Raw genomic sequence first — 72089 nt, 5'->3', positions numbered from 1 at the left:
TGAAGGCTCAGGAGTGATATGTGGTGACAGTGCAGCGCCAGGCTGTTGACACAGCCGTCATCTCCTGGGTACTGAGGGGTGGGAGAGCCCCAGGCCTGATTATTTACAGGCCTGTGCTGCCTGCCTTCGTGTCCTAGCTCCCTCTAAGTGCGCGTCCCAAATGCCGCCCTATTCCCTACATAGTGCACTACTTTTGAACAGAGTCCTATAGGGTCCCGGTCAAAGGTAGTGCGCTACATAAGGAATAGGGTGGCATTTGGAATGCGGAGCACACCAAACGTTCCGTGCACACCAAACGTTCCGTGAGGACACCAGGAGATCTTTCCTTTCGCAAGCCCCTTAATTGGATCAGAGCTATAATTTATTAATGGTCAAGTCTATGCCGTCTAGTTTGCTGCATGATTATTAATGGCAGATGGTCTCAAAAAAGAGCAACATGACCTGTAGGATACCACATTCTGTCGGGGATGGGAAATATATTCTATGTTTCTATGAAAACTGGTGAAGTGGCATTCACTGAGACAGAGATGGCAAATTGGCTTTGAGTTGACATGGTCAATTATAGACATTTGCTTGTAGTGCGTTTATTGTCCTTCAGACAGAGATCAAACAGAGATCTGTTAAATATCCATCAACATCATAACCTTAGTTATACTTATAGTGTGTGCAGTGGCGAAGCACAGTTTCGGGCTAACGTTTTGCATTTCTACTCATTTTCCCAATGGGGCAGAGCGAAAATGTTCCTGTTTTAAAGCTAATTTCCTGCAATTGTACACATGTTGCCATGAGGCAGAGAGAAAAAATTTGCAGTTTTAAAGCTAATTTCCTGTCATTCTAAACATTTTACCATGGCTTATATGCTATCTGGGGGAGGGAATGCAGGGGTGCGTCCTATGCCTGGGTGGGGGTGTTGGGGGGTGTTGGGGGGGGGGGGGGGGGGGGGGGGTGCAGGAGTGCGTGCCTCAGACGTTGTAGTAACGCCTGTAGGTCAGTGGTAGCCTTCTCTAAGGGCTCGATTCAATCCATGTCACAGAAGTTCAGCATTACAGCGTGATTGAAATGTGAAGTTCATTTCCAATTGAGCTGACGTGCTGCATTTACCGTGAATGCAGTCTCCGCTAACGCGGAAACACTGCCTTTACATTTCTAGCACGATGTACCGCGGATCTTCAGCGTTACGGATTGAATTGAGCCCTGAATCAAATCACTCAAATAAAGCTGGGATTTGAAGTCCCGAGCACCAGCTAAGATATACATGACTACACTACATATGTGGAGGATTGTACTGAAAATGCTCCCTTGTCCTCAAATGCTTTCAAACACTCCAAAACCTAAAAGAGCATACTTAAATAATTTAACATGCATACTTAAGATGAGCTCAAAGATTCTGAAGAAAAGGTTCATTCTGTGACCTGAAGAAACTGAAGAAAACAAATGAAGACCTCTGCTAACAGAGGGAATAACACATCCCTTCATACACTGAGAAATAAATAGTATCTAGAGAGAAGCCCTGGATAGGAAAGAGGATATTTTAAAGTTGAATGTTGCAGCATCACCAGTCACTGCTGGATCGATCTCTGCAACCAAATGAGACATGACATTTTCTTGACAGCCCTGCGTACTTGTTTAGATTCATTATTTATAACCTGCTCTGACTTAGTATGTCAGACTGGAATTTAATTGTCAAAAGTCTCATTAGGGCCAAAGGGCCTTTTCCTGTCACTCATTTTCGCTAAATTGTGTATGCACCCTTCTCAGGATGATAGTCAACACTTGTGTTGTATTTATTTCACCTCTGTGACAATGGCTGTCTTGGGGCTGAGCAGTGTTTCATTGTGTGTTTCAATAACTCTGAATAGCATTTGAAGGTTATTGCTTTTAGCATGGAACTATTTGAGTTTCATTTGAAAAAAAAAATGCTTTAGGTAAAAGGGTTTTATTGCAATGTGATAAGGACTGAAAATATGCAACTCTAGATTGTGAAAAGGTATTTTATATTTCTAGTAAAACACTCATCATTGTGACTTTATTTCCTATTGCACAATTTATGAATTAAATAGTCACTTATCTACAGATGCAAGTGACTAAGAGATTTCATCATTTTTGGCATGATTTTATTCATTCAACATGCTCAAAATGAAAATCCCAGTCTTTATTTTCAGTTGTGATTCACTGTATCAAATGTCAAGCAGAGACAGATTCAAGCCATGTGCTGTCGCTGTTGATTAGGAATAAAGAGGGCATCTCAAACACTGCCACAAGCCCTCTTCAGAATGCCAATGACGATGACATAACCATACGTCAATCACATAGATACAAATACACTACATATACAAAAGTCTGTGGACACCCCTTCAAATTAGTGGATACGGCTATTTCAGCCAAACCCGTTGCTGACAGGTGTATAAAATCGAGCACACAGCCATGCAATCTCCATGGACAAACGTTGGCGGTAGAATGGCCCGTACTGAAGAGCTCAGTGACTTTCAACGGGGCGCCGTCATAGGATGCCAGCTTTCCAACAATTCAGTTCGTCCAATTTCTGCCCTGCTAGAGCTGCCCCGGTCAACTGTGAGTGCTGTTATTGTGAAGTGGAAACGTCTAGGAGCAACAACGGCTCAGTCGCGAAGTGGTAGGCCACACAAGCTCACAGAAAGACACCGCCGAGTCGCATAGCGCGTAAAAATTGTCTGTCTTCGGTTGAAACACTCACTACAGAGTTCCAAACTGCCTCTGGAAGCAACGTCAGCACAAGAACTGTTCGTCGGGAGCTTCATGAAATGGGTTTCCATGGCCAAGCAGCCGCACACAAGCCTAAGATCACCATGCGCAATGCAAAGCATCAGCTGGAGTGGTGTAATGCTCACCGCCATTGGACTCTGGAGCAGTGGAAACACGTTCTCTGGAGTGATGCATCACGCTTCACCATCTGGCAGTCCGACGGACAAATCTGGGTTTGGCAGATGCCAGGAGAACGCTACCTGCCCCAATGCATAGTGCCAACTGTAAAGTTTGGTGGAGGAGGAATAATGGTCTGGGCCTTTTGTTCATGGTTCATCAGCGCCCGACCTCACAAATGGCTGAATGGAAGCAAGTCCCCGCAGCAATGTGCTAGTGGAAAGCCTTTCGAGAAGAGTGAAGGCTGTTATAGCAGCAAAGGGGGGACCAACTCCATATTAATGCCCATGATTTTGGAATGAGATGTTCGACGAACAGGTGTCCACATACCTTTGGTCATGTAGTGTATATTATGGTGACAGTCACAATGTAAAATAAATAAACAATTAAACACAGGATTATTTAATAAAACCATGAAAGATGAATTATTTGGCCATAATGGGTATTCAAATGGAGAACGGGTACTGAATGAATAAAACAGAGGCGGCACCACAGGTTCAAAAATGGTGTAGCAAAATGTGTTTGTGTCTTTTCTGGGGCCACCAGAACGTTTTTCCTGATTTCTTGACTTAGTCTCTTTCTTTTTCTCACTGTCCCAATAATCTATTAATAGGCTATATTTGGTTATTATGACATGTATTAAAAAGCTGTTTAATATCATTTAGCAATGTAAGTCATAACTCTGTTCTTTAGAATTGCACTGTATTAATTGCATTTATTTTTGTTTGTAATGTATGTCATTTTGAGGAGAAGTTGTTACTTCTAGCCAAGACGAATGCTGAAGTGTATTTTTGTAGCTTTCTTTGTGCAGACTATCAACAGTAGCCAGCATAGTGTATGTTCACTACTGAAGGTTTGCTTTTGTAAAAACGTTCCCTAAAATAAATAAGCTCAGCGAGTAGATTGATGGGTGCTTCTTTTTTTGCGCAGGACAACTTGTGTGTTATGTGTGAAAGTATCAACTTCTGGACTGCTTGAGTGCTCAAGAAGTTGTGATTCGCGGGAGTGTGGAGACTATTTTTCAGTGAGAATCGCTATTGGCTCCTTGATTTGTCGCTAGAAGTCGCTAGATGACGTTTTGCCGTTGTGACGACGTCACAGCACCAACTTGCCTTGCATCGGCACAGCTGCGGTCCCCCCCTTTCCCACCGCACACCCCATCACCTTGTGCTTCTCAGCCTGGTTGTGGGAGAAGATAATTTTGCTGAGAAGTTACTGGCCCGGTCAGTGCTGCTGCTTTCACAGTGGTGTGGCGGCTCCATGGGGCAAATGCTGTCACGCCACACGCCGTGAGTAAAATTGTTGCCTTACAAAGACCATACTGTAACAAAGGCAATGAATCTGCTATGCCATAATCTGCCATGCCGTAGTTACGTTAAGGTAATCCCACCATTGCTGCCAGAATACAATGGCTGGGAAATGTCCATATGTTCCCAGTTATAACGTCCTTGTTTCAACTAGTTTAGCCCGCTGGGTTCACCCGTTGGTGTGGTACATTATCAGATTTAATCTGGAAGTCTGACAGAGTTTGATGTGTTAGAAGGAAAAGGTTGTACTTGACTGATCTAGGACTCTCCGTGATTGCTATGATAGAGTTAGGAATTACAGCCAGTGTGATGAAAGAGGTTTGCGTTGACATCTGACTGATATCCAGATTGGGCCTGACAGATTTTGTGGTTTTGGCTGATAGTTGGCAGCAATTTGGCTCAGGCAAACTGACGTTGAGTAGAAACATACTGCGGAATGACGAACGCAGTGTGATCGTGTCTAATCGTGTCCACAGCGATTATGTTGTTTATCAAAGTGTGATGATTTCCTATTGCCTTATTTTTCACTGTTACGATTGGGCAGATCAAAGACTGTCAGGCTATTCTATATGTGTGTGTACTCTTCATCTGAAAATAAGGATAGTTGATCAGGAAAAGTGTAGACTACTGTTACCAAAACAAGTTTCTCTGCCAACGGAAAAGCGCAAAGACAAGTCAAAATATCTAACGTTAATGCAGACTGAGGTTCATCAAAGTAGCACACCCCAAAATGTGCCAATGGGTTTAAATATGGAGTTTAACACGTCTGTCAATCAAGCCGTTGGCATTGTTACCATCTGACAGTCAGGTCATCACTTCCTTAAAGGGACAGGAGCACTTTAAACACGTTACACTGCTGTTTCTCACAGATGCTGCCGCCACAATCCCCCTGGGGCTCAAATGTGTAACTCGCATTCAGAAATTGCCATACTGAGAATGAGTAATCGAGAGTCATTCATTGTTTTACTAATGTGTATTCTAGACAATAAATGGCATGTTAGCACACTCGTTTAGAGATGAGATGGGTTGAGATGAGATGTGGTCTGAAATTAGCCCACCCGACTACCTCATCCCCATATTGTTATTTATTTTGCTAATTTGCACCCCAGTATCTCTATTTGCACATCATATTTTGCACATCTATCATTCCAGTGTTAATACGAAATTGTAACTATTTTGCACTATGGCCTATTTATTGCCTTACCTCCATAACTTACTACATTTGCACACACTGTATATATATTTTCTGTTGTATTTTTTGACTTTATGTTTTGTTTTACCCCATATGTAACTCTGTGTTGTTGTTTTTATCGCACTGCTTTGCTTTATCTTGGCCAGGTCGCAGTTGTAAACTGGCTTACCTGGTTAAATAAAGGTGAAATCAGTGGTATTTGTACATTGTTAGACAGGGGTTGAATTGTGCTTGGTGCCAATTAATTATAACAATTTAATATAGAAAAATCACGTACATACTCTTGCAATAAAGAGTTTATAAAACCCTTTACAAACTCAGTCACAAACTTCAACTTAACACATCTCTGTCCAAACACAACCGTACAGTGCCTTCAAAAAGTATTCATACCCTTGATTTATTTCACATTTTGTTGTGTTACATCCTGAATTCTAAATTTATTAAATTGATTTGAATGTTGTTGTTTTTTATTTAGCAAATTTATTGAAAATGAAATACAGAAATATCTAATTTCCATAAGTATTCACACTCCTTAGTCAATACATGTTAGAATCACCTTCGGCAGCGATTACAGCTGTGAGTCTTTCTGGGCAAAGTCTCTAAGGCTGTGTTTACACTTGACACTTACATGCGACTTCTACTATCAGAATACGAAGATCACATTGAAAAGACTGGTCTAGACAAACAAAAGTTCCATTGTGGGCTGACTGTGTTCAGATCTGGCCGCATTGTGTGCAGATTTCTCCTCAGTCTGGGACGCAATAAGGCTACCGGAAGTGCATACAGTGGGCGATGTCATCAGCACGTGTGTTTTGGGAACCATTTTTCATTAAACGTTGGAGGAAATAAGTTCTTGCCATAGATTTTAAAGCCGATTTAAGCCAATGTCGTCTTGGTAAGCAACTCCAGTGTTTATTTGGCTTTGTGTTTTAGGCTATTGTCCTGCTGAAAGGTGAATTTGTCTCCCAGTGTCTGGTGGAAAGGAGAATGAACCAGGTTTTCCTCTAGGATTTTGCCTGTGCTTAGCTCTATTCTGTTTATCCTAAAAGCATACTAATAACATGATGCAGTCACCACCATGCTTGAAAATATGAAGAGTCAGTGATTTTTTAAATTTATTTTTTTATTTTTAAGGGGGTAGATCAGCTTGTATATTGCAGATAGATTGTAACTTCCATCAATGTAATTGTCTGCATCACTTCCAATCCCCAATATATTTTTTTGCCGCAAATATATATGTACCTATACATACATACATAAATACATAAACACATACATATAAATACATATACATACATACAGTGGGGAGAACAAGTATTTGATACACTGCCAATTTTGCAGGTTTTCCTACTTACAAAGCATGTAGAGGTCTGTCATTTTTTATCATAGGTACACTTCAACTGTGAGAGACGGAATCTAAAACAAAAATCCTGAAAATCACATTGTATGATTTTTAAGTAATTAATTTGCATTTTATTGCATGACATAAGTATTTGATACATCAGAAAAGCAGAACTTAATATTTGGTACAGAAACCTTTGTTTGTAATTACAGAGATCATACGTTTCCTGTAGGTCTTGACCAGGTTTGCACACACTGCAGCAGGGATTTTGGCCCACTCCTCCATACAGACCTTCTCCAGATCCTTCAGGTTTCGGGACTGTCGCTGGGCAATACGGACCTTCAGCTCCCTCCAAAGATTTTCTATTGGGTTCAGGTCTGGAGACTGGCTAGGCCACTCCAGCACCTTGAGATGCTTCTTACGGAGCCACTTCTTAGTTGCCCTGGCTGTGTGTTTCGGGTCGTTGTCATGCTGGAAGACCCAGCCACGACCAATCTACAATGCTCTTACTGAGTGAAGGAGGTTGTTGGCCAAGATCTCGCGATACATGGCCCCATCCATCCTCCCCTCAATACGGTGCAGTCGTCCTGTCCCCTTTTCAGAAAAGCATCCCCAAAGAATTATGTTTCCACCTCCATGCTTCAAGGTTGGGATGGTGTTCTTGGGGTTGTACTCATCCTTCTTCTTCCTCCAAACACGGCGAGTGGAGTTTAGACCAAAAAGCTCTTATTTTGTCTCATCAGACCACATGACCTTCTCCCATTCCTCCTCTGGATCATCCAGATGGTCATTGGCAAACTTCAGACGGGTCTGGACATGCGCTGGCTTGAGCAGGGGGACCTTGCGTGCGCTGCAGGATTTTAATCCATGACGGCGTAGTGTGTTACTAATGGTTTTCTTTGAGACTGTGGTCCAGCTCTCTTCAGGTCATTGACCAGGTCCTGCCGTGTAGTTCTGGGCTGATCCCTCACCTTCCTCATGATCATTGATGGCCCACGAGGTGAGATCTTGCATGGAGCCCCAGACCGAGGGTGATTGACCGTCATCTTGAACTTCTTCCATTTTCTAATAATTGCGCCAACAGTTGTTGCCTTCTAACCAAGCTGCTTGCCTATTGTCCTGTATCCCATCCCAGCCTTGTGCAGGTCTACAATTTTATCCCTGATGTCCTTACACAGCTCTCTGGTCTTGGCCATTGTGGAGAGGTTGGAGTCTGTTTGATTCAGTGTGTGGACAGGTGTCTTTTATACAGGTAACGAGTTCAAACAGGTGTAGTTAATACAGGTAATGAGTGGAGAACAGGAGAGCTTCTTAAAGAAAAACTAACAGGTCTGTGAGAGCCGGATTTCTTACTGGTTGGTAGGCGATCAAATACTTATGTCATGCAATAAAATGCAAATTAATTACTTAAAAATTATACAATGTGATTTTCTGGATTTTTGTTTTAGATTCCGTCTCTCACAGTTGAAGTGTACCTATGATAAAAATTACAGACCTCTACATGCTTTGTAAGTAGGAAAACCTGCAAAATCGACAGTGTATCATATACTTGTTCTCCCCACTGTATATATATACACATCCTTTAAAAAAATATATTTCCCTTTATTACTTTCCAACCCCACCACCCCTTCCCTAATTGGAGTGAACTAGTGAACAACAACGCTTAGGCTTCTACTTCCAGCTTATACATACTATATACATTTTATGGACACAGTCAATTTTACAATAATTATATTTTGTTTGTTTTCACTCCTGAACTTCCTCTACCCTCAACCATCCGGTTTGCTTCTATATGCCATATCTTTCAAACTGTGCTCGTTTACAAAAGTTCTCAACCTGTAACCTATATATAGTGGGGGAAAAAAGTATTTAGTCAGCCACCAATTGTGCAAGTTCTCCCACTTAAAAAGATGAGAGAGGCCTGTAATTTTCATCATAGGTACACGTCAACTATGACAGACAAAATGAGAAAAAAAATCCAGAAAATCACATTGTAGGATTTTTTATGAATTTATTTGCAAATTATGGTGGAAAATAAGTATTTGGTCAATAAAAAGAGTTTCTCAATACTTTGTTATATACCCTTTGTTGGCAATGACACAGGTCAAACGTTTTCTGTAAGTCTTCACAAGGTTTTCACACACTGTTGCTGGTATTTTGGCCCATTCCTCCATGCAGATCTCCTCTAGAGCAGTGATGTTTTGGGGCTGTCGATGGGCAACACGGACTTTCAACTCCCTCCAAAGATTTTCTATGGGGTTGAGATCTGGAGAATGGCTAGGCCACTCCAGGACCTTGAAATGCTTCTTACGAAGCCACTCCTTCGTTGCCCGGGCGGTGTGTTTGGGATCATTGTCATGCTGAAAGACCCAGCCACGTTTCATCTTCAATGCCCTTGCTGATGGAAGGAGGTTTTCACTCAAAATCTCACGATACATGGCCCCATTCATTCTTTCCTTTACACGGATCAGTCGTCCTGGTCCCTTTGCAGAAAAACAGCCCCAAAGCATGATGTTTCCACCCCCATGCTTCACAGTAGGTATGGTGTTCTTTGGATGCAACTCAGCATTCTTTGTCCTCCAAACACGACGAGTTGAGTTTTTACCAAAAAGTTGTATTTTGGTTTCATCTGACCATATGACATTCTCCCAATCCTCTTCTGGATCATCCAAATGCACTCTAGCAAACTTCAGACGGGCCTGGACATGTACTGGCTTAAGCAGGGGGACACGTCTGGCACTGCAGGATTTGAGTCCCTGGCGGCGTAGTGTGTTACTGATGGTAGGCTTTGTTACTTTGGTCCCAGCTCTCTGCAGGTCATTCACTACGTCCCCCCGTGTGGTTCTGGGAATTTTGCAATTTGTCTGTCATAGTTGACGTGTACCTATGATGAACATTACAAGCCTCTCTCATCTTTTTAAGTGGGAGAACTTGCACAATTGGTGGCTGACTAAATACTTTTTTCCCCCACTGTACCTATTATGGACACAGTATGCTTTACATTAGTTATCTTTTTGTTATTAGTTGTTATTAGTCCCATCCTTCAGCTCCTTTCAACCCCTCCCATCTATCTCTTAACACCATCCATATTGGATTTCTATTTGCCATATATTTTTCAACTGTACTGTGATGTTTCACAAAAGTTCAGAATCGTTCTATTCTCATTGTTTCTACAGATTGTACATTGAAAATAAACATTTTTGCTAAAAGTGTTTTTTATATTATTGATCGATTGACTATGACTTTTCAGATCACCCAGTAGTGCTATCTGCAGTGTTAGCTCCAGGTAAATATTGCAATCCTTCAGCCATTCCTGGACCTGTGTCCAAAAACAAGCTACAAATGGACAGCACCAAAACAAATGATCTAATATTTCTGTCTCTTCACAGCAAAATCTGCAGATCTGGGAAGATTGTATCCCCCATATAAATAACAATCTATTGGTAGCAAGAATTTTGTATAATAATATAAATTGAAAAATTCTAAGTTTTGAATCCGGTGTTGTTTTGCGTATCAGTTCATAAACCATTTGCCAGGTAATCGATACGTCCAAAATCTCTTCCCAACTATTTTGCAATCTATATGGGACGGCTGTCAATCCTTTGGTCCTTAAATGAAACTGGTATACTTGTATATTTATCACAATTTTCTATAACCAATTATGGTCTTTAATGCAGGGCCGACAGACAAGTTCCTTACTTTTTCCCCCTTCCACTTTCCTCTTCTATTTTTGCGGTAATGCTGCAATTATTTGGTTGTAATTTTGATTAGAGCAGACATTTCCATATGTTTTTGTTAGCTGCAAGTGTGGCAACTCCACCAGTCCTACCTATGATATCATTTATGAAGATTATACCTTTTTTAAACATTTTTTTTAATATAATGTATTTTTTTATCAATTAGTGTATTTGAGTTTAACCACAATATTTGTTGCATAATTTTTTTCTGTCGTTTCTGGAGGATTAATTTGAAATTGCAACCAACTTTCTATGGCTTGTTTTTAAATAGTGATATTTGGGAGATGATTTCCTTTACAAATAACTGAAAGTGTGAGGTTGTAATCTGAATAAAAGGAAAAAGGCCATTCTTGAACATTGGGTGAGACAATCTTACTAATTTGCTAGAAAACCAGTTCGGATTTAAGTATAACTTTTGAATGACTGAAGCATTTATAGGTCTAATGCTTTCATTTCTGTCCTCCAAATTCATATTCATTATATAAATAGGCCCGTTTAATTTTGTCTGGCTTGCCGTTCCAAATAAAATGGAATATTTTTTTCTCATATAATAATAAAAAAAAGAACTGTTTGCTAGGCACAGGCAAGACCATAAGCAAATAGGTAAACTGGGATAACACTAAAGAGTTAATCAGGGTGATTTTTCCACAAATAGTGTAGTCATTTATTTATTTTGGGATATGTATACCGAGTATATCACCATCAGACCATTTTATTGGTAAACTACACTGTAATGTAAAAATTGTATTTTTTAGTGATCCAATACGTAATATAGTAGATCTATCATAATTTGGTTGTAATCCAGAGAGGTTAGAAAATGTATCTAGATCCTCTATGAGGCTGTGGAGGGATTCAAGTTGTGGATTTAAAAGAAAACATGAATCATCAGTGTACAATGACACCTTTGTTTTTAAGCCCTGGATTTCTAATCCCTTGATATTATTGTTGGATCTGATTTTAATAGCTAACATTTCGATGGCCATAATAAAAATATATGCCGATAGTGGACAACCTTGTTTTACTCCTCTTGACAGTTTAAAACTTTTGGAGAAATAGCCATTATTTACTATTTTACACCTAGGGTTACTATTCATGATGTTAACCTATTCCAGTCATAGTTTATCAAAAGCCTTTTCAAAGTCAGCTATGAATAGCAATCCTGGTTTCCCAGATTTTTCATAGTGTTCTATTGTTTCCAGTTATTGTCTTATATTATCTCCAATATATCGTCCATGTAAAAAACCTGTCTGATTAGAATGAATAATATCCGACAATACCTTTATAATTATATGCGCTATACATTTTGCTAGGATTTTTGCATCACGACACTGAAGTGTAAGGGGCCTCCAATTTGTTTTATTGACTGGATCTTTATATTTCCCACTTTTATCCTGTTTCAGTAATAATGAAATCAGACCTTCTTCTTGAGTGTCTGATAATCTACCATTTACATAGGAGTGGTTAAAACATGCGAATAACAGTCCTCTGAGTATATCAAAAAAGGTTTGGTATACCTCAACTGGTATGCCATCCAACCCTGGAGTTTTCCCGGACTTAAAGTCTTTAATTTCATCCAGAAGTTCCTCCTGTGTATTTTTGCCTTCACATGAGTCTTTCTGTATGGCTGTTAATTTTACATTATCAATAGAAAAAAATCCAAACAATTAGCTTCAGTTAGAGGAGATGGAGGCGACTGAAATGAAAACATATACTTAAAGAACTTTGCTTCTTCCTTCAAAATATAATTTGGTGAATCATGGGTAACTCGGTTATTTGTAACCAATTTCAATAAATAGTTTTTGGTAGCATTTCTTTGTTGAAGGTAAAAAAAATAATTTGGTGTATTTTTCCCCATATTCCATCCAGTTTGCTTTATTTTTATAATATATTACACTTGATCTTTCTTGAGTAAGTTTCTCTATTTCTTTTTGTTTTTCCTCTAATTTATTCTGAGCCTCTATGTTACAGTTTTTATTGCTATCTATCTGTTCTGTTCGACCTTCTATTTCCTTTGTTACTATGGACTCTTTTGACCTAAATTGCTTTTGTTTTTGAGATGAGTACTGAATTGCTTGGCCTCTAAAGGCACATTTAAAAGTGTCCCATACAATAAGGGGATCTGCTGTACCTATGTTATGTCGGAAAAATTCAGTTATAAATTCCTCTGTCCTAGTTAAAAACAAGTTATCATCCAATAGGCTTTGATTAAATGTCCAGTATCCTCGCCCACGTGGAAATTCAGTAAGAGTAATGTATATGCCAATTATATGGTGGTCCGACTGCATTCTGTCCCCTATCAACACTTTTTAAACTTTTGGTGCCAACGAGAATGACATAAGAAAGAAGTCAAGACGACTAGCTTTGATTGAGTCTCCGCCATGTATATGTGTTGTGTTGCCCCAAACATAACACTTTGTATTCAGGACATGAAGTTAATTTATTTCTGGAAGTTTTGCTTTAGCGCTTTATTGCAAACAGGATGCATGTTTTGTAATATTTTTTATTCGGTACAGGCATCCTTTGTTTCATTCTGTCAATTAGGTTAGTATTTTGGAGTAACTACAATGTTGTTGATCCATCCTACAATCCATATCACGGCCAACTCTGTAACTGTTTTAAAGTTACCATTGGCCTCATGGTGAAATCCCTGAGTGGTTTCCTTCCTCTCAGGCAACTGAATTATATGAAGGATGTCTGTATCTTCGTAGTGATCGGGTGTATTGATACACCATCCAGTATCTTAATTAGTAACTTCAACATGCTCAAAGGGATATTCAAAGTCTGTTACATTTTTTTACCCATCTACCAATAGTTGCCCTTCTTTGGTGGCATTGGAAAACCTCCCTGGTCTTTGTGATTGAATCCGTGTTTGAAATTGTATGTGTGGGGTACAGAGATGAGGTAGTCATTCAAAAATCACGCTAAACACTATTATTGCACACAGAGTCCATGCAATTTATGTGACCTGTTAAGCACATTTTTACTCCTGAATGTATTAAGCCTAACCATAACAATGGGGTTGAATACTTAATGACTCAAGACATTTCAGCTTTTCATGTTTTATGAATTTGTAATAATTTCTAAAAACATAATTCCACTTTGACATTATGTGACCAAAGAAATCTAAATTTAAACCATTTTAAATTCAGGCTGAGGAAAAAGTCAAGGGCTGTGAATATTTTCTTAATGCATTGTACGCCTTCCATTCCACCTAATCATACCCCCCAATATACATACACAACGCTTTCCATTCCACCTTATCATACCCCCCAATATACATACACAACGCCTTCCATTCCACCTTAATATACCCCCCAATATACATACACAACGCTTTCCATTCCACCTTATCAAACCCCCCCAATATACATACACAACGCTTTCCATTCCACCTTAATATACCCCCCAATATACATACACAACGCTTTCCATTCCACCTTATCAAACCCCCCCAATATACATACACAACGCTTTCCATTCCACCTTAATATACCCCCCAATATACATACACAACGCTTTCCATTCCACCTTAATATACCCCCCAATATACATACACAACGCTTTCCATTCCACCTTATCAAACCCCCCCAATATACATACACAACGCTTTCCATTCCACCTTAACATACCCCCCAATATACATACACAACGCTTTCCATTCCACCTTAATATACCCCCCCAATATACATACACAACGCTTTCCATTCCACCTTAACATACCCCCCAATATACATACACAACGCTTTCCATTCCACCTTATCAAACCCCCCAATATACATACACAACGCTTTCCATTCCACCTAATCATACCCCCCCAATATACGTACACAACGCTTTCCATTCCACCTTAATATACCCCCCAATATACATACACAACGCTTTCCATTCCACCTTATCAAACCCCCCCAATATACATACACAACATTTGGCTCTACTTATCACTACTGTAAGTGACATTTCCCTTGATTGAGGGAGAGAATGAGAGGACACATCAGAATAGATGGTTTCAAACATAGTTATCTTCAACCGGTAGCAACAAAGAGGAGGGCAGTCGTCAGAGTTTCAATACCTCCTTTTTGTCCCCCCAGGTTCTCAGAAGTGACTGAAATTTTTTATTTTGGGAGTGACTAACTTTGACTTGTCAGATTCCTGCAACCTGTCATCATTTCAAATGTGTCTGCAGGGTTGCTACCTTAAAAACTCAGACTGAAGTCCTGTATAATTTTCCCAGCTCCCTCTGTGCTAAATTGCATTGGAAGATGGATTTTTGGCATGTGAGGTTGTCAGGCCTGCGCCAGGGAAGACTTTATGCACTGGTACACCCGCTATGAAAGAAGTGAATTCTGGAGGGATGGAAGGATGGAAGGAAATCAAAGTGGAGAGTCAAGTGCTGCCACTTCTAGCAGGTCTTTGGGTATTTTTCCTTTGTGTGATTGTATGTATTTAACTAAATGTAGATATTTGGAGATATCTTTTTGAGCTTATTCACATGGAATTGCACTCCCATACAGTAGCGTTGCAATGATCATTCATATTTAATATGGAATATTAATGTACAATAGAAACGTAACATTTATCAGAGAAAAAACATCTGAACGCATAAAGCTAAAATGCAGAAAATGAATGACGCCAGATGGTGGTACACTAACCCAATGTTAAACCTTTTACTAACCTCACTAAAACACAACCTTAAACTTATCCCTAATGTTATTCATTTTGACCACTTTGCCTGGTTCTGCCGGTCGAATATACATTTACATTTATTTATATATTTGTCATTCAGCAGACGCTCTTATCCAGAGCGACTTACTGTTAGCACATTCATCTTAAGATAGCTAGCTGGGACAACCACACATCACAGGGCATAAAAAGTACATTTTCCTCAATAACGTAGCTATCAAGTCCATCGACGACGTCGCCCCACAATCACCATACATACATACCCCAACCAGAAGACATGGATTACAGGCAACATCCGCACTGAGCTAAAGGGACGCTTATAAGAAATCCTGCTACGACCTCTGACGAGCCATCAAACAGGCAAAGCATCTATACAGGACAAAGATCGAATCATACTACACCAGCTCAGATGCTCGACGGATGTGACAGGGCTTTAAAACTATCACGGATAAAAAATGGAAACCCAGCCGCGAGCTGCCCAGTGACACAAGCCTACCAGATGAGCTAAATGCCTTCACTGCTCGCTAAGAGTCAAGCAAAACTGAACCATGCATGAGAGCACCAGCTGTTCTGGACGTCTGTGGGATCTCGCTCTCCATAGCCGATGTCAGTAAGACCTTTAAACAGGTTAACATCCACAAGGCCTCAGGGTCAGATGGATTACCAGGACGCATACTCAGAGCATGCGCTGACCAACTGGCAAGTGTCTTCACTGACATTTTCAACCTCTCCCTGACCCAGTCTTTAATACCAACTTGTTTCAAGCAGACCACCATAGTCCCTGTGCCCAAGAAAGACTATCTATAGCCATGAAATGCTTTGAAAGGCTGGTAATGGCTCACATCAACACCATCATCCCAGACACCCTGGACCTACTCCAATTTGCATACCGCCACAACAGATCCACTGATAACACAATCTATATTGCTCTCCACACTGCACTCACCCACTTGGACAAAAGGAAAACCTACGTGAGAACGCTGTTCATAGACTACAGCTCAGCGTTCAACACCATAGTCCTCTCCCCAGCTCATCACCAAGCTCAGGACCCATGGGACTGAACACCTCCCTCTGCAACTGGATCCTGGACTTCCTGACAGGCCGCCCTCGGGCATCTACACATCCACTGAACACGGCGACTATGTTACTAAGGAATGAACATGGTCCTCACACACACAGTCGTGAAGAAAAACACAACAACGTCTCTTCACCCTCAGGGGGATGAAAATATTTGGGCTCTCAGATACTTAAGAAGTTCTAAAGCTGCACCATTGAGAGCATCTTGACTGGCCGCATCACCGCTTGGTATGACAACTGCTAGGCATCCGACCACAAAGGTGTTAGAGAGGGTGGTGAGTACGGCCCAGTACATCACTGGGGCCGAGCTCCCTGCCACCCAGGACCTCTATACCAGGCGGTGTCAGAGGAAGGCCCAAAAATTGTTAAAGACTCCAGCCACCCTAGTCATAGACTTTTCTCTCTGCTACCGCACGGCAGGTGGTACCAGTGCACCAAGTCTGGAACCAACAGGACCCTGAACAGCTTCTACCTCCATGCTGTAAGACTGCTAAACAAGACTGCTAAATAGCTAATCAAAATGGCTACCCAGACTACCTGCACTCACACCGGGCTCTACCCACACACTCACACATACTTACATTGACATCCCAACCTAAACACACACACACACACACACACACACACACACACACACAAACACTACATACGCCCACACACAGAGTACAAGAGTAGGGGTGGTAACCCCGGTGTCCTGGCTAAATTCCCAATCTGACTCTCATACCATCATGGCCACCTAATCATCCCCAGCTTCCAATTGGCTCATTCATCGCCCCCTCCTGTCCCCTGTAACTATTCCACAGGTTGTTACTGTAAATGAGAAAATGTTCTCAGTCAACTTACCTTGTAAAATAAGGGTTAAATATATATTTTGTATTTATTCATTCTTCACATGTTATTACCTGGTGCTCCCTTTATATTACCTGGTACTCCCTGTATATAGCCATGTTATTACCTGGTACTCCCTGTATATAACCATGTTATTACCTGGTACTCCCTGTATATAACCATGTTATTACCTGGTACTCCCTGTATATAACCATGTTATTACCTGGTACTCCCTGTATATAGCCATGTTATTACCTTGTACTCCCTGTATATTACCTGCTACTCCCTTTATATTACCTGGTACTCCCTGTATATAGCCATGTTATTACCTGGTACTCCCTGTATATAGCCATGTTATTACCTGGTACTCCCTGTATATAACCATGTTATTACCTGGTACTCCCTGTATATAGCCATGTTATTACCTGGTACTCCCTGTATATAACCATGTTATTACCTGCTACTCCCTGTATATAGCCATGTTATTACCTGGTACTCCCTGTATATAGCCATGTTATTACCTGGTACTCCCTGTATATAACCATGTTATTACCTGGTACTCCCTGTATATAGCCATGTTATTACCTGGTGCTCCCTGTTTATAGCCATGTTATTTTCATTGGTTATTGTTATTCATTCTTCACAGTGTATTTATTTATTCCTCGTTTCTTTATGTCTATTTCTATTTTTGTATTCTTTATCTTTAACTCTGCATAGTTTGAAAAGGAACCATAAGTATACATTTATTACACTGTTAGTCTACACCTGTTGTTTACGAAGCATGAGACAAATAGAATTTGGTTTGATTTGATATGGTCCAGAGAGGTCTTCATTTCAGCCTCCTCTCTGTCAGGTAGATATGGTCCAGAGAGGTCCTCAGCCAGCCCAGGGAAAGTGCAAAGCTGAGCCATCGATCTCTGTACCTCTCTGCCTCTCTGCCTCCACATGCACATGATTGCCTGCCTGCCTGCCGCCCTGCCTGCCTGCCTAAGTGGAGCGTGTGACGGGATTGAACAATCAGCCGAGATAGCCGGGAGAAATGTACCCCCATCGAGCAACACAGCCCGCCCCCCTTGAGCAACACAGCCCGCCTCCATCGAGCAACACAGCCTGCCCCCCTCCATCGAGCAACACAGCCTGCCCCCCTCCATCGAGCATCACAGCACTTTTTATTTAAGCAGGGTACCACCATTGAGACCAGGGTCTCTTTCACAAGGGAGCCCTGCATATACATTCATAAGACACAATAAACAAATCTAATACCATATAAAACAAGTTAAATACAGCACGTATTCAAGAAAAAAAACATTTACATTCCTCAATAAGAAGGTCCCCAATCAATATTTTAAAATTGCAATTCAATTGTAATGTATTTTGTAGTTGGTTCCAGCAGTGAGGTGCAATAAAACTAAAATCAGATGTATCTAGTTCGGTGGAGACCCAAGGAAGCTCAAGAGTTAACCAATCTTGTGAACGGGTTCGGTATCTCATGTTTTTATATTTTAACAGTGAAGTTAGGTTAGCCTGAAGCTTGTAGATCAAAAGAAGGAACAATGAAGATTTCTAAACATACAAGTGTTGCACTATAAAGGACTTTATGTTTTATCATTGATAAACAGTCCAATATTAAGAAAAAACATGTACAAGCATTTGGAATTTTGCAAAAAGGCAAGGGACACAAATGCCACGACAATTCAAGAATGACCCTTCTACAATCAAAGATGGGCACTCATAATTCTGATGATCTTGCCACAGTTATCCATTATATCACAAATAACATATTTCAACCACAAACAACTTATTCCAACTGTACTCAAAAAGATGTTTCTAAAAGTGTGCAGTCGTGGTGAAATGTTTTGAGAATGACACAAATATAAATTTTCAGAAAGTCTGCTGCCTCAGTTTTTAGGATGGCAATTTGCATATACTCCAGAATGTTATGAAGAGTGATCAGATGAATTGCAATTAATTGCAAAGTCCCTCTTTTCCATGAAAATGAACTTAATCCCCAAAAAACATTTCCACTGCATTTCAGCCCTGCCACAAAAGGACCAGCTGACATCATGTCAGTGATTCTCTCGTTAACACAGGTGAGAGTGTTGACGAGGACAAGGCTGGAGATCACTCTGTCATGCTGATTGAGTTAGAATAACGGACTGGAAGCTTTAAAAGGAGGGTGGTGCTTGAAATCATTGTTCTTCCTCTGTTAACCATGGTTACCTGTAAGGAAACACTTGCTGTCATCATTGCTTTGCACAAAAAGGGCTTCACAGGCAAGGATATTGCTGCTAGTAAGATTGCACCTAAATCAACCATTTATCGGATCATCAAGAACTTCAAGGAGAGAGGTTCAATTGTTGTGAAGAAGGCTTCAGGGCGCCCAAGAAAGTCCAGCAAGCGCCAGGACCGTCTCCTAAAGTTGATTCAGCTGCGGGATCGGGGCACCACCAGTGCAGAGCTTGCTCAGGAATGGCAGCAGGCAGGTGTGAGTGCATCTGCACACACAGTGAGGCAAATACTTTTGGAGGATGGCCTGGTGTCAAGAAGGGCAGCGAGGAAGCCATTTTTCTCCAGGAAAAACATCAGGGACAGACTGATATTCTGCAAAAGGTACAGGGATTGGACTGCTGAGGACTGGGGTAAAAAACCTTGTCCGGAGAAGACAAGGTGAGCGCTACCGTCAGCCCTGTGCCATGCCAACAGCAAAGCATCCTGAGACCATTCATGTGTGGGGTTGCTTCTCAGCCAAGGGATTGGGCTCACTCACAATTTTGCCTAAGAACACAGCCATGAATAAAGAATGGTACCAACACATCCTCCGAGAGCAACTTCTCCCAACCATACAAGAACAGTTTGGTGACGAATAATGCGTTTTCCAGCATGATGGAGCACCTTGCCATAAGGCAAAAGTGATAACTAAGTGGCTCAGGGAACAAAACATTGAAATGTTGTGTCCATGGCCAGGAAACTACCCAGACCTTAATCCCATTGAGAACTTGTGATCAATCCTCAAGAGGCGGGTGGACAAACAAAAACCCACAAATTCTGACAAACTCCAAGCATTGATTATGCAAGAATGGGCTGCCATCAGTCAGGATGTGGCCAAGAAGTTAATTGACAGCATGCCAGGGCAGATTGCAGAGGTCTTGAAAATGAAGGGTCAACACTGCAAATATTGACTCTTTGCATAAACTTAATGTAACTGTCAATAAAAGCCTTTGACACTTATGGAATGCTTGCAATTATACTTCAGTATACCATAGTAACATCTGACAAAAATATCTAAAAACACTGAGGCAGCAAACTTTGTGAAGACCAATACACTTGTCATTCTTGTGGTCCTCTGTAGCTCAACTGGTAGAGCACGGCGCTTGTAACGCCAAGGTAGTGGGTTCGATCCCCGGGACCACCCATACACAAAAAAAAAAAAATGTATGCACGCATGACTGTAAGTCGCTTTGGATAAAAGCGTCTGCTAAATGGCATATTATTATTATTATTATTATTATTCTCAAAACTTTGACCACGACTGCATAGCAAGGTGCTAGGGCATTGAAAGGAACCATGGCAGTGCAGCCTGTTATTGGCAGTGTTAGGTGTTAAAAAGCTCACCAAGAGCTCACATATCATATTACTTACAGAATATCTCTCCTTTCCCTGATTTCCAATAGAAACAAGATAACTTACAATTCTACCAATATGTTCTAGTGAATTTGGTGGCATTAGACTTCAGATAGATTTTTTTTCATACAATGAAAAAAAATAAAATAAAAAAAAAGTCGGGGGGAATATCTGAAAAAAAAGAAAATGGCCTCCAGGCAAATGTCTGTTTTACCTGGCTGAGCCTCCAGGTTGCTGCGGGCAACATTCATGGCAAATGACGGTGGGTGTTTCCCTTTCCTCCCAGCTCCCTGCCTTGGCTACTCACCATCTCATATCAGTTTATATACGCTATGTCCCCTACAAGAGACAAGTAGTAGGCTGCGCTGGTCTGTCTAAATTGTCACAACTCCCGATCATATAATCGTGCCACTCTGTGCTCTGTTTTCTGTCCTTTCCCCTGGAGCATTGATCTATCTTTACTCTCTGATATTAAATGCTAGAAGAAGGAACTGGTTTACCCAAACACTTCAATCAAAATGAGTTGAAATGAAATAGAGAAACACAGAAACCACGGCAGTGTGACAAATGCTGTGTGCGTCCGAAAAATTGCACCCTATTCCTTGTATAATAATGTTGCAATACTGTTGTCCAGGGCCCACAGGGTGCGTTATGTGGGAATAGGGTGCCAATTCGAGAGCTTGTGGACTAGAAGGTTCTATCTTAATTTTTGTCCAAATTTAGTTATTGACATGTTCTGTTCAATGTTCTCCACCTATATAGTACTCTAAATTACCTTAATTCATGTTGTTAAGTTCAAAAGAATACAACATAAAACATAGCTGACACCATTCAAACCAATGAGGGTTCGGAACTTTTTGGAGATAGAACCAAGCTCTCGGATTTTCGGAACACAGCCCATGTGTCATGAATGTGGTGCACCAAAAGGGTTCAACAATCCATGTCCCCTTGAAGAATCCCCCCCCCCCCCGAGGACTAGTTCTACTAGTTATCCAACAAAGCCTTATTCTAAAGAAGCCCATCATAGAATAAATCATCAAATCTAACATTTCAATCACTTTCTACAAGCATAAACCCAGAGACTAACTTGAACAAAAATTAAACCAAATACATCTGGCATGGCTGTTATAAGAGAGCTGCTAAAACGGCTTAATGGAAGCTTTTACTGAGTACAGTAGATGTGATTTCCTTACCATTCTGATACATTCAAATCCCACATTCATGAAGATACACATTTTCTAATTTTAATAATAATATAAAAAAATGTTCTACACCTACAGTATACCAATATTATGTGTAGCCTAAACCAGAGAAGAATAGCTTTAGATAGATGTGCAGTGCCGATCAGGCAGAAGCCCCTACTCTCCCCAGCTGTGGTAAGAAACCCCTGAGGTATTGCTCCACAAGCAACCCTGTAAAAACCAGCCACATCACATCTGGGTCCCAGCAGGTGCTGTGAAGTCCCAGGATACATCAGCATTCAGTTCAGCAGTAAACCTTTGGACTGGTGTCCCCTGGCAGTGCTCATGCATTCACTCTGATTTGATCATAAGCATCAGAAATCTGGACCAAGTACAAGGGATTACATGACGTGCAGAGTATAGGCTATGAGTGACCACTACAGGAAGAAGGGAATACATGTTAAAGGGGTCAACTTTCGACAAAAGCCTTTTTTCATCTTGTCACTTCAATGTCTCCTAACCTGAGTCGTTGTGGTGTACAAGTCTGTGTCTGAAAGAATCTGGTTGTTGTATCTGGTTACTGTGGCCCTTGAGGATGATGCATACTGTATGCTTCGTTTACATTTGTATTAAGCGTTTAGAAGGACAAGGCGAGGAAAACGTCACAGTCTCATCATTATTCTGCACGGAGGCGCTACGGCCAAATGATCCCTGATAAGAACAGCTAGGAATAATTGGCAAAGAAAACTTTTATTTAATCAAACATTATCTCTGATACATGTCTGTCTGCATTTTTTATTTTTTTATTGTCATCATTTTCCCTCAAAATATCATTGACTTTCATATCACCTATCACTTATCAGCAGTCATATCAGAGCCATGTTTGACAGTGTCCATCAGGAGAAAGAAATATGTATTTGGGAACTAGGTCAATGTAACCTAATTAATTAATTATAATATGCCATTTAGCAGACGCTTTTATCCAAAGCGACTTACAGTCATGTGCGCATACATTTTTACATATGGGTGGTCCCGGGGACCGAACCCACTACCCCGGCGTTACAAGCGCCGTGCTCTACCAATTGAGCTACAGAGGACCATTGGTGGTAAATAGTCCCCTGTAAATAGTCCCCTGTAGCTCAATTGGTAGAGCATGGTGCTTGCAACGCCAGGGTTGTGGGTTCGTTTCCCACGGGGGACCAGTATGAAAACATGTATGCACTCACTTAACTGGAAGTCGCTCTGGATAAGAGCATCTAGTAAAATAAAGCAATGACTTTCTCTAGGAAATGTTGCAGTGTGAAGCTTTTTAGCTAAATTAATGCTGAAAAGTCAAAGATGGAGAATGATTGTGGTTTCCACTGGCTGTTGATTTACATAAATGCATGAATAGATAAAACATGTTGATTTACACTGCATGCATGTCTATTCGCCCCATGTCCACATCTGCCCCAGAATACATTCTTTGGCCTTGTTTATATTTCAAGAGAAGATGATTGCAGGATAACATTACATGGAACCGTCACAATCTGAACGGAACCCTGAAGCTTCTCTTCTCTTCTCTTCTGATTTGAATCCTCTGTCATAATGTAGCCTTGATTTCTGGAGGATCGGATAGGAATCATTCTCCTTTGGAAGTTATTGTGTGTGTGTGTGTGGAGATATAGCCTGGAGGGTTGTGAGCGTGTGGTTATCCAACTGGGTCAAAAGGTGTCTGTCCTCTGTGAAGGGAGCACGGTATTCCTGCAAAACGGTGTTTTACATGCGAGCAGGCTGAGCTTAAAAACAACTAATTGGAATTGGATTAGGCTGTGCTCCTCCAACCCCGGGGTCTGGGAGAAATACTGGGTGTGTGTTTGTGCATTTGAATCCTTCCCTTCAACATGTCAGTGCTTTGATTCCTGGAAACATTCCCTTGCTGCATTTTGCTTCAGTGCTCATCACACTCTGTTGTCTCCTCACTTCGAGTATCTGTCTCCTATCTTATATAACAGGAGCCCTCTGGCAACACACAGCTCCTATCTTATAGAGCAGGAGCTCCCTGGCAACACACAGCTCCTATCTTATATAGCAGGAGCTCCCTGGCAACACACAGCTCCTATCTTATATAGCAGGAGCACCCTGGCAACACACAGCTCCTATCTTATATAGCAGGAGCTCCCTGGCAACACACAGCTCATATCTTATATAGCAGGAGCTCCCTGGCAACACACAGCTCCTATCTTATATAGCAGGAGAGCCCTGGCAACACACAGCTCCTATCTTATATAGCAGGAGCTCCCTGGCAACACACAGCTCCTATCTTATATAGCAGGAGCTCCCTGGCAACACACAGCTCCTATCTGATATAGCAGGAGCTCCCTGGCAACACACAGCTCCTATCTTATATAGCAGGAGCTCCCTGGCAACACACAGCTCCTATCTTATATAGCAGGAGCTCCCTGGCAACACACAGCTCATATCTTATATAGCAGGAGCTCCCTGGCAACACACAGCTCCTATCTTATATAGCAGGAGAGCCCTGGCAACACACAGCTCCTATCTTATATAGCAGGAGCTCCCTGGCAACACACAGCTCCTATCTTATATAGCAGGAGCTCCCTGGCAACACACAGCTCCTATCTTATATAGCAGGAGCTCCCTGGTAACACACAGCTCCTATCTTATATAGCAGGAGCTCCCTGGCAACACACAGCCCCTCCCTGTGTCCATACATAAACACACTGTCCTATAGAGCTGCTGTTTAGAAACCCTATTTGGGATACAGACAACGTGGATGGAACGTATGGATCAATGTGGATATAGAGTAATATAGGACGGACTCAAAATATTTGCACAATATCACACATTCCCCCAACTAGGAAAATACGTATATATTAGCAGTGGTATAACAAGGTGGGAGCCTAATATATTCTGTGATGTTAATGATTGTGTCGGAAGGTAATACAGCTTCAACGTGTATGGAAAATATAATCCATATCCTATCAAACTGTTGCTTGAATACTGGTATGTGATCAGCGTGACAGTACAATGTGGGAAGTGCTAAGTAAATGAATGTCTGATGTGAATATTATTGATATTCCAATACACGTTGTATTAGCATCATGTTCACATGTTTTAAAATGCAAAACAATGTTAAAATGTGGCTTCTTTTAAGCACATCACATTGACTGGCAATAGAGAGAGACGGAGCTACAGTGGGGAAAAAAAGTATTTAGTCAGCCACCAATTGTGCAAGTTCTCCCACTTAAAAAGATGAGAGAGGCCTGTAATTTTCATCATAGGTACACGTCAACTATGACAGACAAAATGAGAATTATTTTTCCAGAAAATCACATTGTAGGATTTTTAATGAATTTATTTGCAAATTATGGTGGAAAATAAGTATTTGGTCAATAACAAAAGTTTCTCAATACTTTGTTATATACCCTTTGTTGGCAATGACACAGGTCAAACGTTTTCTGTAAGTCTTCACAAGGTTTTCACACACTGTTGCTGGTATTTTGGCCCATTCCTCCATGCAGATCTCCTCTAGAGCAGTGATGTTTTGGGGCTGTCACTGGGCAACACGGACTTTCAACTCCGTCCAAAGATTTTCTATGAGGTTGAGATCTGGAGACTGGCTAGGCCACTCCAGGACCTTGAAATGCTTCTTATGAAGCCACTCCTTCGTTGCCCGGGCGGTGTGTTTGGGATCATTGTCATGCTGAAAGACCCAGCCACGTTTCATCTTCAATGCCCTTGCTGATGGAAGGAGGTTTTCACTCAAAATCTCATGATACATGGCCCCATTCATTCTTTCCTTTACACGGATCAGTCGTCCTGGTCCCTTTGCAGAAAAACAGCCCCAAAGCATGATGTTTCCACCCCCATGCTTCACAGTAGGTATGGTGTTCTTTGGATGCAACTCAGCATTCTTTGTCCTCCAAACACGACGAGTTGAGTTTTTACCAAAAAGTTATATTTTGGTTTCATCTGACCATATGACATTCTCCCAATCCTCTTCTGGATCATCCAAATGCACTCTAGCAAACTTCAGACGGGCCTGGACATGTACTGGCTTAAGCAGGGGGACACGTCTTGCACTGCAGGATTTGAGTCCCTGGCGGCGTAGTGTGTTACTGATGGTAGGCTTTGTTATTTTGGTCCCAGCTCTCTGCAGGTCATTCACTAGGTCCCCCCGTGTGGTTCTGGGATTTTTGCTCACCGTTCTTGTGATCATTTTGACTCCACGGGGTGAGATCTTGCGTGGAGCCCCAGATCGAGGGAGATTATCAGTGGTCTTGTATGTCTTCTATTTCCTAATAATTGCTCCCACAGTTGATTTCTTCAAACCAAGCTGCTTACCTATTGCAGATTCAGTCTTCCCAGCCTGGTGCAGGTCTACAATTTTGTTTCTGGTGTCCTTTGACAGCTCTTTGGTCTTGGCCATAGTGGAGTTTGGAGTGTGACTGTTTCAGGTTGTGGACAGGTGTCTTTTATACTGATAACAAGTTCAAACAGGTGCCATTAATACAGGTAACGAGTGGAGGACAGAGGAGCCTCTTAAAGAAGAAGTTACAGGTCTGTGAGAGCCAGAAATCTTGCTTGTTTGTAGGTGACCAAATACTTATTTTCCACCAGAATTTGCAAATAAATTCATAAATAATCCTACAATGTGATTTTCTGGAAAAAAAAATCTCAATTTGTCTGTCATAGTTGACGTGTACCTATGATGAAAATTACAGGCCTCTCTCATCTTTTTAAGTGGGAGAACTTGAACAATTGGTGGCTGACTAAATACTTTTTTTCCCCACTGTATCTAGCAAAATGTCAAAACTCAATCTTATTGTCTCATGTTCATTATTGGGAATTTGTGAAGCAAGTTTTAAGCACATCACATTGACTGGCAAAAAAAGAGACTGAGCTATCTAGCAAAATGTCAAAACTCAATCTTATTGTCTCTTGTTCATTATTGGGAATTTGTGTAGCAAGTTTTTCATGCTTTAAAGTTTCCCTGTCTATACACGTCAGAGGGATCTCTGTCTCTTTAGGATCTCTCTCATTGGAGCACATCACCCGGCGTTGCAAAAGAGACAGAACAATCTTCAGAAGCTTCAGAGCTCAGTCAGTAGCTGCAGAGTGAGTGAAGGGTGAGCCCAGCAACAGTTAGGAGGGCCCTCGTGGACCTGTATAAAATTGGATCTGCCATTTCTGAAAAATGTGCTGTTGATTTGATACTCTTCAGTCCGGCTTTTGTAGGGAGGGATGTCCGTACAAATGATGAAGATAAATGACTGGTGTTTCCTGTAGAAGAAGAGAAGAAAGCAGATCATGAGGGGCCGGACTTCCTGTTTCAGACCCTCAAAACTACAATCCGTCAACTATAACGTCAAACTAGCACTTTCTTAGCACAGGAGTATGTTTACATAGCTCTATTGTGTATATCTGTGAAGTTAATTTGCAGATTACGTGCCATAGGACAGGTGTTCTATATCATTGAAAAAACACTAGCATACCCCACAACAAACAACAACCGAATCCAATAGAAACTAAAACAACATTATGATAACCTACTTGTGACCAGCAGCAGCCGCAGCACAAGGACGTGTCATTAGAATATAGAATGTCACCGTGAGTGTTCCACAGGTTCTGCTCCACTCCAGCCATCTGAAGAGTGTTTGGGGGTGTTTCTGGCGGCATGCAGCCTTATTGGCATTTTCCACGCAGATTTCAATGAGCTTAAACTATTAGAATCACAGAGGGCTCCGTCTAGTCCCAGGCAGCCTGCATGCTAACGGATGATGTATCCCAAATGGCACCCTATTCCCAATATAGCGCAGTATTTTTTGACCAGGGCTCACGGGGGCTCTGGTCAAAAGGAGTGTTCTATATAGGGAATAGGGTATCATTTGGGACGCAACTGGAGAGTACTCCCTGGAGCCTCTGTTTACCAAACCAAGTCGGATTTACTGCTCTCCTACACAGACAGACAGACAGACAGACAGACAGGCTAAGGCTCACCTCCCCCCAGAGGCTTTTATTTTGTCTCACATCCTAAGTCTATTTCAGCCAGAATCTGTTAAAAAGTTACCAGACTGAGGGGTTTTTATGTAAATCTCTTTAGAAGGAAAAACAGCGAGCATGGTTACAAGCCCAATCCTCCATTCTGAAGAAGAAAAAAAAAACACTTCAAACAGAAAACATTTAAATCTCAAACAACAAAATGGGGGAGCAATTTCTTTTCTATCCATTATTGCCTTTCAACTAGAGGGTGTTATTTAAGAAGGTTGTTAATAAACAGAAGAATAAAGGTTATTTTCTTTATTTCACCAGACTGTGAGAAAGTGGAGCGAATGCGCATTTAAAGTTTGTATTTATTTGTATTGAATGTTTGAAGAGTTAGACAATCAGACACAGAGCGCCTTGTATCATTATACTATTTTTAATCATTGCTTTTTGCACTTTGATATCCAAAACAAAATTTATCTCAGCGGGTGACTGTGAAATAAATTGCTATCTTTCTAAGAACTGGGCTCTTGATGATCAAGAGGACCAACTGTTTAAGGCAACATAGAAAAGGGAATGTGGCTCACTTGTTCGTCCAATGCTGCAGGCGAGAGGCCTTCCAATAATGACTATGTTCGTAACAGTGACCCACATCATACGAAGCTGTGTATTGCTCCATCATTTCACAATAATGTGTGTTCCAATTCTGATAAGAACAGTTATTTTAATACGAGTTTAAACAACACCCTAATACATTCTATTTCATATAACTGGTTACGCTGAATCACCTTTGAGGCTATATTATCTTCACTAAAGGGCAAATCTACAGTGCTGTGAAAAAGTATTTGCCCCCTTTCTGATTTATCTATTTTAGCATATTTTTGATACTGAATGTTATCAGATCTTCAACCAAAACCTAAAATTAGATAAAGGGAACCAGAGTTGACAAATAAATAAATAAAATGATACGTGTTTTACTTATTTAAGTTATTTAACAAAGTTATGTATCACCCAATGCCCCTGTGTCAAAAAAAGTAATTGCCCCCTTACACTCAATAACTGGTTGTGCCACCTGGAGTTGCAATGACTGCAAACAAATGCTTCCTGTAGTTGTTGATCAGTCTCTCACGTCACTGGAGGAATTTTGGCCCACTCTTCCATGCAGAACTGCTTTAACTCAGCAACATTTGTGGGTTTTCAAGCATGAACTGCTCATTCCAAGTCCTGCCGCAACATCTCAATTGGGATTAGGTCTGAACTTTGACTAGGCCATTACAAAACTTCAAATGTGTTGCTTTTTAACCATTTTCATGTAGACTTGATTGTGTGTTTTGGATTATTGTCTTGCTGCATGACACAGCTGTGCTTCAGCTTCAGCTCACTGACAGATTACCTGACATTCTCCTGTAGAGTTATCTGATACAGAGCAGAATTCATGGTTTCTTCTATTAAGGCAAGTCGTCCAGGTCCTGAGGCAGCATCCCCAAACCATCACACCACCACCACCATGCTTGACCGTTGGTATGAGGTTCTTACTGTGGAATGCAGAGTTTGGTTTTCGCCAGGCACAATGGAACTCATGTCATCCAAAAAGTTGACTCAAGTTTGCCAAAAAGCACCTGGATGATCATCAAGACTCTTGGAAGAACGTTCTATGGACAGATGAGTCAAAAGTATAACTTTTTGAACAAGGATTTGAAATCCACCAAAATGTAGTGTATATGCTGTCGTCAATAACAGATCATCTCAATACAGTAGGAGATAGTAACTCACTGTACTCATCAATAACAGATCATCTCAATACAGTAGGATATAGTAACTCACTGTACTCATCAATAACAGATCATCTCAATACAGTAGGAGATAGTAACTCACTGTACTCATCAATAACAGATAATCTCAATACAGTAGGAGATAGTAACTCACTGTACTCATCAATAACAGATAATCTCAATACAGTAGGAGATAGTAACTCACTGTACTCATCAATAACAGATAATCTCAATACAGTAGGAGATAGTAACTCACTGTACTCATCAATAACAGATAATCTCAATACAGTAGGAGATAGTAACTCACTGTACTCATCATTAACAGATCATCTCAATACAGTAGGAGATAGTAACTCACTGTACTCATCAATAACAGATCATCTCAATAGAGTAGGAGATAGTAACTCACTGTACTCATCAATAACAGATCATCTCAACACAGTAGGAGATAGTAACTCACTGTACTCCAGATCTGTCTGGCAGTCACATTAACAATCTAAGTGGGGTTCAATCAAGTGCAGTCTTTGGTGAGGGAATTTGTCTTTCCCAGTATCCGTCCATCAGCGGCAGAATGATTTGTATTGATTTCATGTCTGGAGGCCCTGCAGACTACAGCTGAGAGTGATGGGTTGTGATTCACCTCCCTCTCTGTGACAGACTCAACGTAAGGTACAGAAGGGGTTGCGACCCAAATGGCTCCCTATTCTCTAAATAGTACACTACTTTTGCCCAGAGACCAAAGCGGCCTGGTCAAAATTAGACCACTATGTCGGGAATAGGGTGCCTTTCTGGACACAGACAAGAAGAAGCTGTTCTGTACGAGGGTTGGCCTTTCAAAGTGCGCAAAGCACCAGAACTCATAACATAGACTTCAAACACAAAGGATTGGTTTGTATGGCACAATGCAGTTTTTCAATCAATACAGTCAGGAAGCTCCAAAGCAAGGCATACCACAAAGATGAATGCATACAGTAACCATGTTGTGCCTAAAAACAGGAAGTCCCTACAGTAACCATGTTGTGACTCTCAGACCATGAGAAACAAGATTCTCTGGTCTGATGAAACCAAGATTGAACTCTTTGGCCTGAATGCCAAGCGTCACGTCTGGAGGAAACCTGGCACCATCCCTACGGTGAAGCATGGTGGTGGCAGCATCATGCTGTGGGGATGTTTTTCAGCGGCAGGGACTGAGAGACTAGTCAGGATCGCGGGAAAGATGAACGGCGCAAAGTACAGAGAGATCCTTGATGAAAACCTGCTCCAGAGCGCTCAGGACCTCAGCCAAGACAACGCAGGAGTGTCTTCGGGACAAGTCTCTAAATGTCCTTGAGTGGCCCAGCCAGAGCCGGGACTTGAACCCGATCAAATATCTCTGGAGAGACCTGAAAATAGCTGTGAAGCGATGCTCCCCATCCAACCACAAGAAGACTCAAGGCTGTAATCGCTGCCAAAGGTGGTTCATTTTTTTATTGTTGGTATATAAACATTTGCAAACATTTCTAAAAACCTGTTTTTTGCCTTGTTGTTATGGAGTATTGTGTGTAGATTGATGAGGGGAAAAAATCAAATTCCATCCATTTTAGAATAAGGCTGTAACGTAACAAAATATGGAAAAAGTCAAGGGGTCTGAATGCTGTACTAATTATTTGTTTATAAAATAGGGTCCTTTTGCATGTCTGGCCCTGATGCCTTAGACCTTAAATACCTTAAAGTTCTGTGTCTTGTCTTGTCTTAATTTGTAAGGATTTAAGTTTATTTATTTTATTTACGTTTATTTGGGCCAATTCACGAGTTACTGAACTATTTTCCTGGTTGCCTCTGTTAACGTCCTTTTTTTGGATTCAGTTTTCAATTGGAAGATGCAATTAGCACGAAACCACATTCGTTTTGCATTGATCCGAGACTATTAATTTTGAGAGGGGATACATTTGCATCATCTTTCAGGAACTCTGAGAGAGACATGCTGCTAAGAGACATCCTCAATAACAAGACTGAGTTTCCTTTGACTGTTGGCTCCCCAGACACAGCTAGAGCCAGGCATGCAGCTAAGCCTGTTGTATGGTCAAATCGAGAACAATTCATTTTCATTTCAATTATTTAATTATTTAATTATTGTAACAGTAGACTGTTTTACAAATTGCGAGAATATCCTGTAGGCTTGTTTTCAGACATGCATATTATATGTTTTTTTTTGCAGCTACTTTGTATTCATATATGCGTGTGTACAGTATTGCTCCTACATACGCTTATATTTATATTTTATTTATTATATTTTTCCCCTGGTTAGTTGTAGTGATGTTGGCAACAACTCCAAGGTCTAGAAGATTTACTCTGGGGCTGTTTCGCTGCCAAAGGGCAGACTCCTTTAGGCAACGTCTGACACTTGAATTACAGATGAATCATGTTTAGTGTTCCAATGTAGAGCGGAGCATGTAAAGGACGTTGTATATGAAACAAAAGTAGGAAAGGGTTGAATATATAGTATTGTACATATGTAGCATCCCAATGGAGAAACGGGAATGTAAAGGAAGTCGTATAAACACAAGTAGGGAAGGGTTGAGGTCTTGAAAATGGTTTAGTGTAAACATTTATATGGTTTGATTTCATGCATTTGTTTGTATTTTATTAGTATTTGTTGTTGCTATGGAGAAGAGGAAGTAGTACATAGAGTCATTTTAAACATGTAGAAAAGGGTTCAAGTCTTGGAGATAATCTAATGGTCTGATTGTATGCATTTGTTTGTATTTTAATGTGATGGTTCCTATGGAGACAGGAGGATGTAAATACAGTTGTTTGTAGTTTCATGTGTTGGTTCCTATGGAGACAGGAGGATGTAAAGACAGTTGTTTGTAGTTTCATGTGTTGGTTCCTATGGAGACAGGAGGATGTAAAGACAGTTGTTTGTAGTTTCATGTGTTGGTTCCTATGGAGACAGGAGGATGTAAAGACAGTTGTTTGTAGTTTAATGTGTTGATTCCTATGGAGACAGGAGGATGTAAAGACAGTTGTTTGTAGTTTCATGTGTTGGTTCCTATGGAGACAGGAGGATGTAAAGACAGTTGTTTGTAGTTTCATGTGTTGGTTCCTATGGAGACAGGAGGATGTAAAGACAGTTGTTTGTAGTTTCATGTGTTGGTTTCTATGGAGACAGGAGGATGTAAAGACAGTTGTTTGTATTTGAATGTGTTGGTTCCTATGGAGACAGGAGGATATAAAGACAGTTGTTTGTAGTTTCATGTGTTGGTTTCTATGGAGACAGGAGGATGTAAAGACAGTTGTTTGTAGTTTCATGTGTTGGTTCCTATGGAGACAGGAGGATGTAAAGACAGTTGTTTGTAGTTTAATGTGTTGGTTTCTATGGAGACAGGAAGATGTAAAGACAGTTGTTTGTATTTTAATGTGTTGGTTCCTATGGAGACAGGAGGATGTAAAGACAGTTGTTTGTAGTTTCATGTGTTGGTTCCTATGGAGACAGGAGGATGTAAAGACAGTTGTTTGTAGTTTCATGTGTTGGTTCCTATGGAGACAGGAGGATGTAAAGACAGTTGTTTGTATTTTAATGTGTTGGTTCCTATGGAGACAGGAGGATGTAAAGACAGTTGTTTGTAGTTTCATCTGTTGGTTGCTATGGAGACAGGAGGATGTAAAGACAGTTGTTTGTATTTTAATGTGTTGGTTCCTATGGAGACAGGAAGAATTTAAGACAGTTGTTTGTAGTTCCATGTGTTGGTTCCTATGGAGACAGGATGATGTAAAGACAGTTGTTTGTAGTTTCATGTGTTGGTTCCTATGGAGACAGGAGGATGTAAAGACAGTTGTTTGTAGTTTCATGTGTTGGTTTCTATGGAGACAGGAGGATGTAAAGACAATTGTTTGTAGTTTCATGTGTTGGTTCCTATGGAGACAGGAGGATGTAAAGACAGTTGTTTGTAGTTTCATGTGTTGTTCCTATGGAGACAGGAGGATGTAAAGAAAGTTTTTTGTAGTTTAATGTGTTGGTTTCTATGGAGACAGGAGGATGTAAAAACAGTTGTTTGTATTTTAATGTGTTGGTTCCTATGGAGACAGGAGGATGTAAAGACAGTTGTTTGTAGTTTCATGTGTTGGTTCCTATGGAGAAAGGAGGATGTAAAGACAGTTGTTTGTAGTTTCATGTGTTGGTTCCTATGGAGACAGGATGATGTAAAGACAGTGGTTTGTAGTTTCATGTGTTGGTTCCTATGGAGACAGGAGGATGTAAAGACAGTTGTTTGTAGTTTCATGTGTTGGTTCCTATTGAGACAGGAGGATGTAAAGACAGTTGTTTGTAGTTTCATGTGTTGGTTCCTATGGAGACAGGAGGATGTAAAGACAGTTGTTTGTATTTTAATGTGTTGGTTCCTATGGAGACAGGAGGATGTAAAGACAGTTGTTTGTAGTTTCATGTGTTGGTTCCTATGGAGACAGGAGGATGTAAAGACAGTTGTTTGTAGTTTAATGTGTTGGTTTCTATTTAGACAGGAAGATGTAAAGACAGTTGTTTGTATTTTAATGTGTTGGTTCCTATGGAGACAGGAGGATGTAAAGACAGTTGTTTGTAGTTTCATGTGTTGGTTCCTATGGAGACAGGAGGATGTAAAGACAGTTGTTTGTAGTTTCATGTGTTGGTTCCTATGGAGACAGGAGGATGTAAAGACAGTTGTTTGTATTTTAATGTGTTGGTTCCTATGGAGCCAGGAGGATGTAAAGACAGTTGTTTGTAGTTTCATGTGTTGGTTGCTATGGAGACAGGAGGATGTAAAGACAGTTGTTTGTATTTTAATGTGTTGGTTCCTATGGAGACAGGAAGAATTTAAGACAGTTGTTTGTAGTTCCATGTGTTGGTTCCTATGGAGACAGGATGATGTAAAGACAGTTGTTTGTAGTTTCATGTTTTGGTTCCTATGGAGACAGGAGGATGTAAAGACAGTTGTTTGTATTTTAATATGTTGGTTCCTATGGAGACAGGAGGATGTAAAGACAGTTGTTTGTAGTTTCATGTGTTGGTTTCTATGGAGACAGGAGGATGTAAAGACAATTTTTTGTAGTTTCATGTGTTGGTTCCTATGGAGACAGGAGGATGTAAAGACAGTTGTTTGTAGTTTCATGTGTTGTTCCTATGGAGACAGGAGGATGTAAAGACAGTTGTTTGTAGTTTAATGTGTTGGTTTCTATGGAGACAGGAGGATGTAAATACAGTTGTTTGTATTTTAATGTGTTGGTTCCTATGGAGACAGGAGGATGTAAAGACAGTTGTTTGTAGTTTCATGTGTTGGTTCCTATGGAGAAAGGAGGATGTAAAGACATTTGTTTGTAGTTTCATGTGTTGGTTCCTATGGAGACAGGATGATGTAAAGACAGTGGTTTGTAGTTTCATGTGTTGGTTCCTATGGAGACAGAAGGATGTAAAGACAGTTGTTTGTAGTTTCATGTGTTGGTTCCTATTGAGACAGGAGGATGTAAAGACAGTTGTTTGTAGTTTCATGTGTTGGTTCCTATGGAGACAGGAGGATGTAAAGACAGTTGTTTGTATTTTAATGTGTTGGTTCCTATGGAGACAGGAGGATGTAAAGACAGTTGTTTGTATTTTAATGTGTTGGTTCCTATGGAGACAGGAAGATATAAAGACAGTTGTTTGTAGTTTCATGTGTTGGTTCCTATGGAGACAGGAGGATGTAAAGACAGTTGTTTGTAGTTTCATGTGTTGGTTCCTATGGAGACAGGAGGATGTAAAGACAGTTGTTTGTAGTTTCATGTGTTGGTTCCTATGGAGACAGGAGGATGTAAAGACAGTTGTTTGTAGTTTCATGTGTTGGTTTCTATGGAGACAGGATGATGTAAAGACAGTTGTTTGTAGTTTCATGTGTTGGTTCCTATGGAGACAGGAGGATGTAAAGCCAGTTGTTTGTAGTTTCATGTGTTGGTTCCTATGGAGACAGGAGGATGTAAAGGCAGTTGTTTGTGGTTTCATGTGTTGGTTCCTATGGAGACAGGAGGATGTAAAGACAGTTGTTTGTAGTTTCATGTGTTGGTTCCTATGGAGACAGGAGGATGTAAAGACAGTTGTTTGTAGTTTCATGTGTTGGTTCCTATGGAGACAGGAGGATGTAAAGACAGTTGTTTGTAGTTTCATGTGTTGGTTCCTATGGAGACAGGAGGATATATAGACAGTTGTGTGTAGTTTCATGTGTTGGTTCCTATGGAGACAGGAGGATGTAAAGACAGTTGTTTGTAGTTTCATGTGTTGGTTCCTATGGAGACAGGAGGATGTAAAGACAGTTGTTTGTAGTTTCATGTGTTGGTTCCTATGGAGACAGGAGGATGTAAAGACAGTTGTTTGTATTTTAATGTGTTGGTTCCTATGGAGCCAGGAGGATGTAAAGACAGTTGTTTGTAGTTTCATGTGTTGGTTGCTATGGAGACAGGAGGATGTAAAGACAGTTGTTTGTATTTTAATGTGTTGGTTCCTATGGAGACAGGAAGAATTTAAGACAGTTGTTTGTAGTTCCATGTGTTGGTTCCTATGGAGACAGGATGATGTAAAAACAGTTGTTTGTAGTTTCATGTTTTGGTTCCTATGGAGACAGGAGGATGTAAAGACAGTTGTTTGTATTTTAATATGTTGGTTCCTATGGAGACAGGAGGATGTAAAGACAGTTGTTTGTAGTTTCATGTGTTGGTTTCTATGGAGACAGGAGGATGTAAAGACAATTTTTTGTAGTTTCATGTGTTGGTTCCTATGGAGACAGGAGGATGTAAAGACAGTTGTTTGTAGTTTCATGTGTTGTTCCTATGGAGACAGGAGGATGTAAAGACAGTTGTTTGTAGTTTAATGTGTTGGTTTCTATGGAGACAGGAGGATGTAAATACAGTTGTTTGTATTTTAATGTGTTGGTTCCTATGGAGACAGGAGGATGTAAAGACAGTTGTTTGTAGTTTCATGTGTTGGTTCCTATGGAGAAAGGAGGATGTAAAGACATTTGTTTGTAGTTTCATGTGTTGGTTCCTATGGAGACAGGATGATGTAAAGACAGTGGTTTGTAGTTTCATGTGTTGGTTCCTATGGAGACAGAAGGATGTAAAGACAGTTGTTTGTAGTTTCATGTGTTGGTTCCTATTGAGACAGGAGGATGTAAAGACAGTTGTTTGTAGTTTCATGTGTTGGTTCCTATGGAGACAGGAGGATGTAAAGACAGTTGTTTGTATTTTAATGTGTTGGTTCCTATGGAGACAGGAGGATGTAAAGACAGTTGTTTGTATTTTAATGTGTTGGTTCCTATGGAGACAGGAAGATATAAAGACAGTTGTTTGTAGTTTCATGTGTTGGTTCCTATGGAGACAGGAGGATGTAAAGACAGTTGTTTGTAGTTTCATGTGTTGGTTCCTATGGAGACAGGAGGATGTAAAGACAGTTGTTTGTAGTTTCATGTGTTGGTTCCTATGGAGACAGGAGGATGTAAAGACAGTTGTTTGTAGTTTCATGTGTTGGTTTCTATGGAGACAGGATGATGTAAAGACAGTTGTTTGTAGTTTCATGTGTTGGTTCCTATGGAGACAGGAGGATGTAAAGCCAGTTGTTTGTAGTTTCATGTGTTGGTTCCTATGGAGACAGGAGGATGTAAAGGCAGTTGTTTGTGGTTTCATGTGTTGGTTCCTATGGAGACAGGAGGATGTAAAGACAGTTGTTTGTAGTTTCATGTGTTGGTTCCTATGGAGACAGGAGGATGTAAAGACAGTTGTTTGTAGTTTCATGTGTTGGTTCCTATGGAGACAGGAGGATGTAAAGACAGTTGTTTGTAGTTTCATGTGTTGGTTCCTATGGAGACAGGAGGATATATAGACAGTTGTGTGTAGTTTCATGTGTTGGTTCCTATGGAGACAGGAGGATGTAAAGACAGTTGTTTGTAGTTTCATGTGTTGGTTCCTATGGAGACAGGAGGATGTAAAGACAGTTGTTTGTAGTTTCATGTGTTGGTTCCTATGGAGACAGGAGGATGTAAAGACAGTTGTTTGTATTTTAATGTGTTGGTTCCTATGGAGCCAGGAGGATGTAAAGACAGTTGTTTGTAGTTTCATGTGTTGGTTGCTATGGAGACAGGAGGATGTAAAGACAGTTGTTTGTATTTTAATGTGTTGGTTCCTATGGAGACAGGAAGAATTTAAGACAGTTGTTTGTAGTTCCATGTGTTGGTTCCTATGGAGACAGGATGATGTAAAGACAGTTGTTTGTAGTTTCATGTTTTGGTTCCTATGGAGACAGGAGGATGTAAAGACAGTTGTTTGTATTTTAATATGTTGGTTCCTATGGAGACAGGAGGATGTAAAGACAGTTGTTTGTAGTTTCATGTGTTGGTTTCTATGGAGACAGGAGGATGTAAAGACAATTTTTTGTAGTTTCATGTGTTGGTTCCTATGGAGACAGGAGGATGTAAAGACAGTTGTTTGTAGTTTCATGTGTTGTTCCTATGGAGACAGGAGGATGTAAAGACAGTTGTTTGTAGTTTAATGTGTTGGTTTCTATGGAGACAGGAGGATGTAAATACAGTTGTTTGTATTTTAATGTGTTGGTTCCTATGGAGACAGGAGGATGTAAAGACAGTTGTTTGTAGTTTCATGTGTTGGTTCCTATGGAGAAAGGAGGATGTAAAGACATTTGTTTGTAGTTTCATGTGTTGGTTCCTATGGAGACAGGATGATGTAAAGACAGTGGTTTGTAGTTTCATGTGTTGGTTCCTATGGAGACAGAAGGATGTAAAGACAGTTGTTTGTAGTTTCATGTGTTGGTTCCTATTGAGACAGGAGGATGTAAAGACAGTTGTTTGTAGTTTCATGTGTTGGTTCCTATGGAGACAGGAGGATGTAAAGACAGTTGTTTGTATTTTAATGTGTTGGTTCCTATGGAGACAGGAGGATGTAAAGACAGTTGTTTGTATTTTAATGTGTTGGTTCCTATGGAGACAGGAAGATATAAAGACAGTTGTTTGTAGTTTCATGTGTTGGTTCCTATGGAGACAGGAGGATGTAAAGACAGTTGTTTGTAGTTTCATGTGTTGGTTCCTATGGAGACAGGAGGATGTAAAGACAGTTGTTTGTAGTTTCATGTGTTGGTTCCTATGGAGACAGGAGGATGTAAAGACAGTTGTTTGTAGTTTCATGTGTTGGTTTCTATGGAGACAGGATGATGTAAAGACAGTTGTTTGTAGTTTCATGTGTTGGTTCCTATGGAGACAGGAGGATGTAAAGCCAGTTGTTTGTAGTTTCATGTGTTGGTTCCTATGGAGACAGGAGGATGTAAAGGCAGTTGTTTGTGGTTTCATGTGTTGGTTCCTATGGAGACAGGAGGATGTAAAGACAGTTGTTTGTAGTTTCATGTGTTGGTTCCTATGGAGACAGGAGGATGTAAAGACAGTTGTTTGTAGTTTCATGTGTTGGTTCCTATGGAGACAGGAGGATTTAAAGACAGTTGTTTGTAGTTTCATGTGTTGGTTCCTATGGAGACAGGAGGATATATAGACAGTTGTGTGTAGTTTCATGTGTTGGTTCCTATGGAGACAGGAGGATGTAAAGACAGTTGTTTGTAGTTTCATGTGTTGGTTCCTATGGAGACAGGAGGATGTAAAGACAGTTGTTTGTAGTTTCATGTGTTGGTTCCTATGGAGACAGGAGGATGTAAAGACAGTTGTTTGTAGTTTCATGTGTTGGTTCCTATGGAGACAGGAGGATGTAAAGACAGTTGTTTGTATTTTAATGTGTTGATTCCTATGGAGACAGGAGGATGTAAAGACAGTTGTTTGTAGTTTCATGTGTTGGTTCCTATGGAGACAGGAGGATGTAAAGACAGTTGTTTGTAGTTTCATGTGTTGGTTCCTATGGAGACAGGAGGATGTAAAGACAGTTGTTTGTAGTTTCATGTGTTGGTTCCTATGGAGACAGGAGGATGTAAAGACAGTTGTTTGTAGTTTCATGTGTTGGTTCCTATGGAGACAGGAGGATGTAAAGACAGTTGTTTGTAGTTTCATGTGTTGGTTCCTATGGAGACGGGAGGATGTAAAGACAGTTGTGTGTAGTTTCATGTGTTTGTTCCTAGAGGTAATAACAATATGTAATGTCGGTAGTAAAGGGTTGAATGTAGAGTATGGTTTAATTTGATGGAGCATTATTTTTTATTTTATTTTGGTCAGGATGACCAAATGTCTGAACTATACCCAAGTTTCCATGTAGATTCTTACAATACACAACATATTCTAGCTTGGAGTCTTCCACAAAAGCAGTGTCTCTTTGGTCTTTAGAGCCCAACGCTAAGGACCTAGGATTCTCTGAAACAAAAAGCATTCCTGCTACCTCTGCCTTTGCATTCACCATGTCTTTGGCACCGGGCACCCACAGTTTACAAGGCTTGCCTTCATCAATCAATGGATGTGTGCACAGCCCCGTTCACAGCAGACAACACGCAACACAATGTGACAAGAGCATCAAGCATTTAGCCCATCTGGGAAAGAAGAGCTAGCGCCAAGTAAAGACTCTCAGTGATTATCTATCTGAGCATTATAATTTATTTCCTTGTCACATTCAAAACATAATAAAGGAGATGTATCTTTGGCCATTGATCTATCCATCTTTCCACTCATCTGGTTGTTTCAGTAGCCATGGTCACCTTCTATCGCTTCCTACAACATCATCTGGTTGTTTCAGTAGCCATGGTCACCTTCTATAACAAAATAAAATACATAGTCAAATGTTTTAACAGAAAGAAGAGAGAGCTTCTAGTCATTGGCATTGGGTGATCGAGGACTCCCCAGTCACTTTCCAACACAATTCATTCCACCTGCTTTTGTTCCCAGCAGGGCCAGTCTCTGACCTTACAAAGGATAGTCAATTAATACATAAAAATATATTTGAAATCAATTCTATGACCTTCACATGCAAAGGCAGGGAGTGTCAAGCCCATCAAGATCTGAGTTGTTGCATTATACGAGTGTTGCATGGCTGAATTCATCAGTTCTCTCTGAGTGACATTAAAGAGAAAAAAATTAACTGGAGATGTTTTTTTCAGGACTTGATAGGAAACTTTTAAAGCCGGAGTCCATAGCTGTGAAACCACCACGTCTGTCTGCAATATTACAACAACAAAGATGTTACTTCAAACAAGACGTTACCTCTGACATCATTGCATGCTCAATAGAACAGCAGAGTATGTACTACAAGTTTTTTTTTTTTTTTACCACTATGCATGCTAATTTCCTCAAAGCAAAAATAAAAAATGCCTGGGGTGGCCAGTGGCGCTGTTTCGCCTTTCGCAGATCTCAGCTTTAAGGGGGAATTATGTCAGTAAAGTGGATGCAATGGTACAGTGAGGGAAAAAGTATTTGATCAGTCTATAATTTTAATGGTAGGTTTATTTGAACAGTAAGAGACAGAATAACAACAACAAAATCCAGAAAAATGCATGTAAAAAATGTTATAAATTGATTAGCATTTTAATTCGGGAAATAAGTATTTGACCCCTCTTCCAAACATGACTTAGTACTTGGTGGCAAAACCCTTGTTGGCAATCACAGAGGTCAGACGTTTCTTGTAGTTGGCCACCAGGTTTGCACACATCTCAGGAGGGACCTTAATGTGCTTCTTCTTGAGCCACTCCTTTGTTGCCTTGGCCGTGTGTTTTGGGTCATTGTCATGCTGGAATACCCATCCACAACCCATTTTCAATGCCCTGGCTGAGGGAAGGAGATTCCTCACCCAAGATTTGACGGTACATGGCCCTGTCCATCGTCCCTTTGATGCGGTGAAGTTGTCCTGTCCCCTTAGCAGAAAAACACCCCCAAAGCATAATGTTTCCACCTCCATGTTTGACCTTGGGGATGGTGTTCTTGGGGTCATAGGCAGCATTCCTCCTCCTCCAAACACGGCGAGTTGAGTTGATGCCAAAGAGCTCCATTTTGGTCTCATCTGACCACAACACTTTCACCCAGTTCTCCTGTGAATCATTCAGATGTTCATTGGCAAACTTCAGACGGGCATGTATACAGTGCCCTCCACTATTATTGGCACCCCTGTTTAAGATGTGGTCGAGGACTTCCAAAAATTCTAATTTTTTTTAAAACAACATAGAACCCAAATGCAAAAAAAGATAAAAATCCAACTTTTTATTTAAGTACATTACTTTGGTGGTAAAAAAGAAATCACACATTTAGAAAAAAAAAAACTTGAAATCATGTGTCCCACAATTATTTGCACCCCTAACAATTCCGCTGAAAATTTTAATTGATTTTTTTAAAAATATATTTTTCTGTAGTTGCTAAAGTTGGTCAGGGTATCTAGGAACTTTTAATTAGTAATTCATGACTTCCTGTTTCCCTGGGGTATAAATATGACGTGACACAGAGGCCTAATTCTCTTACCCATTTGTCAACATGGCAAAGACAAGAGAACACACCATTCAAGTAAGGCAGATTTGTGTCGACCTTCATAAGTCAGGCAATGGCTACAAGAAAATAGCCACTCGCCTTAACTTGCCCGTATCTACAGTCAGAGGAATCGTTAAGAAGTTTAAAACAACTGGAACAGTGACAAACAAGGCTGGAAGAGGTCCCAAGTTTATCTTGCCACAGCGCACAGTGAGGAGGATGGTAAGAGAAGTAAAAAAAAGTCCTAAGCTCACTGTCACAGAATTGCATCAAAGAGTGGCATCTTGGGGTCACAAAGTCTCCAAAACAACCATCAGACGCTCTCTACATGCCAACAAGCTGTTTGGGAGGCATGCAATGAAAAAGCCTTTTCTCACTAACACTCACAAACGTAAACGTCTGGAGTTTGCTAAGCGGCACTTCAACTGGGATCGTGTGCTTTGGTCAGATGAGACTAAGATTGAGCTTTTTGGCAACAAACACTCTAAGTGGGTCTGGCGTAAAACAAAAGATGAGTATGCCGAAAAGCACCTCATGCCAACCGTGAAGTATGGTGGAGGATCTGTGATGCTGTGGGCCTGTTTCTCTTCCAAAGGCCCTGGGAACCTTGTTAGGGTGCATGGCATTATGAACGCTTTGAACTACCAGGACATTTTAAATAAAAACCTGATGGCCTCTGCCATAAAGCTGAAGATGGGTCGTCATTGGGTCTTTCAGCAGGATAATGATCCAAAACATGTGGCAAAATCTACACAAAAATGGTTCAGCAGTCACAAACTCAAGGTCCTCCCATGGCCATCTCAGTCCCCAGACCTCAACCCAATCGAAAACCTGTGGGGCGAGCTAAAGAGGAGAGTGCATAAGAGAGGACCCAGGACACTGGATGATCTAGAAAGATTGTGCAAAGAAGAATGGTCAAAGATCCCTCTCTCTGTGTTCTCCAATCTTGTGAAATGTTATAGGAGGAGATTATTTTTATTTTTTTACACCAAAGTAATGTACTTAAATAAAAGGTTGGATTTTTCTCTTTTTTTGCATTTGGGTTCTATGTTGTTTAAAAAAAAAATAGAATTTTTGGAAGTCCTCGACCACATCTTAAACAGGGGTGCCAATAATTGTGGAGGGCACTGTATGTGCTTTCTTGAGCAGGGGGACCTTGCGGGCACTGCAGGATTTCAGTCCTTCACGGTGTAGTGTGTTACCAATTGTTTTCTTGGTGACCTTGGTCCCAGCTGCCTTGAGATCATTGACAAGATCCTCCCGTGTAGTTCTGGGCTGATTCCTCACCGTTCTCATGATCATTGCAACTCCACGAGGTGAGATCTTGCATGGAGCCCCAGGCCGAGGGAGATTGACAGTTATTTTGTGTTTCTTCCATTTGCGAATAATCGCACCAACTGTTGTCACCTTCTCACCAAGCTGCTTGGCGATGGTCTTGTAGCACATTCCAGCCTTGTGTAGGTCTACAATCTTGTCCCTGACATCCTTGGAGAGCTCTTTGGTCTTGGCCATGATGGAGAGTTTGGAATCTGATTGATTGATTGCTTCTGTGGACAGGTGTCTTTTATACAGCTAACAAGCTGAGATTAGGAGCACTCCCTTTAAGAGTGTGCTCCTAATCTCAGTTCGTTACCTGTATAAAAGACACCTGGGAGCCAGAAATCTTTCTGAATGAGAGGGGGTCAAATACTTATTTCCCTCATTAAAATGCAAATCAATTTATAACATTTTTGACATGCGTTTTTCAGGATTTTTTTGTTGTTATTCTGTCTCTCACTTTTCAAATAAACCTACCATTAAAATGATAGACTGATCATGTCTTTGTCAGTGGGCAAACGTACAAAATCAGCAGGGGATCAAATACTTTTTTTCCCTCACTGTATACTATATGTATAAATATTTTAAGAAAATTACATTTGATTGTGTGAGGGAGGTGTCATTGGTTGTGTATTGACATTTGCTTGAAAAAATCCTACCAACAGTATTACGTGATCACAGTAATCTGCTCGACAGGTGAAGAAAGAAACTTAAAAGAATGTGATGAAGACATTATTCCTCTGAGTGGAGCAACGGCATCCTTGATCATCGGTCAGTGTTCTGCCTTGGGTTTCATCTCCTCAGAACACAGCTGGAGGGACATTCACTATGTCCAGTTGTCTAGAACAACCAAAGGAAAGTGTCTATCAACTCTGTAACGTCTGAACTTGGAAAACAAAATCAATTCTGAGACCTAATTTTGAGAAAACATCACGGGGAAACTCAGAATGGGACCAGCCATTGATCTTCAAAGGTTAACAGTTTCGACATTATCAGAGATCTTAAAAGATGATATTCTTGGTGTGCGCATATATTTGTATTTTATGTGGCTGTTTGTAGAGTGTCAGTAGAATTACTGGAAGTGAGCACTGTGGGACATTTGTTATGCATGCACACGACAAATTGATGGTGCAATGTACTGCCACAGAAAGCAGATGTTGTATGCAGTGATGTATGTGAAAGTACAGTGAAGACTGCTGAACATTAATATAATTTCTTATTCAAATGTAATGCAAAGAACAAACAGTGGCTCCCATTCATGGCAAGATGAGCAAACATAATGATAACAAAACTGTCATTTCTCCACCTGCACTGTTAAACAAGAACCAACTAGTATTCAATGATAAATGAAATCCGACACAAAACAGAATATGAAATTAATAAAATACCAATATCAAAATATACTATATATATATATACATATATATATATATATATATATATACACAGTACCAGTCAAACGTTTGGACACCTACTCATTTCAGGGTTTTTCTTATTTTTTACAATTTTCTACATTGTAGAATAGTAGTGAAGACATCAACACTATGAAATAACACATATGGAATCATGTAGTAAACAAAAAAGTGTTAAACAAATCAAAATGTGTTTTATATTTGAGATTCTTCAAATAGCCACCCTTTGCCTTGATGACAGCTTTGAACACTCTTGGCATTCTCTCAACCAGCTTCACCTGGAATGCTTTTCCAACAGTCTTGAAGGACTTCTCACATATGCTGAGCACTTGTTGCCTGATTTTCCTTCACTCTGCGTTCCGACTCATCCCAAACCATCTCAATTTGGTGGAGGTCGGGGTATTGTGGAGGCCAGGTCATCTGATGCAGCACTCCATCGCTCTCCTTCTTGGTAAAATAGCCCTTACACAGCCTGGAGGTGTGTTGGGTCATTGTCCTGTTGAAAAACAAATGATAGTCCCACTAAGCCCAAACCAGATGGGATGGCGTATCGCTGCAGAATGCTGTTGTAGCCATGCTGGTTAAGTGTGCCTTGAATTCTAAATAAATCACAGTGTCACCAGCAAAGCACCCCCACACCATAACACCTCCTCCATGCTTTAAGGTGGGAAATACACATGCAGAGATCATCCGTTCACCCACACCGCGTCTCATAAAGACACAGCGGTTGGAACCAAAAATTTCCAATTTGAACTCAAGACCAAAGGACAAATTTCTACCGTTCTAATGTCCATTGCTCGTGTTTCTTGGCCCAAGCAAGTCTCTTCTTCTTATTAGTGTCCTTTAGTAGTGGTTTCTTTGCAGCAATTCGACCATGAAGGCCTGATTCACACAGTCTCCTCTGAACAGTTGATGTTGAGATGTGTCTGTGACTTGCACTCTGCAGCAGAGGTAACTCTGGGTCTTCCATTCCTGTGGGGGTCCTCATGAGAGCCAGTTCATTATAGCGCTTGATGGTTTTTGTGACAGCACTTGAAAAAACTTTCAGAGTAGGTGTGTCCAAAATTTTGACTGGTACTATATATATATATATACAAAACATGTAGAGGTACAGATGATGATGACGTCATTCCTGCAGTAATGTTATTGATTGATGATGTCACTCCTGCAGTAATGTTATTGATTGATGACGTCACTCCTGTGTAATGTTATTGATTGATGACGTCATTCCTGCGGTAATGTTATTGATTGATTATGTCACTCCTGCAGTAATGTTATTGATTGATGACGTCACTCCTGCAGTAATGTTATTGATTGATGACATCACTCCGGCAGTAATGTAATTGATTGATGATGTCACTCCTGCAGTAATGTTATTGATTGATGATGTCACAACTGCAGTAATGTTATTGATTGATGACGTCACTCCTGCAGTAATGTTATTGATTGATGACGTCACTCCTGCAGTAATGTTATTGATTGATGATGTCACTCCTGCAGTAATGTTATTGATTGATGACGTCATTCCTGCAGTAATGTTATTGATTGATGATGTCACTCCTGCAGTAATGTTATTGATTGATGACGTCACTCCTGCAGTAATGTTATTGATTGATGACATCACTCCGGCAGTAATGTAATTGATTGATGATGTCACTCCTGCAGTAATGTTATTGATTGATGACGTCACTCCTGCAGTAATGTTATTGATTGATGATGTCACAACTGCAGTAATGTTATTGATTGATGACGTCACTCCTGCAGTAATGTTATTGATTGATGACGTCACTCCTGCAGTAATGTTATTGATTGATGATGTCACTCCTGCAGTAATGTTATTGATTGATGACGTCACTCCTGCAGTAATGTTATTGATTGATGACATCACTCCGGCAGTAATGTAATTGATTGATGATGTCACTCCTGCAGTAATGTTATTGATTGATGTCACAACTGCAGTAATGTTATTGATTGATGATGTCACAACTGCAGTAATGTTATTGATTGATGACATCATTCCTGCAGTAATGTTATTGATTGATGACATCACTCCTGCAGTAATGTAATTGATTGATGACGTCACAACTGCAGTAATGTTATTGATTGATGTCACAACTGCAGTAATGTTATTGATTGATGACATCATTCCTGCAGTAATGTTATTGATTGATGTCACAACTGCAGTAATGTTATTGATTGATGATGTCACAACTGCAGTAATGTTATTGATTGATGATGTCACAACTGCAGTAATGTTATTCATTTCATCAATTATTCTGTACTTGAAACTACATTAAAAACATAAATTAAGAACAGACATCCAATCAAATCATTACATGATCATTGAACCTTACAGATGTAAAAATGTAATTGACTATGTCCCAATTGGCATCCTATTCCCTATTTAGTGGACTATTTTTAACAAGGGCTCATAGGGGGAACTATGTAGGGAATAGGATACCATTTGGGACGCATCCAATGAGCATCCAGCTTTAGTAACCTGACATCGGTTGTCTGCTTGTTGGTTTGCAGAATTGTTTTGATCTAGTTTAGTGGTTGAATCATCTGTCAAGATGTCTCAGGACCGCACAAACAGTCCTGTATAAATCTGTATAATCCTAGTCCTTTCAATGAACCCTCTTCTTCAAGGTATCAACACTCCAATTGAATCCAATAATGTGAGCCTCGTCAGCCCATTCGTTTTCCAGGAGCGTCAGATAGGACATGTTAACTGAGATAATAATGGATTCACACAGTCCTGGGTAATAGTCTAATTGGTCCCTTATAAATACATGCCAATCAATGGAAGACCTTCATTACTCTGCCAGTCAAGGTCCTGTCTCATTCCATGTGATAAATGACATTTGTATGTAGCTACGAAGATACAAACCTGCCTAGTTCGGTTTGTTACAATCTCCTCAAAGTGGGGCTGGTTAACCCTATTGGATCAGTGGTTAGGAAGTTTTTCCCTGCAGGCTTGGGAGATCCGGGTTTCGAGAGTCGTTTTGGGTTTTTTGCACTTCTGCTGTTTACTACAATGTGAACTTGTTGGCCTCATGGTGGCCTTAAGGTTCATTATGTGTCTTCTCCGAGTGCCCGTTGGCCCCAGAACCAGACATCACCATATCCCTAAAAGACTGTGTTGATTCTTTATGGATCTCCCAGGCTGCATCCCAAATGGTACCCTGTTCCCTTTATAGTGCACTGTTTTTGACCTGGGCCAATAGGGCTCTGGTCAAAAGTAATGCATTATAAAGTGAATAGGGTACCATTTGGGGCGCATCCCCAGATGGCTAGTGACTTTGGTGTGCTCATCAATGACTACCTGCCCCTCACATAGAATATTATCAACACTGATCCAGACACTGGGTATTGAAAATGGGCAGCACTGAATCTTTATTCCATTTCCTGTTTTCACTGAGGCCTATGGAACCTAATCTCAGTTACCCAGAAGTAAAACATTTTTTTGCAAAAGTTTGTCATTTCCTGTTCACTTCTGGGGGGGGGGGGGGGGGGGGGGATTGTGATTACCTTTGTGCAAAGGAAGGAAACAAACTCTCCTCCCTCGCAAATGGAAACTTTAGGCCAACCCCCTCCCTTCCGCTAATTTCACCCAGTGTTTATGATGGCCAACAAATACCTTTTTATTTTAATAAATTTTTACGATTTAGCCAATTTTTGACTTTGAGGTTGTGGAATTTAGTGGAAATCGTTTATCATCCGCACATTGGGCTTGAAAATCACAGCACCAATTTAAGCACCATCTTCGCCCAATCCTGATTCATCCAAATAATCAGTGACAAAAAACCCAAACCAGGAACTACTGCTGCCCGTAAGCACGTAATTCTACTTGACCCTGGACAGATTCTCACTGTTTTATCTGCCCACGAGAATCTGCCCACGAGGGATTATACGGAACCTTAATCATCTGATGCTAGCTTCAAATGCTAGCTTTTTCAGCCAGGAACAACAGCCCTGGAAACGTTATATTCTCCCCATGGAAAACAGCAATTTAGTTTTGATCCTGGCTTTATTTGTGATTAACTGCAGTGGCCAGACCAGTGATATACAAACTAGCCAAGGTTGTACCTTGTTATGTATTGGAATGATTGATTTCTTCATGTTTTCTTCTTCTGATTCTTCTCCATCTCATCATTACTCAGTCTCGGAGGTTTAGTGAAGTCGGTCGGCATAGGACAATGGAGAGGATGAATGGAGGCTGCTGTGAAGCCTGTCACCATGTCTTAATCCCACGTGTTCCCAAGGCCTGGGAGGAAATCAAACACACACTGCTGAGCTAATACACCCTGGTAACCTTACAGGCAAACATTAGACACCTGCATTCATTTGACAGAAATCCAAGAACAATACCAGATCCAGGAAAAATAAAAAAAGGCCTTGTTGTTGTTTTCGCCCGTTAAACATAAGTGGAGCTCTAAGAATCCCTGAATCGCCGTATCATAATATCGTCATACACTGAGTGTGCAAAACATTAAGAACACCTGCTCTTTCCATGACAGACTGACAAGGTGAATCCAGGTGAATGCGATGATCCCTTATTGATGTCACTTGTTAATTGTAATTTAATTACTTTTCTCCAGTGATATTCTTTGGCACTAAGATGAATTTGCTGTTGGACTTTTTCATTACCCACAAACACAAAGTAACCATGGAGGGTAGGTAGTTCTTTTCACATATTGGCAGACCAACACCTATATTTATACAGTGCATTTGGAAAGTTTTCATACCCCTTGACTTTTTCCACATTTTGTTACATTACAGCCTTATTCAAACATTTATTAAATAGTTTTTTCCCCTCATCAACACAATACCCCATAATGACTAAGCAAGAACAGGCTTTTATACATTTTTACAAATTTATACAAAATAAAAAACTGAAACATCACATATTCAGACCATTTACTCAGTACTTTGTTGAAGCACCTTTGGCAGCGATTATAGCCTTGAGTCTTCTTGGGTTTGACGCTACAAGCTTGGCACACCTGTATTTGGGGAGTTTCTCACATTCTTCTCTGCAGATCCTCTCAACCTCTGTCATGTTGGATGGGGAGTGTCGCTGCACAGCTATTTTCACGTCTCTCCAGAGATGTTTGATCGGGTTCAAGTTCCGGCTCTGGCTGGGCCACTCAAGGACATTCAGAGACTTGTCCCAAAGCCACTCCTGCATTGTCTTGGCTGTGTGCTTAGGGTCATTGCCCTGTTGGAAGGTGAACCTTCGCCCCAGTCTGAGGTCCTGAGCGCTCTGGAGAAGGTTCTCATCAACAATCTCTATGTACTTTGCTTTGTTCATCTTTCCCTCGATCCTGACTAGTCTCAAAGTCCCTGCCGCTGAAAAACATCCTCACAGCATGATGCTGCCATGCTTCACCGTAGGGATGGTACCAGGTTTCCTCCAGACGTGACGCTTGGCATTCAGGCCAAAGAGTTCAATCTTGGTTTCATTAGACCAGAAAATCTTGTTTCTCATTTTCTGAGAGTCCTTTAGGTGCCTTTTGTCAAACTCCAAGCGGGCTGTCGTGTGCCTTTTACTGAGGAGTGGCTTCCGTCTGGCCACTCTACCATAAAGGCCTCATTGGTGGAGTGCTGCCGAGATGGTTATCCTTCTGGAAGGTTCTCCCATCTCCACAGAGGAACTCTGGAGCTCTGTCAGAGTGACCATTGGGTTCTTGGTCACCTCCCTGACCAAGGCCTTTCTCCCCCGATTGCTCAGTTTGGCCGGGCGGCCAGCTCTAGGAAGAGTCTTGGTGGTTCCAAACTTCTTCCATTTAATAATGATAAGGCCACTGTGTTCTTTGGGACCTTCAATACAGCAGACATTTTTTAGTACCCTTCCCCAGATCTGTGCCTCGACAAAATGCTGTCTTGAAGCTCTACGGACAAGTCCTTCGACCTCATGGCTTGGTTTCTGCTCTGACATGTACTGTCAACTGTAGGACCTTGTAAATAGACATGTACAGTGGGGGAAAAAAGTATTTAGTCAGCCAGCAATTGTGCAAGTTCTCCCACTTAAAAAGATGAGAGAGGCCTGTAATTTTCATCATAGGTACACATCAACTATGACAGACAAAATGAGAAAAAACATTCCAGAAAATCACATTTTAGGATTTTTAATGAATTTATTTGCAAATTATGGTGGAAAATAAGTATTTGGTCAATAACAAAAGTTTCTCAATACTTTGTTATATACCCTTTGTTGGCAATGACACAGGTCAAACGTTTTCTGTAAGTCTTCACAAGGTTTTCACACACTGTTGCTGGTATTTTGGCCCATTCCTCCATGCAGATCTCCTCTAGAGCAGTGATGTTTTGGGGCTGTCGCTGGGCAACACAGACTTTCAACTCCCTCCAAAGATTTTCTATGGGGTTGAGATCTGGAGACTGGCTAGGCCACTCCAGGACCTTGAAATGCTTCTTACGAAGTCACTCCTTCGTTGCTCGGGCGGTGTGTTTGGGATCATTGTCATGCTGAAAGATCCAGCCACGTTTCATCTTCAATGCCCTTGCTGATGGAAGGAGGTTTTCACTCAAAATCTCACGATACATGGCCCCATTCATTCTTTCCTTTACACGGATCAGTCGTCCTGGTCCCTTTGCAGAAAAACAGCCCCAAAGCATGATGTTTCCACCCCCATGCTTCACAGTAGGTATGGTGTTCTTTGGATGCAACTCAGCATTCTTTGTCCTCCAAACACGACGAGTTGAGTTTTTACCAAAAAGTTATATTTTGGTTTCATCTGACCATATGACATTCTCCCAATCCTCTTCTGGATCATCCAGATACACTCTAGCAAACTTCAGACGGGCCTGGACATGTACTGGCTTCAGCAGGGGGACACGTCTGGCACTGCAGGATTTGAGTCCCTGGCGTCGTAGTGTGTTGCTGATGGTAGGCTTTGTTACTTTGGTCCCAGCTCTCTGCAGGTCATTCACTAGGTCCCCCCGTGTGGTTCTGGGATTTTTGCTCACCGTTCTTGTGATCATTTTGACCCCACGGGGTGACATCTTGCGTGGAGCCCCAGATCGAGGGAGATTATCAGTGGTCTTGTATGTCTTCCATTTCCTAATAATTGCTCCCACAGTTGATTTCTTCAAACCAAGCTGCTTACCTATTGCAGATTCAGTCTTCCCAGCCTGGTGCAGGTCTACAATTTTGTTTCTGGTGTCCTTTGACAGCTCTTTGGTCTTGGCCATAGTGGAGTTTGGAGTGTGACTGTTTGAGGTTGTGGACAGGTGTCTTTTATACTGATAACAAGTTCAAACAGGTGCCATTAATACAGGTAACGAGTGGAGGACAGAGGAGCCTCTTAAAGAAGAAGTTGCAGGTCTGTGAGAGCCAGAAATCTTGCTTGTTTGTAGGTGACCAAATACTTATTTTCCAACATAATTTGCAAATTCATTAATTAAAAATCCTACAATGTGATTTTCTGGATTTTTTTCTTCTCAATTTGTCTGTCATAGTTGACGTGTAGCTATGATGAAAATTACAGGCCTCTCTCATCTTTTTAAGTGGGAGAACTTGCACAATTGGTGGCTGACTAAATACTTTTTTCCCCACTGTATATGCCTTTCCAAATCATGTCCAATCAATTGCATTTACCACAGGTGGACTCCAATCAAGTTGTAGAAACATCTCAAGGATCATCAATGGAAACAGGATGCACCTGAGCTCAATTTTGAGTCTCATAGTAAAGGGTCTGAATACTTATGTAATAAGGTATTTATGTTTTTTATTTTTAATAAATGTGTAAAAAAATTGAAAAACCTGTTTACGCTTTGTCATTATGGGGTATTGTGTGTAGATCGATGAGGGGGGGGGGGATTATTTAATCCATTTTAGAGTAAGGCTGTAATGTAACAAAATGTGGAAAAAGTCAAGGGGTCTGAATACTTTCCAAATGCACTAATTGAAAACTAAAAAATTAGTATGTTTGAAATCTAGTGTTGGGGAGTACTGAAACACATGCAGTTCAACTGGTAATGAAGCTATATTTTGCAGTAGCTTGGGGGTAGCCTTACTAAATTCTAATTGTTGGTTGTTTTCAGTAGTTAATTACTTGTATGTAGAAGTGTAACTAACTACTGGAACTACACACTACTTTTTTGCAAAAAAAATAAAATATGGGTGAATTAGTCCAGAATGTCCTTTTTATTATTGTATTAATACACCCAGTCACTACAAAGATACAGGCGTCCTTCCTAACTCAGTTGCCGTAGAGAAAGGAAACCACTCAGGGATTTCAAACATGAAGCCAATGGTGACCTTAAAACAGTTACAGAGTTTAATGACTGTGATAGGAGAAAACTGAGGATGGATTAACAACATTGTAGTTACTCCACAATACTAACATAAATAACAGTGAAAATATGGAACCCTGTGCAGAAAAACTCAATATTACAAAACACGCATCCTGTTTGCAATAAGTCACTAAAGTAAAACTGTAAATAATGTGGCAAACTTATGAACTTTATGTCCTGAATATGAAGCATTATGTCTGGGGCAAATCCAACACAACACATCATTGTGTACCACTCTTCATATTTTCAATCATGGTGGTGGCTGCATCATGTTATGGGTATGCTTGTCATCGGCAAGGACTAGGTAGTTTTTTAGGATAAAAAAGAAACAGAATGAAGCTAAGCACAGACAAAATTGTAGAGGAAAACCTGGTTCCGTCTGCTTTCCAACAGACACTGGGAGACAAATTCACCTTTCAGCAGGACAATAACCTAAAACACAAGGCCAAATATACACTGGAGTTGTTTACCAAGACGACATTGAATGTTCCTGAGTGGCCTAGTTACAGTTTTGACTTTAATTGGCTTGGAAATCTGTGGCAAGTCTTGAAAATGACTGCCTAGCAATGATCAACAACCAACTTGACAGAGCGTGAATAATTTTTTTTATAATAATGTGCAAATATTATACAATCCAGGTATGCAAAGCTCTTAGAGACTTACACCGAAAGACTCATAGCTGTAATCGCTGCCAAAGGGGATTCTAACATGTACTGACTCAGGGGTGTGAATACTTGAGATATTTCTGTATTTCATTTTCAATAAATGTGCAAACATTTCTAAAAACATGTTTTCCCTTTGTCATTATGGGGTATTGTGTCTAGATGAGTGAGAGAAAAAAATATTTAATACATTTTGAATTCAGGCTGTAACACAACAAAATGTTGAATAAGTCAAGAGGTATGAATACTTTCTGAAGGCACTGTTTGACCCCAAAATGATCTGTCCTTGCAAGTTGTAGTGTATGACATTTTCAGATTGCACTAAGTAGTTTGGATGTAGTAACTTCAGTTAAGTAAACGATATACACTATATATACAACAGTATGTGGACACCCCTTCAAATTAGTGAATTTGGCTATTTCAGCTACACCCGTTGCTGGCAAATCGAGCACACAGCCATGCAATCTCCATAGACAAACATTGGCAGTAGAATGGCCTTACTGAAGAGCTCAGTGACTTTCAACGTGGCACCATCAAAGGAAGCCACCTTTCCAACTAGTCAGTTCTTCAAATTTCTACCCTGCTAGGGCTGCCCCGGTCAACTGTAAGTGCTGTTATTGTGAAGTATAAACGTCTAGGAGCCACACAAGCTCACAGAATGGTGCTGAAGCGCATAGCGCGTAAAAATCGCCTGTCCTCGGATGCAAACTGCCTCTGGAAACAACGTCAGCACAAGAACTGTTCGTCGAGAGCTTCAGGAAATGGGTTTCCATGTCCAAGCAGCCGCACACAAGCCTAAGATCACCATACGCAGCTGTAGTGGTGTAAAACTCACTGCCATTGGACTCTGGAGCAGTGGAAACACGTTCTCTGGAGTGATGAATCACGCTTCACCATCTGGCGGTCCGACGGACGAATTTGGGTTTGGTGGATGCCAGGAAAACGCTACCTGCCCCAATGCCAACTATAGGGAAATCTTAAAGCTGCAGTATACAATGACATTCTAGACGATTCAATGCTTCCAACTTTGTGGCAACAGTTTGGGGAAGGCCCTTTCCTGTTTCAGCATGACAATGCCCCTGTGCACAAAGCGAGGTCCATACAGAAATGGTTTGTCGAGATCGGTGTGGAAGAACTTGACCGGCCTGCACAGATCCCTGACCTCAACCCCATCGAAAACCTTTGGGATGAATTGGAATGCCGACTGCGAGCCAAGCCTAATCGCCCAACATCAGTGCCCGACCTCACTAATGCTCTTTTGGCTGAATGGAAGCAAGTCACCGCAGCAATGTTCCAACATCTAGTGGAAAGCCTTCCCAGAAGAGTGGAGGCTGTTATAGCAGCAAATGGGGGGACAAACTCCATACTAATGCCCATGATTTTGGAATGAGATTTTCGACTAGTAGGAGTCCACATACTTTTGGTCATGTAGTGTATATTTCTCTTAAAGGTAGCTTTAGTGTAGCTTAACTTACTTCAGTGTGAAGTAAACATACTGTCTCCCGAGTGGCGCAGTGGTCTAAGGCGCTGCATCGCAGTGCTAGCTGTGCCACTAGAGATCCTGGTTCGAATCCAGGTTCTGTCGTAATTTGTCCAGGGGAGGGAATGGCCGGCAGGGGATGTAGCACAGTTGGTAGAGCATGGCATTTGCAATGCCAGGGTTGTGGGTTTGATTCCCACGGGGTGGCCAGTATAAAAAACAATTATTTAAATGTAAGTCGCTCTGGATAAGAAGACCAACTCAATACTAATGCCCATGATTTTGGAATGAGATTTTCGACTAGTAGGAGTCCACATACTTTTGGTCATGTAGTGTATATTTCGCTTAAAGGTAGCTTTAGTGTAGCTTAACTTACTTCAGTGTGAAGTAATTGGTAGCTTTAGTGTAGCTTAACTTACTTCAGTGTGAAGTAATTGGTAGCTTGGTCAACCCTATTGTCAGAGTAGCTTCCCACCACTGTTGAAATCATATTTCATCGAGCTCACGTCTGTAAAATAGATGGAGGCCTCTGATGCAGCTCTCTGAAGCTTTTGTTTAGCCGTGGTCCATTTTGAGGTATGACAAGCCAATGATGGTCATGCTTGAAGGCCCTTTCTCTTTTGAATGCCAAACCGGTGTATTGGATAGAAACTGAATGTTGCGCGTTTGCATGACAAAGGTCAAGCTTGGTTTCTCGTACTCTCTCTGGCCATCTCTCAACAAGGCCATTTCTGTTGTCAATACAAATAACTTATTTAGCTTTTTCCCATTCTCTCACTTCACTGTCTCTCAAATGACAGCTTCTTTCTCTTGAGATCATTGAGAGAGAACTAGAGAGAGAGAGAGAGAAAGAGAGAGAGAAATGCATGGAGACCATTTCAGCTTTTCATAAAAATATCTGATGCTCTTGAACGTTGCTATGGATACTTACACGGCCCATAAGGGATGGAAAATAAGGGGTTTGTCTAGATTCATCTAACTAAAAATGTCTCTTTAGTACTTTCTTTAGCCCATTCAGGTATTTGATGGACAAAGCATTGTTACACATAGCCGAGGGAACTCAACATGTGGTCTGAAAAAGCATAATATTGTAATACCAATATTAACAATTGAGGTGAAGTGATCAAAAGCCAGGAAATCCATAGAGGGGTATTTCAATGGTTGTTGAACAGAAGAAAAGAAAAAAAAGGCAAATGCACTGTGCTTCTCTTCAGACAGGTTGGAGCTGTAAAGTCAAAAGGATAATATACTTGCGTGGTCATCTAAAATGGTGCGAAAGGATCAATCTTTTTTTTTAAGAACCTGAAATGTTAACATACGGGAGGCATACCTTGCAATTTACCTCCCCTAACCCTTCCAACCCTTCCCCTCCCGGTCCTGGCCAAGCTGTAGCCCACTGATAAGGTATATTAGTGTGTGCTCTTTCTTCCAATTATTTCTCTTCAAGGGATACATCCTAAATGGCACCCTATTCCCTATGTAGTGCATTACTTTGACCAGGACCCATAGGGCTCTGATCAAAAGTAGTGCACTATATAGGGGATAGGGTGCCATTTGGAATGCAGGTTAAGTGTAGGTAATGAGTCATGGATCCAGCGGAGAAGCCTACAGCATGCAGATTGAAGTCAGCGTAGAGGAAAACTCCATTTGATCATATCTATAGAAGAAACAAAAGCCTCGTATCCCTGCCTGCCTGCATCCCTGCATGCCTGTAGACCAGGCTGCCTGTATCCCTGCCTGCCTGCATCCCTGCATGCCTGTATCCCTGCCTGCCTGTATCCCTGCCTGCCTGTATCCCTGCCTGCCTGTATCCCTGCCTGCCTGTATCCCTGCCTGCCTGTATCCCTGCCTGCCTGTATCCCTGCCTGCCTGTATCCCTGCCTGCCTGTATCCCTGCCTGTAGACCCGGCTGCCTCCCAGTTGACATTGCTCATGTTGACTCTGCTGGTTCTCATTCTTATTTACATTTAGCAGGGAATTTACCAGAGGCTGTGGTTGAGATGCCACCCTATTTCTGTAGTGCACTACTTTTGACGAGGCACAACCCCAGACGTGTAGCGAAACCAATTTTGTTTGTAAGTATTGACAGAGGATTGACGCTGTTTTATTCCTCTCCTTTATTGCTCTTACTACTTTAAGGGAATGTTCTACTGTGTGTTGCGATTTTAAATGTGCTTTAAATAAAGTTTGATTTGATGTCTTTTGGATTATCAATCACGTTTTCCCTATTTTGATTGTCAGAACCTACCGTTTTAATACACGCAAACTTATATTAGAAACACTGAAGTCTGATAAGGAATAGTGAAACATTAACTAATGTTCAGGTTTTCATCTCATGTATCTTGCTATCAAACTGTTACTAAGTTTCCTTACAGCCATGCATAATCAATCAGAACATAAATCCACACTAGCAGGTTGACGTTTACTGTCAGGAATCTTGCCCTGGAGACAGAACTGTGCGATTTCAAGCTAGATGGGCCAGCCGCAAAGTCAAGTGCTCTATTCAATCTGCATTGCGGAAGTTCAGCTTTACAGCGTTATTGAAAGTTAAAGGCAATATTCCTGCTCTAGTGGAGACTGTATTCACGGTAAACGCTGTGTATGTCGGCTCAGTATGAAATGACCTTAACATTTCTTAACATTTCTATCGCGGAATCTGTAATACTTCAGCTTGTGGTTAGCATTAGGGTTAGCAGTGTGGTTAGCATTAGGGTTAGCATTAGGGTTAGCAGTGTGGTTAGCATTAGGGTTAGGCATTAGGGTTAGCAGTGTGGTTAGCATTAGGGTTAGCATTAGGGTTAGCAGTGTGGTTAGCATTAGGGTTAGCAGTGTGGTTAGCATTAGGGTTAGGCATTAGGGTTAGCAGTGTGGTTAGCATTAGGGTTAGGCATTAGCGTTAGCAGTGTTGTTAGCATTAGGGTTAGCAGTGCGGTTAGCATTATGGCTGTGCCAGCAAGTGACCACTCTGCAAAGCTGCCTCCAGAACAAGATTCATGACAAAAAATGCTATCCTGCTACACACTGAATCCTACTTTGACATATGCTGTACGTGCATTAATTGGACCTTCCCAGAGATCTCTTAATTATGTATTTTGATGCATTGACAATTGGTTCATTGATGGAAAATAAAAGGAAAAGTTCAGAATCGGACACTCTATGTAAGAGATCAGAAACGCACAGCTTGTTTCTCCTAAAGTTCATTTTGGGAGTAGCGGAGCAAAATAGACCTTTGAATAATGCATGAGGAGTTTTGTGCCTTTTTTTTTTTATAAAGCTTGAAGGCTTTTACATTAGCATTTCTTAAACATGCCTTGAAGAAGTCCTACATTGACAAACAATATAATTAAGAATAGATAGATCAAATCCCTTCTGGTCTACCACAGACATCTCTAGCAGTGGCCTTATAGAATGGAACAGGTTATAAAGCTGTTAGGGCAATACTGTGTGCTATATGGTGTTCCTGAGATTATATAGAGTAGGTAGGCCGTTCTTAACTGATTTGCCTAGTTAAAAAAAAAAAAAGTTAAATATAGCAACAATAACTTTACACTGCATATCCGTGTCAGTGCTAGATTTAGGCCTACACATCATTTTACATTTTAGTCATTTAGCAGACGCTCTTATCCAGAGCGACTTACAGTTAGTGCATACATTATTTTTTATACTGGCCCCCCGTGGGAATCGAACCCACAACCCTGGCGTCGCAAACGCCATGCTCTATCAACTGAGCTACATCCCTGTCGGCCATTCCCTCCCCTACCCTGGACGACGCTGGGCCAATTGTGAGCTGCCCAATGGGTCTCCCCGATCGCGGCCGGCTACGACAGAGCCTGGATTTGAACCAGGATCTCTAGTGGCACAGCTAGCACTGCGATGCAGTGCCTTAGACCACAGTGCCACTCATCAACAACAACTTTACACTGCATATCCGGGTCAGTGCTAGATTTAGGCCTACACAGCAACAAGAACTTTATACTGCAATGCTTGTCTTTCATAATTTGGTCTGATGACCTTTGAAAGCTCACTAATCTCGCCTTTTGACCACTGAATTCTGGAGTATGCCAAATTAAACATACATATAGAGTCCTAACTGTCCAAATGGAGATCTATTTCATTCCCCAATTTGTCCTCACATATGAAAGGCCAACCAATTGTTATCACCCAAGTGGATTAGGGGACTGTTATTACTGTTTAATAGCATAAAACAACACTACACCACCTGGATTTGCAATAACAGAGCAGTTACTATGTAACAACATATTACCTAATGTTATCACACTGTTATAACTTATATAATAATATAATAATATGCCATTTAGCAGACGCTTTTATCCAAAGCGACTTACAGTCATGCGTGCATCATTTTTTTTTGTGTATGGGTGGTCCCGGGGATCGAACCCACTACCCTGGCGTTACAAGCGCCGTGCTCTACCAGCTGAGCTACAGAGGACCATGTATAATTTTAAGAGAAACTTTATGTTAAGTGCTTCCCATTGGGATTAAAGTCATTATCACATTGGCTTTGCATTTAAAACATGACACAAGTCAGCAAATAACATGCACTTGGGAATCCATGATGCCCTCGGATCGTTTTCAACCACTAATGATTTAACATGGGCATGGTCAAGATACCCCTGTTAAAAAAAAAAAGTGAACAGTGCCCCGTCTTTCTCAGGTGGTTATTGGAGCCAGACTGACCAGGCTGGGCTAGTGCAGAGCCGATGCATCTTGTGGTGCTTGTGGTGGTCAACACTAGACTCTACATCCAGCTAAAACAATGCAGGGATCTCCTCTTTGCAGTGCAGCTTTAAGAGGATGGGAGAGGATGGGGGCAGTAATATTTATTGTAGACTCCTCCTCTCACAGTGATGCCAGTCGGAGGCAGAGAGGTGGGCAGTACTGAGGGACCGGGTTCATACAATACTACTGAGACAACTAGGCACAGCTTAGCACACAGATACAGCACAATGTCTATTTCAGCCCCGCTGTAAGTGATGCTGCACTAAGGAACACTTTCATCCAACTCCGTTGGGGGACAGAACACTACCCAGGCTACAGCCCATTTACGTGTTATTTTTTTTTAGCTGAATAATAACCATTACAAAAATGAAAACAGTGCTGTCAGAACTGAAGTTTTCAGACATCGTACCAAACTGTTTCATTTTTGCGCGCTCTTGGATGGAAGTTTATGCGCTTGTTAAAAAGCTGTAACACATGCTCAGTGAAACGGTCTTCCATACAAGCGGTTTTCACAATTTATAGCAAGAGAAAACATTTTAAAACACACGTTGGCTAGGGCTATTTAGGGTCAAGCAACTTGGACCATCAGCATCTCTCCTGCCGCCCGTGATTGAATCACAGTTTAACCCAAGATATCTGAAGAGGAATTACATCGGCTCTTTGAGTTACAAAGTTATTCTGCAATCAATGGTTTTTGCCTTCCGCATGTGGACGATAGACTGTTTAGGGCATGGATAATATTCTTTAGCGGATAACCCTGTTGATTTGTGTTTTATTTGATTCCCGCTACCGAAGAGGATTTTCTTTCTCCCCTATTCCACTTCAGTGTAATTATATGGCACTTCTTCTTCTAAAGCAGTGATGTCGCTACGTGACGGGAATTGCGAGTGATTTTTCATATTCTGTTTCAAGGGATTTAAGGTAAGCATTATTATTATCATCACTAGAGTCAAGGAAAAATAGGTAACATAATTAGTTTCTATTATTAGCTTATTTCATTCTCAATACCAGCCTATAAGTTATCAATGTCGCATGTCACATGGAAATATAATGTAGCCTACATTTAAGAAGGAAATTGTTCAACCTATATAGAGGAAAATACTTTTATGATGTCGGTAGGCTAAAGGAATTGACCACCAATTTACGCAAACGGTAGGCTACAGGCTACCGACCGTCTGCCGCATCGCAGTTGATTCGCATCCCTCGATAACGGGGTTGCATGCATGCCACCATAAAATGTGATCAAACAACTTATAGATAATATCACAATAATCGCATTCAGTGTTAAAACGAGAACCCCGTTGGGCCATGTCTTTACGCATCGGATATGGTCAGCCACACCATCCATAGTGCAAAAAAAAAACATTCAGCTCATTATAGTTATAGTGAACGTCGTTATAGTTGTGGTCACGACCTATTTCAAAACATTGATATTTTCTTCAAGCAGCCTATAGGGTATTACCGAATATACTTTTCAACATTAGCTGTCCGGTGTCGCATGACCATCATTGTCGGCGGGTCATGAGTTAGTCAAATCTGCGCGTGGTCAACATTTTTTTTCAAATTAAATGTTTAAGATTGGCAAGCTGGGCTACAGCATACTTTTCAGCAGGTGAGTTTTTTTGACTGCATGTTTATTAAGCAGGTTAGTGTTTTTTTCGTCAGGAATCTTGTTATGGAGGCAGCTCCGCAGAGCGGTCACTAGCTGGCACGGCCAGTTAACCCCTAACCTTAACCACATTGCTAACCCAAATGACGGTTCACGTGTGTCCTAAACTAAGGCAGACCTCCCTGGCCAATAGCATTTAGGTTAAATTACACAGAGACTGGCAGGCAGCGTGTACCCTTTCAACTTCGGGGGCATTATCCCCTTTCCATTTAGCATTGCCAGTAGGTCCATTATTTGATATAGGACTGATTAGTGCTCTTGACGAACACAGATGCTGTACAGTAAACACAGTACCCCATACGCTCCATGCTCGAAAACGACATGCAATAGGCTATAAGGGAAACTGAGGCACATATCCATGCTCAACGTTCCCGGTGCTTAATTTTATTGAGGGGATTCACTGGTTAACAGATCCGTCAGTCTCCATCTCTCCATATAAAGCCCCTAAAACAGCAGGCGATGAAATACTGTTATTGGAGCTTAGGTCGATTTGATTATCAAACTAACCATAGGCCTGTACCTTATATGAGAAAATGGAAGCTATTCATATTTTATTGACGCATGTTATCCAGATTGATTGGTTAATGATTTCCTGACTTAAATGACATGTCTGAATTTACCCTTAGAAAGATGTCTTGAGTCTTCTAAGCTTTTCTGATAATTGATATGGATTGCAGTGTAGGCTAACAGAGATCGTTAATGCTTTAGTGCTTAGATCTAAACTCAGTGTAACCTGGAGTGTTCATAATACTTCTACAAGCTTAGTTTTACATATATTCAAATGTAGGCCTACACCATTGCTTAGTTGTCCTTAGTTGTGCTAATTAACCATTGTTTAGTTGTCCTTAGTTGCGCTAATTAATGCTAAGTTGAATGATAAACGATTCTTCAAATGGTAATTAAGCATGACACCTGAGTGTTTCATTTGGATGTTGTCTGTGACTGGTGTTGCCTCTTACAAGTCCACGAATTGATAAGCAGCTGGTTTTATATTGCTTTATGGTTTTATAGCTGGTGAAGCTATAGCAACAGTGTCCAAAACCATCATACTTCAGTTGCATGCTTCAAAATGTAGTTGTGAATTGTTCTCCTCTTTCCCCTTATCATAAATATGATATTATTATTATTATTATTATTATTAATATTATTATGTTTATGATTATTTATCCTGCTACCAGTAGTCACTTTCTCCTAATACCCTCCTATATCTATGTACCTGAAATACTCCAGTATCCCTGCACATTTGGTATTGGCACTGACCCTGTATATAGCTTTCTATCTTATTCACTATTTATTGTGTTTTTTTAAATTATATATATATATATATATATATATATATATATATATATATATATATATATATATATATATATATATATATAATTTATTTTGTATTTATTGTTATTTATTAGTTATACTATTTTGATGTTGATTACTGCACTGTTGGTTAGAGCATGCAAGTTAAGCATTTCACTGTGCTTGTGTATGTTACAATAAAACTTTTAACTGTCGTTGTATTTGAATTTAAATCACATACACATCAATCACATCTATATTTCTTCAGTAGCCTGACTTCCACAATGATTTAGAACGATAAACATATAATTTGCGCCTGCATAATGTCTGTATCTTAGGGCATGGCCACCATCAAACACATTAACAAACATGGTATCAATTGTGTGTATTTTATTGTGAACAGTATAGTATTCATCGACTATTTGGCTAACACAACAAACATGTCTTATTGAATCCTGCTGCACTAAACTACTTTTTTCCAAGTGTATAGATATTTTTTTTTTAAATGGTTACCAAACCAATGGTTTCTCGAAAATGCTTACTATGACCTTTCCTAGAAAACTGACAATAATACACTGAACTAATACTATTCACTACTCTTGATAGCTACCAAGGGTTATTTGAATATCCAATCAAAAGTTTGAATAAAGCAAATGTTAGCAAAATATTCATTATTTTTACTATTTTTCGGTAGCATTAGAGGTTCTAGAGATAGTGATCTTTATATTGGCGTCGGTAGTATTCCATGTGTAGTTAACATATCATGTCCCTTTACTGCCCTCTAGAGTGACTCACAGTAATATCAGATTAACTGACGCGATACGAAGTGAAGGATTTTCATGCCATTCTATGTGGCATGCCAATCTAAGTTATCCCCTCTGTGTTGGTGATTCTGTATCTATGGAAAACATTTACATTTCAGTCATTTAGCAGACACACTTATCCAGAGCAACTTACAGTTAGTGAATACATATTTTTTTATACTGGCCCCCCGTGGGAATCGAACCCACAACCCTGGCGTTGCAAACACCACGCTCTATCAACTGAGCTACATCCCTGCTGGCCATTCCCTCCCCTACCTTGGACAATTGTGCACCGCCCATGAGTCTCCCGGTTGCGGCCGGCTGCAACAGAGCCTGGATTCGAACCAGGATCTAGTGGCACAGCTAGCACTGCGATGCAGTGCCTTAGACGACTGCGCCACTCAGGAGTACAATATCTTGAAATATTTTTTCTCAGATTAAACAGAAATTATTTAGATTATTATCTCATTGTGTTGACATTTCTATCGAGAAAATAATGCAATTGCACAAAAGAAAAAATTGAAATGTTTGATTTATTTTCCCTTGGGATTGATATAAGATTGAAGCATTTACTGTACATTGGGACTAAATTAGATTTTTCCCAAATTTGACTGAAGAATTAGGACAAGGTATTTGTCTTATCTGAACTCAAATACCGAAGTGTATATACGATTTAGCTATTTTACAATGGTTCATTCTTATCAGCAGGACCCCTTTGGCATGGTATTTCTTCGGCCCCAGCTCTGAAGACCAAAGTCATTACTCAGTCAAGAGAAATCTACCATTATTCCTCTTGTGACAACTAGATAAGGAAACTTCTAGGTTGTAGATCTTTTAAAGGGAGACTGAATAGATCTTGACAATAAACCGGTCTGTCTGCCAGTCTGTCGGAGATCCATGGAACCAAGAGAGATAGAGACTGGCGTTACCAAGCAAGGCTTTAAGAAATAACTCTTCATGTACTGTATATCCATGGACACCCAAATCATAGTTTTGGGGATAGAGAAGTTTGTTGCTGCTACTCCATTTCTGGAGTCACTTCATCAAACTTCCGTTTAAGATGCCAGATCAATAGGTTATTTGGGGAGGTGAAGGTGTTTCCCCCTCTCTCCTCTTCCACAGCTCAGTCTGAAAATACTCCCCTACCCGACGGGCCTGTCCATCATATTGTCATGTAAAGTGATCCAGGATCTGTCTGCTACTAGCTTCGCCCTGCTCGGCTCTATCTCCAAAGAGAGAAGAGAAGCAGAGTTGTCTGCTGGATTAAACCTCTTGTCTACGGCTCAAAATAGCTCTTTCTGGAATCGAGTGAAATGTTTGCATGGAAAGATGTTCTGCTTGATTGACATTTAAACTTCAAAAAAAATTCTCTACATTACTTTCCCTATTCTTTGTTGCCAAACTGTACATGTTTTGCAATTGTACAAGTTGACGGTGTAGGCCGTCATTGTAAATAAGAATTTGTTCTTAACTGACTTGGGTAGTTAAATAAAGGTAAAATAAAATAAATTGCTCAATCCCATTAGATCCAATGTATAGTTTTGATGAGTGTTATCTTGAGAAAGATCTGAGCATAGCATGACTAAACATAAAGTTTTTAATGAGGAATCTAACCTAAATATGGTGAAGAGCCCCCCATGGAATGTTTAATCCCCTGACCACTGCCTCCAACATCCCTGACACTGCTACTTCTTCACACATCTCTCTTTGATTACTTGAACCATCTGAATGAATTGAATGAAATTAATAAATATTTTAATTGTTTCGCTTGATATATAAAACACCAAGTACACTTGTCAGGCAGGCTACACATTGTGATATGATGTTGTAGAAGATAAAACAGTCACAACAATGATGTTGTAGAAGATAAAACAGTCACAACAATGATGTTGTAGAAGATAAAACAGTCACAACAATGATGTTGTAGAATATAAAACAGTCACAACAATGATGTTGTAGAAGTTAAAACAGTCGCAACAATGATGTTGTAGAAGATAAAACAGTCACAACAATGATGTTGTAGAAGATAAAACAGTCACAACAATGATGTTGTAGAATATAAAACAGTCACAACAATGATGTTGTAGAAGTTAAAACAGTCGCAACAATGATGTTGTAGAAGTTAAAACAGTCGCAACAATGATGTTGTAGAAGATAAAACAGTCGCAACAATGATGTTGTAGAAGTTAAAACAGTCGCAACAATGATGTTGTAGAAGATAAAACAGTCACAAGTAAGCTAAGTAACCCTGCAAGTTCACAATTGCATGATGCTATGTTCTGAAAGATATTGTCACATGTAGAAAAACCGAGATAATCTTTAATTCATGACACTGGATTACACTTCTCTTCAGTACGTTCTCTTCATTATCCGTGGCTGGGTTCAGCCTTGGACCTCCGGTCTCTTCATTATCCGTGGCTGGGTTCAGCCTTGGACCTCCGGTCTCTTCATTATCCGTGGCTGGGTTCAGCCTTGGACCTCCGGTCTCTTCATTATCCGTGGCTGGGTTCAGCCTTGGACCTCCGGTCTCTTCATTATCTGTGGCTAGGTTCAGCCTTGGACTCCTCTTCACACGTGGCATAGTGAATAGTAATGATCCCGTCTTTCCCTCTAGGAAAGGTGCTAACTTCAAAGTCAAGTAAATCACAACCCCATGCAGTGTTACATTCACATGACAACACAACACTGTTTTATTGGTATCCATGCTGCTGAGAGTAGCCTTAATATAGATGGCTGTCATGTGGATACCGTCAGCAATGTTTTTCTAACTCAACAGGCTTATAATGAGTCTAACCCTAACCCTATAATGAGTCTCACCTGAGTTCTTCATCATGAAGATTTACATTTGACATTTTAGTCATTTAGCAGATGCTCTTCTCCAGAGCAATTTACAGGAGCAATTAGGGCACATTGACAGATTCTTTCAACTTGTTGGCTCTAACCACTACGCTAGATGACATAAAGATAGTCAGATAAGATCACAGGATACAACAATTGAACATCTTGCCATTCTGGCTGATTCCAAACAAGTTAAATTAAATCCTTCAAATATTTATTGCTACTTTAGGGATGCTTTTATATATATATATATATTTTGTCATTTAGCAGACGCTCTTATCCAGAGCAATTAGGGTTAAGTGCCTTGCTCAAGGGCACATTGACAGCTTTTCACATAGTCGGCTCAGGGATTAGAACCAGCGACCTTTGGGCTACTGGCACAACGCTCTTAACCAGTAAGCTACCTGGCAGTTAGACGTCACCACCATCTCAATGCAAAATGTCCCTATTGCAAAGTTTTCATAGGGTAGTCATAGATGTATTCTCAAGACAGTGTACTAGCTCTGTCCCTGTGTAGATATACTTTTCATGAGACATAAAAGATGCAGAGTTCACTGAACGCTTCTCAACACAGGCTGTGCATAATCTCTGAGATGGATATTAAATAACGGCGCTGGGAGAGAAATGAAAGGTAGATTGATACTCTCTTTATTACCTCCTAACCAATGGGGTGTGGGTGACTACAGCCCCTATAAGGCTTATTGTAAATGCTCAGAGATCGGATGGATAGGCCTGGAATGCAGCGGGACGGGAATAACAAATTCATGTGTTAGTGATTGGATGTAAGTTGTTGGAATTAATTCAAAAATAACTTTGAAAAGCTAAGCGTTATTGAAGACAGTTCCTCAGACATCCACGTTTAACCCCAATGTAGTACAGCTGTGTGTTGAGTGGCCCAGTGGTCTAAGGCACTGCATCGCAATAGCTAGCTGTGCCGCTAAAGATCCTGGTTCGAATCCAGGCTCTGTCGCAAGCAGACCGGGAGACCCATGGGTGGCGCACAAGTTGTCCAAGGTATGGGAGGGTTTGGCCGGCAGGGATGTGGGTTGCTAACTGTAAGTTGCTCTGGATAACAGCATCTACTAAAATGTATAAAGGATGTTATGTATTATTTATTTAAGATGTCTTCCAAGGTTTGACATTAAAAGGGCATCGTGAATAATAAGGAAGTCATATTGAGACTACAGTCTCCTTTACAGATGAGTCCTGCATAAATACATCAAACACATACAGTATGCAATATACACAAATTACAAAACAGATTAAGAAAAAACAGACACATTTATCAACATAGAGTTCTCTGATCATTACTCTGAACTGACCCAGTGGGACCAGAACATCTCATTTCAGAGAGCTCTGTAAGTTGTTCTACATGAAGCGGGCAAAAAACTATAAGCAGCTTTAGCCAACTCTGTGGAGACCGAAGGGGCCTCCAGTGTTATCCAAACCAGTGACTGGGTTTGGTCATTTGTAAGTCTAAATTGAATTAATGATGATAGATACATAGGAAGTTTCTGCGTGAGTGCTTTGTAGATAAACACAATAAAATACTGCTCTTTCCTTACATACAAAAGGTCTAACAAACCTGTTGATATAAAACACAATGGTGAGTTCTAGAACCATCACCAGTAATAAACCTAAGGGCACAATGGTGAGTTCTAGAACCATCACCAGTAATAAACCTAAGGGCCCAATGGTGAGTTCTAGAACCATCACCAGTAATAAACCTAAGGGCCCAATGGTGAGTTCTAGAACCATCACCAGTAATAAACCTAAGGGCCCAATGGTGAGTTCTAGAACCATCACCAGTAATAAACCTAAGGGCCCAATGGTGAGTTCTAGAACCATCACCAGTAATAAACCTAAGGGCCCAATGGTGAGTTCTAGAACCATCACCAGTAATAAACCTAAGGGCACAATGGTTAGTTCTAGAACCATCACCAGTAATAAACCTAAGGGCACAATGGTTAGTTATAGAACCATCACCAGTAATAAACCTAAGGGCACAATGGTGAGTTCTAGAACCATCACCAGTAATAAACCTAAGGGCACAATGGTTAGTTCTAGAACCATCACCAGTAATAAACCTAAGGGCACAATGGTGAGTTCTAGAACCATCACCAGTAATAAACCTAAGGGCCCAATGGTGAGTTCTAGAACCATCACCAGTAATAAACCTAACAGCACAATGGATAGTTCTAGAACCATCACCAGTAATAAACCTAAGGGCAATATGGTGAGTTCTAGAACCATCACCAGTAATAAACCTAAGGGCACAATGGTGAGTTCTAGAACCATCACCAGTAATAAACCTAAGGGCACAATGGTGAGTTCTAGAACCATCACCAGTAATATACCTATGGGCCCAATGGTGAGTTCTAGAACCATCACCAGTAATAAACCTAAGGGCACAATGGTTAGTTCTAGAACCATCACCAGTAATAAACCTAAGGGCACAATGGTGAGTTCTAGAACCATCACCAGTAATAAACATAAGGGCACAATGGTTAGTTCTAGAACCATCACCAGTAATAAACCTAAGGGCACAATGGTTAGTTCTAGAACCATCACCAGTAATAAACCTAAGGGCACAATGGTTAGTTCTAGAACCATCACCAGTAATAAACCTAAGGGCCCAATGGTGAGTTCTAGAACCATCACCAGTAATAAACCTAAGGACCCAATGGTGAGTTCTAGAACCATCACCAGTAATAAACCTAAGGGCCCAATGGTGAGTTCTAGAACCATCACCAGTAATAAACCTAAGGGCCCAATGGTGAGTTCTAGAACCATCACCAGTAATAAACCTAAGGGCCCAATGGTTAGTTCTAGAACCATCACCAGTAATAAACCTAAGGGCCCAATGGTTAGTTCTAGAACCATCACCAGTAATAAACCTAAGGGCCCAATGGTGAGTTCTAGAACCATCACCAGTAATAAACCTAAGGGCCCAATGGTTAGTTCTAGAACCATCACCAGTAATAAACCTAAGGGCACAATGGTGAGTTCTAGAACCATCACCAGTAATAAACCTAAGGGCACAATGGTGAGTTCTAGAATCATCACCAGTAATAAACCTAAGGGCCCAATGGTGAGTTCTAGAATCATCACCAGTAATAAACCAGTAATAAAAAAAGGGCACAATGGAAAACAGCATCTAGTGGTTTAAGTGTAGATGATGTTGCATGCATATAGATCATATCCCCAGAATCTAAAATAGACATAACAGTGTCCTGGACAATTTCCTTCCTATTAACAAAAGTCAGACAAATGTTGTTTCTGTAAAATAAACCCAACCTTGAAATTCAACTTCTTCACCAGCTCAATGGCATGTTTTTTTTTTTTATGACAGTTTGTCATCAAGATATTTGTAAGAAGGAACTCTCTCAATGTGTGTACCGTTCAAACTAGTCATTCCAAATTCATTTCAATATGGGTTATGGGACCTAGAAAAAAGCATGCATTTTAGTTTGTTTGCATGTAGCACTAACTTTAAATCGAATAGTGACCTCTGCAGTTTTTGAAAATCAGATTTCAAATGTGAAAAGGCTTTGGCCAACCAATGGAGCAATGGAATACAACACTGTATCATCTGCATACATTTTTATTTTGACAGCATTACCAATGTTCTTTATATAAATTGTAAACAGTAGTGGGCAGAGTATTGAACCTTGGGGCACCCCTTTATGTAACTCAAGGAACTCAGATTTGACCCCATCTACCTTGATGGCCTGAGTTTTGTCATTTAAATAATTAATTATGAAACCATCGGCAAGCATCAGTAGCCAACCCTATCGAGGACAGTTTATTCAACAGAGTAACATGGTCTACTGTATCAAAAGCTTTTGACAAGTCTACAAACATGGCAGCACAATTCTTTCTAAGGCATTTGCAATATTATTTACAACAACCATGGTAGCCGTAGTGGTGCTATGTTTAGATCTGAATCTGGATTTATTAACATTAAGGATACCTTTTACAGATAGAAAATAGCACAGCTGTTTGTTGACCAATGATTCTAGTATTTTCGTAAGACAAGGGAGCCTGGAAATGGGTTGATAATGATCTGCGGTCCTCTGTAGCTCAGCTGGTAGAGCATGGCCCTTGTAACGCCAGGGTAGTGGGTTCGATCCCCGCGACCACCCATATGTATGCAAACATGACTGCAAGTTGCTTTGGATAAAAGCGTCTGCAAAATGGCATACTATTATATCACTACTATCCCTGCCCTTATGGAGTGGGAGAGAAGACGTTCCACACTTTTGGAATATTTCTTGATACTAAAGTTAAATAAAAAAAATGTGTGTTACTGAGCCAGCAATGAGGGGCACTGCATACTTAAGCAAAGACGGGTCCTCATGACAAGTCTTATAATTTAACCTGGCTTACCTGGTTAAATAAAGGTGAAATTAAAAAAAAAAAAAAAAAAAAAAAATGCATCACAACGGCATCATAAAGCATTATACCTGCAGCCTTTAAGTCTCCCTTGGTCCAGGTCTCCCTTGTAAAAGAGACCTCAATGGGACTTCCTGGATAAATACAAGTTAAATAAATGAAATAAAAAGTATAGTGTTACCATAAATTCTAATCCCAATTACCTGAAAGTTGTTCTTGCTATAAGAAGCAGAGCAACTGCCATCGTATCTCCATGCTCCATCTTTGGATGGCCTAGTTTTGGTGTTGGCAATGACCTTTGCCCTCCAGCCAGGTTTTAGCACACAAAGCGTTGATATAATTGGTGGAACTATCTATCAAGCAAACTGGCATCAAATAGGAAAACACTGATATATGAATACTGTCAGATGGCGCTGAAAACCATAGGCTGTTGATTTACTGTTGACTATTGACTCATTTACCTTTGGCTTCGTCATAGAGAGAGATCAGACAGAGGCCATATTTTCTATCTAATAACAATACATGGAGCATGTTATAGAAAACTGTATTAACTACAGTGGCTTGCGAAAGTATTCACCCCCCTTGGCATTTTTCCTATTTTGTTGCCTTACAACCTGGAATTAAAATTGATTTTTTGGGGAGTTTGTATCATTTGATTTACACAACATGCCTACCACTTTGAAGATGCAAAATATTTTTTATTGTGAAACAAACAAGAAATAAGACAAAAAAAACAGAAAACTTGAGCGTGCATAACTATTCACCCCCCCCTCAAAGTCAATACTTTGTAGAGCCACCTTTTGCAGCAATTACAGCTGCAAGTCTCTTGGGGTATGTCTCTATAAGCTTGGCACATCTAGCCACTGGGATTTTTGCCCATTCTTCAAGGCAGAACTGCTCCAGCTCCTTCAAGTTGGATGGGTTCCGCTGGTGTACAGCAATTTTTAAGTCATACCACAGATTCTCAATTGGATTGAGGTCTGGGCTTTGACTAGGCCATTCCAAGACATTAAACCACTTGAGTGTTGCTTTAGCAGTATGCTTAGGGTCATTGTCCTGCTGGAACGTGAACCTCCATCCCAGTCTCAAATCTCTGGAAGATTGAAACAGGTT

Source organism: Coregonus lavaretus (genome assembly GCF_964263955.1).
Source record: "Coregonus lavaretus genome assembly, chromosome: 29".
Lineage (NCBI taxonomy): Eukaryota > Metazoa > Chordata > Actinopteri > Salmoniformes > Salmonidae > Coregonus > Coregonus lavaretus.
The sequence above is the reverse complement of the archived record's forward strand: the minus strand, read 5'-3'. Positions refer to the sequence as shown.